The sequence below is a fragment of the Trachypithecus francoisi genome, unplaced genomic scaffold (genome assembly GCF_009764315.1).
Source record: "Trachypithecus francoisi isolate TF-2019V2 unplaced genomic scaffold, Tfra_2.0 Lachesis_group16, whole genome shotgun sequence".
Classification (NCBI taxonomy): domain Eukaryota; kingdom Metazoa; phylum Chordata; class Mammalia; order Primates; family Cercopithecidae; genus Trachypithecus; species Trachypithecus francoisi.
Window position 1 is genome coordinate 38,972,867 of NW_022681461.1, and position 72,089 is coordinate 39,044,955.

Genomic DNA, 72,089 nt, shown 5'->3' on the forward strand with positions numbered 1-72,089 from the left:
GTATAACTCCCCAGTGCAATCCCTCCCTCCTCCCCCCTCCCCATGATAGGCCCCAGTGTGTGATGTTCCCCTTCCCCAGTCCAAGTGATCTCATTGTTCAGTTCCCACCTATGAGTGAGAACATGCGGTGTTTGGTTTTCTCTTCTTGTGATAGTTTGCTAAGAATGATGGTTTCCAGCTGCATCCATGTCCCTACAAAGGATGCAAACTCATCCTTTTTGATGGCTGCATAGTATTCCATGGTGTATATATGCCACATTTTCTTAATCCAGTCTGTCACAGATGGATATTTGGGTTGATTCCAAGTCTTTGCTATTGTGAATAGTGCCGCAATAAACATACGTGTGCATGTGTCTTTGTAGTAGAGTAATTTATAATCCTTTGGGTATATACCCAGTAATGGGATGGCTGGGTCATATGGTACATCTAGTTCTAGATCCTTGAGGAATCTCCATACTGTTTTCCATAATGGTTGAACTAGTTTACAATCCCACCAACAGTGTAAAAGTGTTCCTATTTCTCCACATCCTCTCCAACACCTGTTGTTTCCTGACTTCTTAATGATTGTCATTCTAACTGGTGTGAGATGGTATCTCATTGTGGTTTTGATTTGCATTTCTCTGATGGCGAGTGATGATGAGCATTTTTTCATGTGTCTGTTGGCTGTATGGATGTCTTCTTTTGAGAAATGTCTGTTCATATCCTTTGCCCACTTTTTGATGGGGTTGTTTTTTTCTTGTATATTTGTTTGAGTTCTTTGTAGATTCTGGATATTAGCCCTTTGTCAGATGAGTAGATTGCAAAAATTTTCTCCCATTCTGTAGGTTGCCTGTTCACTCTGATGGTAGTTTCTTTTGCTGTGCATACCATGCTCATGGATGGGAAGAATCAATATCGTGAAAATGGCCATACTGCCCAAAGTTATTTATAGATTCAATGCCATCCCCATCAAGCTACCAATGACTTTCTTCACAGAATTGGAAAAAACTGCTTTAAAGTTCATATGGAACCAAAAAAGAGCCCGCATTGCCAAGACAATCCTAAGTCAAAAGGACAAAGCTGGAGGCGTCACGCTACCTGACTTCAAACTATACTACAAGGCTACAGTAACCAAAACAGCATGGTACTGGTACCACAACAGAGATATAGACCAATGGAACAGAACAGAGTCCTCAGAAATAATACCACACATCTACAGCCATCTGATCTTTGACAAACCTGAGAGAAACAAGAAATGGGGAAAGGATTCCCTATTTAATAAATGGTGCTGGGAAAATTGGCTAGCCATAAGTAGAAAGCTGAAACTGGATCCTTTCCTTACCCCTTATACGAAGATTAATTCAAGATGGATTAGAGACTTAAATGTTAGAGCTAATACCATAAAAACCCTAGAAGAAAATCTAGGTAGTACCATTCAGGACATAGGCATGGGCAAGGACTTCATGTCTAAAACACCAAAAGCAACGGCAGCAAAAGCAAAAATTGACAAATGTTCCTACTTCTTTATACTCTCCAGCTGGGCTCAAGGGAGGAACCCCTTCCAACTCTTTTAGCTATTGCTATTAATTTTTACCTTTGTGTTTTAAAACTGAAGCAATTAATCCATTCCAAATGGTTATTAATATCTCCCATTTTCCAGGCACTGTTCTAGGCCCATGATTGAGCTTATAATCTAAAGAGAAGGTCCCTGAACAATAGATTTGATAAATTAGATCATAATTGGTGACATATAAGAGAGGATGATCGTCATGGGAAAAAGAAAAGAAGACTAGGATGAGATGAACGGTGAGTCATGGGTGAAAAAGAAGTTTGTAATTTTGAGTAAAGTGATCATGATAATCTTTCAAAGAACACGACATCTGAGCAAAGACTTAAAGGAGACGAGGACATTCCCATTTGGATGTTTCCTTAGAGTTCTTTTTTAATCTTTGTGCATTTGCTACTTTTATTCTCTGCTTTTCCTATTTTAGACTTTCCTTAAGTATCTGTTGATTCTTGACAACTCATTTGGACTTAAGAATGTGGAATCTGGAGCATTTTAGATGCTCTGTGTACATGGGCAGGTCTTATTGGTGGGTGGGATTCATTTTATGATAATAAAGGAGGAAATGAATTTCTGTTGGAAAGCCCCAAATATTAGTATCTTTTTTTCTCTAGATAATTCACTTTCCCTAGATGATACATATATTTCCCTAGAAATATATAATATATATAATACTCTATAATCCCTAGATTATATATATGTATATACATACACACACACATACACACACACACACACACACACACACACATATATCCTTGCCTTGAGAATAAGCCTGGCTGTTGGCCTAATGGAAAGGAAAAAGAGCTGAGAGTCTTATTGTTCACTTATAGGTTTCTGTTTAATCTCCCCCCTCCAATGCTCTGGATGTCCTTGCATCCAAGGCCCTTCTCAATAATCTCTCCAAGAAAGGGTAGGGGAGAATCTACTATTGCTTTAGAATCTGTGGTGAGATAGTCACTTGACCACACAGGATAGGACTGTGTAATCTAGTTGCTGAACTGTGCCTTAAACAGATTTGTCCACAAGTTCCCTTAGTTTTGGGTCAATACTTCACTCCCATATTTTAGAGGCCCTAATCCCTTCAATTCCTGAGCCTTTCTGGAAATTGGTGGAAAATCAACTTGCTTCTCATCTTTACCTCCTCTTTCTGCACATTTCCACTTCTTTTGTTTCACTAATACAGTATACATATCTCGGACATTCCATTTTCCAAAATTGTCTTCATAACTCTTACTGAGCTGCAGTTTCATTTTCTATTCTGTCATTGTCGATATTTACTTTTTTTGTTCTTTAAGAGTAATCTTGGTAGGTTTTCCAGAGAAAGCAGCAACAATATGTGTTAAGTGTGTCATGTTTAAACAGAAGACAGTACAGTTCAATCAAACAAACATTTATTTGGGCTCTATTTAGTGTGAGGCGCTGCACAAGGTCTTAATTGGAATACAGATGTTATTAAGGGAACTTATCTATGCTGCAGAGATTCAGCTAGTATGGATGAAAAACCACACCCTTGCTTAACTCTATCTCAAATCAGATTGATACATGCCATGCCACATACTGGATTCAATAGTGCCTCTCCCTTCTGTCTCACCAATCACCTTTAAAAAAATATGTCCACCTAGAACTTCAGAACACAGTGTCTTTGGAAATGGAGTCCTTGGAGATGTAATAAAGTTAAAATGAGGTCATATTGAATTAGGATGCACTCTAAATCCAATAATTAGTGTTTTTATAAGATAAATGAGAGAGAGAGAGAGATGGATGTAGGCACACCAAAAAGACATGGGGAAAAGGCCAGGTGATTGTCATGTGATAATCAGAAAAGGCCACGTGACAGTCAGAGATTAAAGTGAGGCAGCAGCAAGACAAGAAACTCCTGAGGCCACCAAGAGAGGCAGGAGGAATTTTTTCCTAGCTCTTTCATAGGAAACACAGACCTGCTGAAACCTTGATTTTGATCTTTTAGCCTTCAGAATGTGAAAGAACAAATTTCTGTTGTTTTAAGTCATCCAGTTTGTGGTAGTTTTTTACAGCAATCATAAGACACTAAATGCCAGTCATAACACCAGTACAGAGTACAATAAGATAACATAAATAGAACACAGCCCAGGAAATATGAAGACAAGAACCCTGCCAAAACCTTGGCAGTTACCTTTGGCCAAGTGGAAATTCTATGAGTAAAAACATGTTTGACATTATTAAACTATCTAGCAGACACTCTTGATTATTTAAGGGCTGATTTTCCAGGGAAGATTTAACCACATCTACATATTTACACTTTAAAATCACATGTTTTCTCAGCCAGGCACAGTGGCTCACACCTGTAATCTCAGCACTTTGGGAGGCCTAGATGGGTGGATCACCTGAGGTCAGGAGTTTGGGACCAGTTGACTAGCATAGTAAAATCCCATCTCCACTAAAAATAAAAAAACTAGCTGGGTGTGGTGGTATGCACCTGTAGTCCCAGCTACTTGGGAGGCTGAGGCAGGAGAAGCCGTTGAACCCAGGAGGCAGATTGCAGTGAACTGAGATCATACCACTGTACTCCAGGCTGGGCAACAGAGTGAGACTCTGTCTCAAAACAACAACAACAACAACAACAACAACAACAACAAATCACATATTTTCTTTAGAATCATCAATAATATCCTCTGAATATACTTGAGAAAATGAAGGCACACATTTTTAGCATCATGTAGCCATTATTTATGAAAGAAAATGGAATGCTATTGAATGCATTCTTGGTCATGAATTTTCTTCATATAAATAGACACACTCTCATTTTTGGGTAGCCAATTTTCTAACTTTGTTAGCATTGAGAGTAACTTTTAAAGAAGTACTCCATTTTACTATTATAATCCAAATTGTTAGCAAGATTTTCTCAGCTCAAGCAAGAGTAATGGTATTTGGCATGTACATTTGAATGTCTCAAAAGCAGAGATTAATGTTAAAGAAACTGAAGTCTAGGAAGAGACAAATCTTACTTGACAAATTCTAAAGACATTCTCAGAGAAACAAAAAGTGCTGGTGAGGTAAAATTCAAATTGTTAACATTTGCTCAGCAATTACGTGTGAATTAACCGGCCTGTCAATATAGAATTTATACTCCTGAGACATTTCAAGTAAGCTTTGTAATCTAATTTTTAAAAGTTAACCAAAAGCTTTACGGAAGCTAAACTGGGGAAACCAGCTATGATTGCAAACACATGGCAGTTAGCTGAAAATCGTTTGGATAGAGAGAAAAACGGCTTCATTTGTCACTTTTAAGATCAAACATTTCCACTTGAGTAGCTCACACTATATAAATTTGGTTCAGTTTCTCTCTTGGAGGCTAGACACGTACCAGCAATGCTTTCTTTCAAGCTTACAAAGTGAAGAATCCTTCCTTTATACTGTTCTAAAATCCCACAGCCTCATCCAAGCCTAAATTTTAGCTTACCTTCAATCTTATGTCTTTTCCTGCACCATCTTTATTCATAAGCTTAAGGGTGCAATTGCTAAGATAGAAACCTGAAAGTCTTTAGCTATCACTCATCCCTAACATTCAATCAGTGGCTGTGCTGTTACATCACTAATCTAATGTCTTTGCCTTTTTTTCCATTCTAACTATTGTTGCTTTAGGTAGAATCCCATTATTTCTTGTCTACCCCAGTGGTCTCCCTAGTGGTCTCTCCTAGACAATTCTCTATACTAGTGCCAAAGTGATCATTCTGAATTACAAATCTGGTCAAGTTAAGCCTTGCTTAAAATCCTTCAGTGGCTCTGCATAACTTTCAGATTAAAATTCAAAATCCTTAGCTTAACACACAAAAAAATTATGATCTATCATTTGTTAATTGACCAGTATCATTTTCCCAAAACTTCATTGCACTTTGTGTCTGCTCTAGTTCTACTGAACCATGAGAACAAAACCTGGGGGCACATTCTGTTTGCCTCCACAGTGACTTTGCCTACATTCTCCCCTTATGCTTGGTATAACCCTCCCCACTCTGTGTAATATCTGGCAAGCTATCCTGCAAAATTCTATTCAAATGTCATCTAAATGGATTTATGAACTGTCTAGGTTTACTTTAGCCAGTTAGTCAGCTTAATATTTGAGCTTATAGCCTGTGAACAAATTGATCAAAAAGAGAATGTATAACTGTGGCATTTTGAAGTAAATTTCACTCTTACCATATGTGATTTAATTTGTATTAGGCTCTTTTTAATGCAATCCCTAATGCACAGTAGCTAAGCGTTTAAGAGCATGGCCTCTGAAACTGGACATCCTGTGTTCCAACCTCAGCACTACCATTTGCTACCTGTGTGAGTTTGGGCAAATACCTACCTACCTAATCCTCAGATTGTGATCAAGTAATACAACCAACTAATGACATATAACTCATATTCATTTTCAGATCATTCATGATTTCATGACACAAATCCTAGAAATACATTTTAAAGGGAACAGGTTTATGTATACTTATAGGCAGTCCAGATTACAGATATGAGAATTGCAAGAACATTGCTGTAACATGTTAAATATATACTATAATTATCTTTGGACGGCCAAGATACTAATAGTCTCAGCATCATTTAATGTCACGTTGCTTATTGAAGCATCATTTCTTGAGAATAAATCATTGGAAAGAGAAGCATAAGAGGAACTTTGTACTGAGATTCACTTTTTGTGATTCTTCATCTGCTCTCATCAGGAGTAGAGCCAACCTATTAAAGACTGGTATTTGCAATCTAGGGTTGCTATTTACTGTCTTAGCTTTATCAATGGAAAGAATCCAAAAATGGATCGAAAGTAGCTTTATCCTCTATTTACCGGCACCTGATCAAAATACATATATAATTGGGCACTTATTTTTGGAAAGAGTTATTAAAATGAATATTTTGATACAATTTAAAACATAATGTATTCTACAGATGAAATATTTTAGTGTTGAACTTTTATCACATGATTTTATTTAAACTATAAAATTCTCAAACACTGTGAAGCATGCTGGTTAATTAGAATTAGAAACTCAAAATATCATTACATGTTATTTAAAGCAGAGTCTTCAAACTATTTTGTTGAGATTTATATACTAGTATATTTTCCAGAAATATCAGGTAATATTTAAATGTCATTAATAGCAATTATATGAATGATATGTTAAAACAAATCATTTAGTTGATTCATTTTAGGCATTTATTTTTCTTAGCCTTTCTGCAATGTACAAATCAAAAGAAAAAAAACAGGAATTTATTTGAAAGTCTTTGCTCCTTTAAAAAAGATATTATTTTATCATGAAGCTCATGTTTTCTAAGATGTAGCCCTAGAAGGATTTGGTGTCCTGTTCCTGCCTGAACTGTATGTTTTTTGTTTTTTGTTTTTTAATTTTTCTTTGCCCTCCCCAATCTCAAACTCAACACAAATACTCCAATTTCCTAAAAGGTATAGATGAACAGTCAATAAACGAATGGAAGCATTGCAAACAAACAACAACAACAACTAAAAACAAATAATGTAATATTTCAGGAGAATGTCACAAGCCAACATTAGGTGCTAGCAATGAAGCAAAAACTATTTCAGCTGCTAGAATTGTCTACTCTACCTTATCTCATATGCTCATGTGCCTGCATCAAAATACATATTCTAATGTTTATAACTTTGGTGTCCTCCGAGCAAATATTTCCACTTTATTGGTCTCATACAGCCAGGATGCATTTCTTTGAGGCTACAGATTTAAAGAAAACTCTCTCTCAGCACATCAAAGAGGGACTCTGAAAGAATACTAACCCACCATACACAGTAGAATCTGTGGCTCTCCATCTTCTCTATGCTATCTTGTAAAACTTTTGCAGAGAATATTTGAAAAAAAGGGTACAATGTTATTCTTTTAATGTACTCTCTCATCCATACTGCCACATCATCTTAGGTAGTAAGAATTTCAGTATCATATTTGTTAAAATTAGAATTTCCAAACTCATTCTTTCTTCTCCAATTTCGGAATAGTGGCTTCTATTCTTAAGTCAGCTCAGTTTTAATATGGAGTAATTTAAATAGGACTCTGTCTGCTTGAGATGGATCATGGATTTTCTCCTTATAATGGTGTGAAGATTTTTTTTTTTTGCTTACATAGGATTACGTTTAAAATCATGTTATAGGGTTGTGAAGCTTATCTGAAAACTTTCTCAACTACCCCAGCATTCTGCAAATTGAATGGGAAAATAAAATATTATTCTGAAAAGAAACTTTCACAGAGGAGTCCCTGCAGATCTCATTTTTTTCCAGACTGTGTATACTAAGGCAGCAAGGTCACACAGGTTGTTACTGTTTTGGATCTGCTGATGCTTGTAAAGCACGACTTGGAGAGCAAAGTAGGAGGACAGAGAAAGCATGTGGGGATTTAATGAAGAAGCATAATAGGATGTGCCATAGTGGGGCAGGTTTCAAGGCAGCATGATGGCAGACACACACCTTGCAGTGCTGAGACTTTTATCTCATTTCCATACTTGCCCTGTCACCAATCCTCAGAAGAGAAGCCTGAGGCCTTGCTTGTGGCTTCTCTCTTGCTCCTTCCCCATCCTCTCTTTGCCGGCCTGTACTATCTCTAAGTGAAAGATACTGAAGGTAACCGATTCTCTGTTGTATTTCTTTAAAAGGAATCAACAAACCTGATTTGACAATCATGTCTTCAGCTGAAAAGGCAGAAAGAAATACTTTAATTTGAAATCTATTTAATGAGCCATTATTGAATGCCTACTATGTGTAAAGCATTTTCACACATAATATCACATTCTGGGCTATGTGCGATGGATCACGCCTGTAATCACAGCACTTTGGGAAGCCGAAGCAGGATGATCACCTGAGGTTGGAAGTTCGAGACAAGCCTGACCAACATGGAGAAACCCCATCTCTACTAAAAATAAAAAAATTAGCCAGGTGTGGTGGTGCACACCTGTAATCCTAGCTACTCAGGAGTCTGAGGCAGGAGAATCGCTAGAACCCAGGAGGCAGACGTTGTGGTGAACCAAGATCATGCCATTGCCCTCTAGCCTGGGCAACAAGAGCAAAACTGTGTCTCAAAAAATAAAAAAATCATAATAATAAAATAAAATAAATAAAATAAATAAATCACATTCTCGGTGGCAGGCCCATATTTAATATGAAAGTGAGTGCTCTTAAGAGAGTGAATAATTCAGCAATCTTAACAAATTAATATGAGTACTGGAATTCAAACCCTTGTCTGAGTCCAAGTTTGTATAGGACAAAATAGGAAAATGCAAAGGCCAGAAATTACTAGAATTTATTGTTTGTATTAGTTGCTGTCATGAAATTATCTCAAAACAATACAGTGAATTAGCTGTTTTCATTCTTAGATCCAAAGAAAAACTAAAAGTTCAGCAAGATTACATAACAGGTTACAAAACCAGGAAGTGGTTGAGCAGGCACCCATATCAAACACAAAATCATTATATTATGTTGTCATATAATAAAAGATGTATTGACTCTCAGGAGAGGTCTGAATATTATGTACAGCTACCAGCATATTAACAACCAAACAAAAGAAAACAGTGATAAATGTCAAACAAATAGGACAAAATCATCCCCCCAAAACTTTGGAAACAAGGCTATCACTCCAATGTCTTTTTATTTTCTAAGTTTTGAAAGTCTAATAATCCTGAATTACATTAACAGAATTCTCCCTGAAACCCCTGTTGCAGAGAAAATAAGTAAAGGTTATTATCATTTTGCTTAAGGAGAATTTAGAAGGATGCTTTCTTGCATGTGATTTTCTAAACCTACCCCATAATTAGCTGTAAAAATGAGATTAAAAACTCCTCTCTGACAACCAAATCGTTCCTTATACTACAATGTAATCATTATAGAAATTTAAGGCTTGTAACTCTACCATTGTTTTAAATAGAATACAGAATCAAACTCTCTTTCTCTTTTTGAAAAATCACTGAAAACAATTGACCTGTACTTTGCAAGCAATTATGTTCATTGACTATATCCTAGGTAGATAAAAATAGAATGTTTGAAGCAATTAATTAAATTATAAGCAGTAAACAATATTCCTAATCTTGTACATTAACTTTTTATACCAGTGTCAATAGACTTTAAGACCCATTATAAATTATGCTAAAGGTAGTAACATACTTTGCAATTTTAATTTGCTAGTCCTGTTTATTCTCAACAAAGGAAGTGTATATGTAGTATCTTGAATGTGTTTTCAAATTAAAAATTTTAAAATCCCTCACATTTAGTTAGTGCCTCACAGATCACAAAAATTAAGCTTGATTTCACCAAATCAAAATATTTCATTTGATCCTTAGAATAGCTAAATGAGATGTGAAGTATCAGCTTTACCCATTTAAAACCTGCAGGAACTGAAGTTCAGAAAGATTAAACAATCGAGGTAGAATATTGAAGCATCTGGGATTGCAACTTGAGTCTCTCTAATTCCAAAACCATGTGAATTAAATGCGTGAGATTAAGAAAATTCCAGATTACAGGGGATTTTAAAAGTTGTTTATTCAACATAGAGACTGACTTCTACATTGTACAGCATGTCTTTGAATAACATCATTTTGTTCAACATCATCTTCTTTTAATGTAGATGAGAAAAAAATGTATCTCTGGCGTGGGGCTACTGTCTGTGCGGAGTTTTCAGTTTTCCCCATGTCTGCGTGGGTTTTCTCTGGATACTCTGGTTTCCTCCCACATCCCAAAAATGTACATGTTAGGTGAATTGGCGTGTCTAAATGGTCACAGTGAGTGAATGTGGGTGTGAGTACACCCTGTGATGGCATGTCATTCTGTCCCAGGTGGGTTCCTGTGTTGTGCCCTGAGCTGCCAAGATAGGCTTTGGCCAACCTCTACCTAAACCGGAATAAGTATGTTGGAAAATAAATGAATGTATGAATGAATACAAATTATTGTCAAATAAATAATTCATAAAGTATCTGACAATCATACAAATACATCACAATAAACAGTGCAGCACAAAAGCACTCAGCAAGCCTGCCATACTTGTGATTGTTTATTTTTGAACTATGTGGTAGTAGCAGAACATCCTTACAAGTTTTGCTTTGCAAACATGTATTCCTTGATTTAATCTACCACCACTATGGTTACCATTACTCATGGATTCACACAAAATTAGGTAAATAATTATCTTGTTTTTATTAATCTTTCTTAAATGTATATATAGCTCACATATATTTTAATGTTTAACATTTGAAGCATTTTGGGTCTTTATTTTGAAGTTCGGTGATGTTTTTGTGACCAAAAATATAGCGTAGGAACCTAACTCTATCTCAGTCTCAGTGAGCCTATGATAAACCCGGTTTTGTTATGTGTCATAATTTGCAGTTTCCAGTAAGTTACTGATGATGTTAAATGAGGACTTAACTGTGTTTGAGAGGAGGGCAACAAGATTATTTAATAGAAATGTGTTGAAATGTGTATAGATGATCTCTCTGTTGGAGCAGTTAAGAGTTAGAGGAGAACAAATTCAGAAGAAAACTTTCTTAGTCTGTGGTACAACTGTACCTGAAAAACAGACAATTCTCTATTGTCTCGAGTTCACCTGGAAATGAAGAATTAGTGTAAATAAGTAGCAGATACAGAACAAGGAACTTGACCTCAGAGTTCACCCAGCAAAGAGTTGAGAGATCCTGGTAGGAATCATCTAATGATGCAATCTAGCCTCTGTTTGCTTCTGCTTATACCAGTGTTAGAGCAAAATCCAAATCTAGCTACTCAATGCACAATGCAGTCCATCTCTCTTAAGGGGAAGAGGGGTGGATGCCTATTAGGTGTAGTAATCAGGAAGAGTGTTTTCCTGTTGGCAGGTGAGGCAGAGAAGGTGTTTAGATTATATCTCCAAAAGGGCTTCTGATAAAAATTTATTCAAATCAATGCCTTAGTCCACAGGCGAAGAATAACAATGATTCTTCAGCTAATCAATTGGAATGGTGCTTATGACACTTTAGGAAGATTTCTACATCTCTTTAATCCTCATACAATATTCATTCAGATTTGTTTTCATGTGTTGATTTCTTTACATATGCAGGCACACAAGCATGCACATGTGGAAACAAGATTCCTTTGTCTGTGGATTCTTTCCATATGCTCAGTATATTTTAATGTTCAAAATCTAGCTGTCATTTAGCTAAATGAGCAAAGAAGCTGTTTTACTCTAACAAATAAGAGGAAAATAGTTTATTTCCCAATAACATTTCCTGCCTATTGTCAGTACTAGCATAATTTTCACCATTATTTGTTTGTTTGAAGGTGGTGGAGATATTGGCATGTGCATTATTAAGATAGTCTGAATATGGTAATTTTCATAATGAGATTTATTGTATAAGCCTCCTGGAATAAAAAGAGGACTGCTCTATTCTAAAGCATTTAAATGGCTGTAGGATAGTGAGATTCCATTATTTTTAATGGAACAAAATTTGTATTCTGAGTTCATTAGAATACTGAATGAGTTGAAGAAACAAGCTCTGTTCTTACATCACTCATGTAATAAGGTAGGATATAAAAAATTCAGTTTTGTGGTGTCAAACACATGGGTGGAATTTAAATGAATATAAATTAATAGTAAATGCCCCATCAAAGAATGTAGATGATTTTTTGTTGTTGTTGCAGTTTTTGGTAGTTTATGATTTCATGGCACATGGCCCAGCTTGACAAAATGTTATCAAATGAATATAGAGCAGCAGCTTAAAATTTGAGAGATGTAAAAGGCTTACTATTTTTCCTTCATGTCTCCAGTGCCTAGTATAGTGTTTTGCTTATGGTAGGAATGTGATAAATGTCTGTTCAATTAAAGTGAAAGAATATAAATGCAATGGGATTAAATTACAATGTGTGAACAATTTGTCCATAAACTTTGAGCCAGTGTCGAAATGAATGGTTTTTATTTTCATTCTCTAATTTAACAAAATGAATCTAAAATATCTCTAGAGCCATTTACTTTGTTTTATTTATTTTTATATATGTTTGAAATAAGCTGATGAAATACAATACGCACAAAGGACCTTTTTTCTTCTTCCATTTTCTTCTTTGCTTCTCCAAATATCCATCACATTTATTACAGTAATTTACTTTGTCAATCTCAGCTTCCTGATCTTTCCTTTCTGCTCATTCCAGCTCCTTAGACAATCTTATCACTACATATTTATAACACAACTCACCTAGATTTTATTTATTTTCACATCAACATTTTAACTAAGGCCAACTAAAGTTGACATTTAGAGTTTCATTGATCTTATACCACATTATTTTACAGTGAACATATTTCCCCTTTCTTCTTCTTTGTAGCTCTTTTTCAGCAGCAAAAGATAAAGAAGCTGAATTTCACCAAGCTGACTGTGTTGTAAGATATCACTCCCAAAACTTTTTATATCCTTATCTGATGTATTTTCTCATATTTGATATACAGCTAAATTAAAAGGGGAGCTACAACTTGTTGAATGCTACCATATCACTGTGATTTTGTGTATGTATATACAACTTATTATTCACAATATTGCTACAAAGTAGATGTTACTATATCCCAGAAAGTTAAACACTTATCTAGGATAACCAGATCTTTAAAAACTGTAGACATGGAATTGTAAGAGCTTGCCCATCCAATTCCAAAGTCTGCGTTTTTCTGTGTACCACACAGTAATTCCAAATATAGTTTTGAAATAGGGCTGAGTGAAAACCTAGTCTGATGAAATTCACTTTTTTGGGGGCTACTGAATTTTTCATTCCCTAAATACAGATTTCTTGACTTATGGATCATACTTTATATATTAACTTCTTTATATATATACTTTATAATAATATACTTTATATATTAACTTTATATATATATAACTTTATGATTAACTTTTTGTAATCATAAACACATTTACTACTGTAGAATATTCCTTACCAGTACACAACTGTCTAAAAATCAAAGGAAGAAAAAAAAAAAAAAACTAGACTAGAACAGAGCTTCAACTGTGACTAGAAACAAGTTGAATCTGGGGTTAAATCATATGTTTTTCCTGCTCCTTCATATAATTTTCTGCATTATAGTAGCAGACAACTTTTTTTTTTTTTGGTACATGTGAGCTGCTAAAAAGTTACACAAAGAACCTTAGCTACAGAAATATTTTCTTGTGAATTTCCTCAATAATTTTTAAATTAATTGACATATATCTGTGTCCATATGAATCTTTTGGATGTCCACGAAAACAGAATAAGGTACACCAGTATGCAATTTATATCATAAAGCTTTATGTTTGGTGCACACTCCTGTCCATAGAATCCTAAAGAAAACTTTACACATTGACAGTCAATTAGGATGTACTTGCTTGAAAATATCCTTCATCTGTCATCTTATGCCACTATAAAGTACATTAATCTATGAGATTTTCAGTCCATGAGGTTGCTACACAAATAAAGCATGATTCTCCACCCCATCTGACCCTCTCCTTCTCTTTCCCTCCCCCATCTCTTATACTCACTATTTCTACCCCAGAGAAATATAACATCTGACAAGCAGTTTCCTGAATATGAACTGATTGAATTGCTGACACATTTTTCAGGTTAGAAAACTTTAAAACTCTGCTATTAGAAAAATCACTTATAATATATGTAAAGCTTGTAAAACAAACTTATCCTGAAATTAAAAACAAGACTTTTATTAGGGTAACCTATAGATAAGTCAAACAAGACATTGCTTGACCCAAATAAAGAATGTTGGACATGATTAACCAAATAACTCTTTGTGACATGTACACACGAGACCAGTTTTTACCCTGTCATGAATCTTCCACTGGGCTTTTGTAGGGAAGAGTAGGTTAAGAGCAAAAGAGCCAAATCAACTATGTCACTTTTCTTCCAAGAACTGTAGCATGAAATTAAGTGAGCAAAGTTGGATGCATGGAATGATGCCCAACATTCCTGGTATCCACATAAAATAGCAATACATGAAATATTAAAATAACACAATCAGGTGCATTTACCAAATTATTGTCATTGTATGGTAAATAATTTCCCCAGGGACCACACAATAACTCTTTTATGAGTCCTCAGTGAATGATCTGTGATTTGGCAAAAACTCTTGTCTCTTACTTTACTGAGAATATTGAGGTTATCTATCAGGAACAAACTCTGTCTCTGAAGTTACAGAGTCACTTATATAGGAATCTGCCCTCATTTCTTTCTCTACAATGTTGACAAAACATGGCCCTTCTCTCCATCAAGTAAAATGTCTCAAGTGTTCTCTGGTCTTTTATTATTCACATATACTAATCTAGAAGCTTGTTTCAATGTTTATTTTTTATCACAATGATAATTTCAATGTTTTACTTTCTACTGGTTCATTTCTCTGTAAACACATAAGATTTCTCATTCACTCACTCCTTCAAAATTGGTTATGTTTCAGGTTCTGTCCTCTGCTCACACTATAGGCTTTCCAAGAATGGCGTTACTCTGCTCATGCTTCAACCTATTATTATTTACTAACAGCTTCTAGTCCACTAACTTAAGCTAAAATTCCATTCATTCAACCACCTGCTAAATATCTCTTTTCTCTTGGAAGGTTCACAATATTTCTAAAACACAACTTACTATTTTTCCTTAAAACTTTGCTTTTCCTTCTCAATTTTCTATGTTGGTGAATGCAAGTGCCCTAAGCTTTCAACAAGAAGGTAATATATATTTATTTAACTCCTTTCCACAATCAGGGATGAAGTTCTGTCTACCCCACCTCCTAGACGTCACATCTGCTTGTGCCTCATAAGTCATTGCTATTGTGTCTGTGGCCTGCACTAATTAGTATTCTATCTGATCTTCCTACTTCCAGTTCTGACTCTCTACAGCTTATACTCCACATTGATGCCAATGTTACATTTGGAAAAAAATTGCAATTTTGATTATGTTATTCCACATTCCTAAATCCTTTGATACTTTTTCTATGTAATAAAGTAAAAATTTATTTACCTGAAGCACAAAACCATGGATCATCACAGGTATAAAACAGACCTGATCAAAATTCATGACATTAATAATTTTTTTCATCCTGAAAATGTGCATTTTCATAATAATAATCTATCAGGAAGAAAAAAGTTATTAAAAAAGGTATTTTCCAACTGGGCGTGGTGGCTCACGCCTGTAATCCCAGCACTTTGGGAGGCCAAGACAGGTGGATCACCTGAGGTATGGAGTTCAAGACTAGCCTGACCAACATAGAGAAACCCTGTCTCTACTAAAAATACAAAATTAGCCGGGTGCGGTGGTGCATGCCTGTAACCCCGGTTACTCGGGAGGTTGAGGCAGGAGAATCGCTTGAACCCAGGAGGCGGAGGTTGCAGTGAGCCGAGATCGCAACATTGCACTGCAGCCTGGGTAACAAGAGCGAAAACTCCGTCAAAAAAAAAAAAATAAATAAATAATTTCCCTCAATACTTGTTAAAAACAAGTTTGCCACAATTAAAATACATAAATATGAAACCACTTTCCTATGTGCTAGTTAAGAGTCAGGAAAGTAGTGAACTTCTTTGTAATATGCGAATTGACTGATATTTTTTAAAGTCAAATAAAGCAGACTATAATGTGAGATTCTAAAATTCCAAGAAATGATCACAGTTTGAAGTAATGATATTTTTGTCTCTTCTTAACTCCAAGCTCCAGTTCGTGCAAAGAGACCAAAATATCACAAAATGTAATATTAATAGCATCCAAATACTTTAGATCTATCTTAGAAAATGCTAGATTTTATTTACTTATTTTTTTGGTAAACAATTTTAAAGAATTTAAGGTATAATCACTTTTTCCCTTTATAAACACAGACTCAAATTTCAGGATTTGATAAAAGTATCTCGATTTCTAATTATAGCCTATGTTTTTTAATACAACACTGACAGTATCCAGACAGTTGTATACTTTTAATCTATTTACTTTTATCATAATATTGTGGACAGCAGTTATATGTGTACTGAAGTTCACAGTGGAGGTGAGCTCCTTGTTGACTTTCAAATGCAATGATAATCAAAGTGGATAAACTCTCTGCTCTTCATCCCACCTGCAGGCTTCTGGATTTATGCATTGATTTATGCCAGCTCAATCTTCTGACTTTTCATCAAGATGTGCAATATACAGTGCCTTCATTACGAACTATAGTTTCCTCTATCATTATAAGAAACACAAGTTAAGTAAGCTTTCCTCAAACAGCAGTGATTGCTTTCAAGTTCCTGAACAGGCTGCAATAGGCTTGACGAAAAGGATTGATTTATCACTTTTTAAATAGATTCTTAATCTGCAAATCAATAAAAATGTTTCACTTCAGCAGTGGCACAGGGTGAATGACTCACCCTTGAAAACAGAATGAATGAATGCTGCCTTTCTTCCTTTCTTTAATATACTCAGATTGCAATTGTGCTTTTGCTTTGCTTGTATTACTTGCTAAATTCCAGTGTTTGGGAGTGCCTGAGATTTCAGCCTGGTTTCTCCATAAATCAAGTGAGGGGTTGAATGTTAATCTGCTAGGACTGCTATTTTAACACTGCCATTCTCCTTGTTATGTAATAAGAAAATTAAACTCAAACAATCTTTAGTTGGCCAAAGATAAAAATAAAAGATGAAAACACACAGATGTGGAGATCATTTTGTGCCAAAGTGACACAGCATTTGTTAGTTTCAGACTAGCAGAAATTCTGGTAATTTAAATGTTATACAATCAGCTTAGTAAATTCTACCAAAGAGTTAAATTAAAATACATAGGCTCATTTCCCCATATGTCTTCTACTCTTCATACTTTACTAAGTGTATAGTAGAATCTAAACACCTCTTCTTGGAGGTAGCTCTTAGGCAGTTCGGAAGTCTAAGTACTCAAAAATTCCAAAAAGAAGGCACTTTAGCCTATAGTCATCAAAAGTTTCTTTAAAATTTCTAGGAGTAGTGATAATTAAAACAAGAAAAATAAAAAATTGGAGCCCTCCCATTACTCCTCCTAAATATGAAGAGGTAACATAAAAGTAGAAAGCTTATTAGTAGAATCTATTAACAACCAGCTGGTCAGATTTTTTTTTTTTTTTTTTTTGAGACGGAGTCTCCCTCTGTCGCCCAGGCTGGAGTGCAGTGGCATGATCTCAGCTCACTGAAAGCTCTGCCTCCCGGGCTCACACTATCCTCCTGCCTCAGCCTCCCGAGTAGCTGGGACTAAAGGCGCCCGCCACCACACCTGGCTGATTTTTTTTGTATTTTTAGTAGAGACGGGGTTTCACCGTGTTAGCCAGGATGGTCTCGTTCTCCTGACCTCGTGATCCGCTCGCCTCGGCCTCCCAAAGTGTTGGGATTACAGGCTTGAGCCACCATGCCCAGCCTCAGCGGGTCTGATTTAAGCATTTTTGAATAGTTTACATTTAATTTAACCAGTCTCTATAATAAATTTTATTCCCATACAATTTGAATTAAGTATCTGTATGGTTACAAGAATTCCTTTTTTAACAAAAGTAAAGTGAAATAGTGGCATTTTCACTTCAATTGTATCACTGATTCCAAAAAGGAAACTTTCTAAAAATATATTAGCTAAGAAGTTCATCACTAATGTTTGAAAACTTCTGAAAAAGTACCTCGTTTTTGTTTTAAATGAATAATATTTTATTTGAAATAGAAAAAAAATCAACTCAAATTTAGGTATATAAGAGTTCCTTTTTATAATGTTAAAAATGCTTTATTTATTCTAGATTTAGAGGCACCATATTTTATTTCTTCCTTTTGTTCTCATTTTTTTCAAGTTTTAATAAAATGACACTTTGGAAGATGTACTTTTTTTCCTTCACATATCATCACCCATAGACAATACAGAGAAGAAGATGGTGAGACTGGGTATTTGGTTCTTATTTGAAATCTATGTTTGGTGAGAACCCCATATACTGGAGATGAAACTTATACACAAAAAGTTAAACCTATTCCTGAAAATCCTCATTTTAGAAATATATTATCTATCTAATTATCAAAATAAAGTAAGGAGGAGAGCAGGAGAGAAAATTAATATTGTTATAACTGATTGGCAAGTCGTCCTAGTCTCTGTTCACACTTACTTACATCTGTAGTACACACCAGTCCTTTACACTGACTCTCTGAGGAAAACCACCCTTCTTATCCTTCATGTACTATCCTCCTGATCTTCTCACACTGCATGGTTTGAGTAGACCTTTCTAGTGACCAATGAGTCATAAGACATTAAAACTATACAAGCCCAAACTCCTCTTAGTTTACTGTTCATCCTTGTAGTTCAATCAAGTAGACATTTCCATGGGATAACACATTGTTTGGCTTCTAAGCTTTCTACTTTTATGTTACCTCTTCATATTTGGGAGGAGTAATGGGAGGGCTCCAATTTCTCTTCAACTACTCATATTTTAATTTGATTGAGAATTTGTATTTTGTCCAAAAGCCAGAAATGTGCCAGATAAGAATTTGTCCTCTAAATTACCTAAATAGGCTCCTTCAAGAACCAAGAAAGTGAACAGACCTTGACTGCTTGCCTTCAATATCTGTTAATAAACAATATGGGTCAGTGAATGTTCAAGAAATGGAAGCCAATGATTACAGCATCAGTGAAAATAATTTAATGATAATTCCTGAGTCCAATACTGAGACACAAATTACCATCACTGCATTAAATATCTTCTTGTAAAATCTATGTATGAAATAAAGTACAAAATTTAAGCTGTATTTTAATTTTTCTCATGACTCTGATATATGTGGTGCACATACTACTTGGGCCCTAAAGACATTTAAAAGTTATCCCCAAAGCTCAGAATTCATTAAAGGAGGAGTCTGGGCCAGGCGCAGTGGCTCATGCCTGTAATCTCAGCACTTTGGGAGGCCAAGACAGGCGGAGCACCTGAGGTATGGAGTTCAAGACTAGTCTGACCAACAAAGAGAAACCCTGTCTCTAATGAAAATACAAAATTAGCCGGGTGTGGTGGTGCGTGCCTGTAATCTCAGCTACTCAGGAGGCTGAAGCAGGAGAATTGCCTGAACCCAGGAGGCGGATGTTGCAGTGAGCCGAGATCACACCATTGCACTCCAGCCTGGGCAACAAGAGTGAAACTCTGTCTCAAAAAAAAAAAAAAAAAGAAGAAGACTCTATTTTTGTTAAAATGCCAGGTATGTGCATCTGATTTTTCCATAAAAATATTCTAACAAAATATAGTAATTAAAATATTTAGCTTCAGAGATTGACCATTTTCACTTACATCTACTTTTCCAGTATTTAGTACCTATGTGATACTAGCAAAGTTATTTATTTTCTCTTTCTTGATTTCTACATTTGTAGAATGGGACTAACAGTAGGGTCTATGTCATGTCATTGTTGAGAGGATTAAATGAGATAATTCATGTAAGGTGGTTAGCACACAGAAAGAGCTAAATATATGCCATCTATTTTACTAACTTTATGGTAATAGATCTAATTAAGTTGATTTTGATTGAGGCACTTTATTGCCTTCATTAAAATATACATTAATGTGTCATCTAATATTTATTGGCAAGGCATTCTGGTAAGTATTACAGTCTTAAAAGTATTTGCCATAAATAATTTAGCAAATCACTGGAAGTTCTGACTTCGCAAGGCCTGAATAGTTAAGCAGTTATTCTAATTACACAAGGCTCTAAGTGTACAGGCAAACCCATGACCTGGAAAATGGACGTGCTTTTGAGTTCAGTCAACAAAATGGTCTGAAAGTATTGTTGCTTACAGATGTTTTTAAACATTCCAAACAAGTAGAGTGCCATGACTTTCACCAGGAAAATCAATTGTCTGTATATCCTACTAAACTTTGGAATGATAAAAGCTACCGGTTATTGGGCATTTGCTCTAGACAAAGGATTATATACCTGTTTTATGTATAGTGCTGTACTTAATTCACAATTTTCCTGTGAGAAGAGTATATTCTTTATTGTACAAAAAAGAATGCTAAAGTCCAGAGAGTTTTAATAATACATTTCCAAGTCACATAGCTGATGGCAAGATGTGGAATTTCAGTGTACACCTTAAATATGTCACTATACCATGCTACTTCTCAAATACATGGGCTTATTTAACAGACCATTTTGGTATTATATTACACATTCAGCACATTTATACAGCAGCAAGGGTCTAAGAGTAATGTATGCGTGTCAGGATCTCAGCCATATGACTTGGATCATTGCCCTGTTTTATTAAATGAGTAAATCAGTGCAATGCTAAAGGAACACTCTAGATCTTTGGTATGAGGGAATTTAGCATTTGCGGTTTCAACTGTTTTGTGGAGACTTCAAGGGACTATGACATCTAGTAATCTGTAATTTTGTTGAGGTGAAAATTTGAACAGGTACTACCATACTGGCATGTAAGAGTGAGTCATTTAGAAAGTGTGGAGACATAGCTAAAACCAAGATTTGCACCTTGACATATTCCACAGTATTTCTGTATGCACATTTACTTGAGTCAAATGATTCTTTAAAAGTTCTATTCTGTTAGGTTTTTAAAAATAACACATAAACTTTCCAGGAAAATAAATTACTAGTGCTGGTCTGAAAGAATCACTCAACTTTTTTAGTTACTGTTCACATTTTTTTGCAATATTAGGGTATTTTGAATACCTTGGAGCACTTCACTATAGCCAGAATACATCAGAATGATGTATTTGTGAGGTGCTGTTGTATTACGGAGCAAGATTTGAATAAGATTTTCCTAATTATACCATCCAAATCATTACTCTCTATTTTATCAGGATGAGAAAAATCATTTGTATTGTTTTTAAAAAGAGGAAGACAAGACTTCACATAATATGTTAAATCAATAATAATGCTTACAAAGTCCACTGAGTTGGTTTAATCAAATATTTTTTACTTATCTAATTTTATTCTTGAACCAACCATGAGTGTTAGGTAGAAGTACAATTATCCTAACCTTAAGGTTGGGAAAATGGAGGCTTAGAGAAGTTAAGTAATATGCCCAATGCTAATCAATGTAATCTGATTTGGACCAGTTCATCTAACTCCACATTCGGTGCTTCCATTTTTAATAGTCTATTTTCTAAGAATTTTTCTAACATTTTAAACTACTATTGAATGAATATCTGATACCAATTCAAGAACCCATCATACTATCTTATCTCACACAAACTGGCTTCTTTACTACTACTAATAATAGTGATGATGAGATCATCTGATTTCTCTTAGGCAGTTCCATATGCATCCTCTTTTTTTATTATACTTTAAGTTCTAAGGTACATGTGCACAATGTGCAGGTTTCTTACATATGCATACATGTACCGTGTTGGTTTGCTACACCCATTAACTCGTCATTTACACTAGGTATTTCTCCTAATGCTATCCCTCCCCCATCTCCCCACCCCACGACAGGCCCTGGTGTGTGATGTTCTCCACTGTGTCCAAGTGTTCTCATTGTTCAATTCCCACCTGTGAGTGAGAACATGTGGTGTTTGGTTCTCTGTCCTGCAATAGTTTGCTCAGAATGATGGTTTCCAGCTTCATCCATGTCGCTACAAAGGACATGAGCTCATCCTTTTTTATGACTGATAGTATTCCATGGTGTATATGTGACACATTTTCTTATTCCAGTCTATCTTTGATGGACATTTGGGTTGGTTCCAAGTCTTTGCTATTGTGAATAGTGCCGCAATAAACATACGTGTGCATGTGTCTTTATAGTAGCATGATTTATCATCCTTTGGGTATATACCCAGTAATGGGATCAGTGGGTCAAATGGTATTTCTAGTTCTAGATCCTTGAGGAATCGCCACACTATCTTCCACTATCGTTGAACTAGTTTATGCTCCCACCAACAGTGTAAAAGTGCTCCTATATCTCCACATCCTCTCCAGCACCTGTTGTGTCCTGACTTTTTAATGATCACCATTCTAATGGGTGTGAGATGTTATCTCATTGTGGTTTTGATTTGCATGTCTCTGATGGCCAGTGATGATGAGCACTTTTTCATGTGTCTGTTGGCTGCATAAATGTCTTCTTTTGAAAAGTGCCTGTTCACATCCTTTGCCCACTTTCTGATTGGGCTGATTTTTTCTTGTAAGTTTGTTTAAGTTCTTTGTAGATTCTGGATATTAGCCCTTTGTCAGAGGAGTAGATTGCAAAAGTTTTCTCCCATTCTGTAGGTTGCCTGTTCACTCTGCTGGTAGTTTCTTTTGATATGCAGAAGCTCTTTAGTTTAATCAGATCCCATTTGCCTATTTTGGCTTTTTTGCCATTGCTTCTGGTGTTTTAGACATGAAGTCCTTGCCCATGCCTATGTACTGAATGGTATTGCCTAGGTTTTCTCCTAGTGTTTTTATGGTCTTAGGTCAAACATTTAAGTCTTTAATCCATCTTGAATTAATTTTTGCGTAAGGTGTAAAGAAGGGATCCAGTTTCAGCTTTCTACATATGAGTAGCCAGTTTTCTCAGCACCATTTATTAAATAGGGAATCCTTTCCCCATTTCTTGTTTTTGTCAGGTTTGTCAAAGATCAGATGGTTGTAGATGTGTAGTGTTATTTCTGAGGCCTCTTGTCTGTTCCATTGGTCTATATCTCTGTTTTGGTACCAGTACCATGCTGTTTTGGTTACTGTAGCCTTGTACTATAGTTTGAAATCAGGTAGCATGTTGCCTCCAGCTTTGTTCTTTTGGCTTAGGATTGTCTTGGCAATGCGGGGTCTTTTTTAGTTCCATATGAACTTAAAAGTGTTTTTTTCTAATTCTGTTAAGAAAGTCATAGGTGGCTTGATGGGGATGGCATTGAATCTATAAATTACCTTGGGCACTATGGCCATTTTCACAATATTGATTCTTCCTATCCATGAGCATGGAATGTTCTTCCATTTGTCTGTATCCTCTTTTCTTTTATTGAGCAGTGGTTTATAGTTCTCCTTGAAGAGGTCCTTCACATCCCTTATAAGTTGGATTCCTGGGTATTTTATTATCTTTGTAGCAATTGGGAATGGGAGTTCACTCATGATTTGGCTCTCTGTTTGTCTGTTATTGGTGTATGGGAATGCCTGTGATTTTTGCACATTGATTTTGTATCCTGAGACTTTGCTGAAGTTGCTTATCAGCTTAAGGAGATTATGGGCCAAGAAGATGGGGTTTTCTAAATATACAATCATGTCATCTGCAAATAGGGACAATTTGACTTTCTCTTTTCCTAACTGAATACCCTTTATTTCTTTCTCTTGCCTGATAGCCTTGGCCAGAACTTCCAACACTGTTGAATAGGAGTGGTGAGAGAGGTTATGCCTGTCTTGTGCCTGTTATCAAAGAGACTGCTTCTAGTTTTTGCCCATTCAGTATGATACTGGCTGTGGGTTTGTCATAAATAACTCTTATTATTTTGAGATACGTTCTATCAATACCCAGTTTATTGAGAGTTTTTTAGCATGAAGGGCTGTTGAATTTTGTTGAAGGCCTTTTCTGCATCTATTGAGATAATGATGTGTTTTTTGTCTTTGGTTCTGTTTATGTGATGGATTACATTTATTAATTTGCATACATTGAACCAACCTTGCATCCCAGGGATGAAGCCAACTTGATCTTGTTGGATAAGCTTTTTGATGTGCTGTTGGATTCCATATGTATTCTCTTAAGTGAACTCCTCAGTAACTCTGATATAACTATGAGGGCTGAGGAAAATGAGGCACAGAGAAAGTGTGAAAAGAATACAAATTACCATAAAAGCAAAGTTTAAATAAAAATGACAAGCGTGAAAGCATTGAAGATTTTATTTTAAGTGAGAAAGTAAGATAAATACAAATGAATCCTGAAATAAAGTAAATGAGAAAATAAATGTCAGGGATTGAAGGTAGAAGAATCTCAAACAGAAATATGCAGGCATCCCGCAACATAGAGGGAAAAAAACCAAACGTATTTTTTCATGACTTACTTGAAGAAACTATTTCATCTTATAAAAACTTTTAAAGCTATCTAAGCCTTCTGGTGTAGATGAGTTAGTAGCCACAAGCAGCCCACTTCACTTGTCCCAGAAGTTAATTACCTAAGTTTGAAAGCCTGTCACCAAGTAACAGTGTCTTAGTCACTATTAGGTTGTGAGCAGTGTATGGCTTTGAGAATAAGCCACAAAGCTAAAGGGACAAAGTAGAAGGAACTCAGGCTGTGTTTACTGAAGAGGTCAATTGATTTTAAAGTGTGCAGCTGTTCTGTACTTTAGCAAGAACAATCTTATGTAGATTCCCGGGCAGAAAAATGCTCCATCTACTGAAATTCTTGCTAAATTATTAAACAGTAATCACAGACTCATTTATATTGAGTAGAAGCAAAAAGATTAAAAAAGAAGTCCCATATATAAACATCAAGAATGTAAATTAAATCTGCCTCTAGCAGATTCCTTCAATTCTGCACTCCTTTTGGAATATTCCCTGTTCTGGTCGGTTTTTCTTGATAAGCAATCAAAGTATTAAATATGCTTCCCGTAGTGTCTAAAACAACTGAAATGGAAATGGTTATTTGACCTTTGTTCCAGTAATTTTTTCCATTTTTTCTTAAAAAATTTATGTTTGTGGTGCAACCCAAGATACTAAATGATATATCTACAAATGTTTTCAGAGAAATTTGGAAGAAGTACATGAAAATATATATGGCAAAGCACATAGTATAAAAAGAAGTACTTTTAAATAGCCATATCCATGACAGATAGTAATAATATCTTGTATTCACTTAAATTTTGTTTCTATTGCAAGAGGTTTATTGTAGGACAAGGCACAAAATGAGAAATGTGGGAAATAAAAATAATAAGATTTTCCTATATTGTTATAATTCAAGGATAGAGCTCAAGGATACTTCTATTTTTTCACTGGATAATACCTTGTACTATGTTTCAGTTAAGTTCATTTTCAGCATAAAATGTGTGCTAGCATGTACATCATGGGGGTCCAATCTTTTGGCTTCCCTAGGCCACGTTGGAAGAATTGTCTTGAGCCACACAAAAATACACTAACACTAACGATAGTTGAAGAGCTAAAAATAATCACAAAAAAATTCATAATATTTTAAGAAAGTTTACAAATTTGTTTTGGGCTGCATTCAAAGCCATCCTGGCCCATATGGTCCATGGGCCACGGACTGGACAAGCTTGATGTACATAGAGTTTGTGGTATCTGTTGAGTCAAAAGAGTGCTATTGATGATTCCATTTAATCTTACTCTAAAGTCTGTGAATTTAGATTAAGTAGATTTGAATCCAACATGACCAATCAAAATTAAAAAGTTAGCAAAAAAGTTGAGTTTTTAACACTTATACTTAATATTCTATTACTGGAGCTATAGCAAACATGGAGAATGGTAAAGTTTTAAGGAAGAAGAGATGCTGCCAAATGGTAGGATGTAGGACCATGCATACTATATTCATTCTTACATGTAGTATGTGGTATGTCACTTACATGATTCACTTTTAGATATCTTTTGTGATTGCTGTTTCATATCAGGACCTTTAAGGTGGAGCCAGCTTAATCAATTTTAAAGTGAAAAGAAAAGATTTCCCTTCCATCTTATTATATTTCTTTAAACTCAATTTCTGCTTTATGTTCAGATGCTTCAATCTGGCTGGTAACTTTAAAACTGTCAGTTTAGCATATGTGTTTATATTGAAATCTCACAGAAATTATGAGCAAAACTTGGTCAAATTTTCTTTTTGATCACGTTTTGTTGTTGTTGTTGTTGCTCTTGTTTTGTTTTTTTGTTTGTTTTGAGATGGAGTTTTGCTCTGTCACTTAGGCTGGAGTGCATGGCATGATCTTGGCTCACTGCAACCTCTGCCTCCTGGGATCACGAGATTCTCACATCTCAGCCTCCCCACTCACTGAGATTACAGGTGCCCACCACCACACCCAGCTGATTGTTCGTTTGTTTGTTTGTTTAGTGGAGACGGGTTTTCACTATGTTGGCCAGGCTGGTCTTGGACTCCTGACCTTAAGTTACTCACTTGGCTTGGTCTCCCAAAGTGGAGGGATTACAGGCATGAGCCACCGTGCCTGGCCTTTTTTTGGGAAAATTTTCTGGGAAAATTCAGCTATCCTCTTCCCACAACCTCCTTCAATTGTGCAGTAATATATCTCAGCAAAACTTGGTAATGACAGCAAGAGTCATCCCGGTTTGACATCACAGAAGCAGGATAATATGGCTCACTATTTACTTTTTGTGTTTGTAAGTTCATGAAAAACAAAACAAAACAAACAAAAAAAGAAAACCAACCCCCCCAAAACAACAACAACAAAACAACTAAAGTCTTTATTTGCAAGAGAAAAAGATTTATTCAGTGATTACAGTCTATATGACCCCATTTCATCTTTTTGTAACTAAGAGTTGTGTTTTCTTCAACTTTATTAATGCTTAAAGTACACAGATTCCATGCCCTTTACTGTGAGATAACAGTAGACACTAGATAATGTCCTTAAAAATCATTTTGAATGATGAAGTTAGTTTTTAATTAAAATAAGTTTAATACAATTAGAATTATTGCTGTTCTATGTCTGGATATACACAAGCCAAGAATAATTAAACAGCTCCTCTCAGCCTAACCCCATAGCCTGCTTTACAGAAAAACCTTCTATCTTCTGTTAGAGAATCTCCCAAGGAGGGAGCTAGCGATAATATAGAAGAATGACACGGATCACATAATTGTTATAACAAACTAGATGAACATCCAGTTTCCCATTACGATTTAGAGGTTTGGTTCTTCACAGCTGTTAGTTTCATCTTCAGATACTACCTCATAATGAAAGCTAAACTTGCATTAATACAAATGGGTTTTCAGTAAGATTCCATTAGCTGCTGAGATTTAAATACAATTTTTGAACACAATCATTCATGTTCTACATAACCCAATTCCCTCACTGAGAAATTCCTAGGGCCCTTCCTTCTCAGTCATTTCTAGTTGCTAATCCCTGTCATGGGTAAGAGAAGGTGGCTTTTCCTTGATTTCCCCACGAGTTCTCACAAAGCACATTTGTAGACTAAGCAGGCTTGACTAAAAATTTAGGATGGCAGATTGGGTTTACATAGAGAAACACAAACAACTCACAATTGAACATCAGGTATCCACGTTGCTAATGCCCGTTAGCCATGCTGCCATTTGCTATCACTGGCTATCTTTTTCCTCAAACTCCAGACCATGCCATGCCATCTGACCCCCTGCTTCTCTTTTCTCCCTCTCTTCCTTGATTGTCTGACCCCCAAAATACATATTCATTCCTTATGTAGAACAGTTTTCCTACTGCCTTTTCCCATACCACTTGCTTAATGTCTGCCTTCTATTCGCAAATGACTTTCCTTAAGACAAGAGTTAAATTTTAAGAACCTCTGATTGCAGCTGTATAAGAATTATATATACATATTCTCTCCGCCTGCTGCACACTTTTAAAAATAAGGTTATCTTCAATTAAGTCAAGTACAGTAACCTTGGGGATTTATATTCCATACATATAATTGAAAATATGACTTCCCATCAAGCAATTTTAATGTATGGCCATATTAAGAAAAAAACTTGTATTCAATGTGAAAACTAATAGTCAAATAGTAAATACAATATGTAATGTTATTAAAAGCCTGGTCAGTACATCTTTAATCTTTAATTGTATAAATGTATGATGATGCTATTAATAACACATATTGATTCATTTTTATTAAATTTTGACAAAGAATTAATTTTGTCCTAGGATAATCAATACCCTTAAATGGAACAAACTCATATATAATATTGATTTGTAGAGAGAAAAAAGTCATTAAATTTTTGCTTAGGGGAATGAGTAAAATTATCTATAATATAAATATTGAAAAGTACTAATTCACTTTTTTTCTAGGAAGAAAGAGACATGGGATATTTCCAGTAATATTGATTTATTAAAAATGTCATATAGGAGCATTTTTGGGGAAAAGAAGAACTTTTTATTTTTGAAATGATATCTTTGTAGCAATTAACAGAAAGCTTTTCCTATACTAGGTGCTAAATAAATGTTAATGAACAGAGTAAATTTGGACATTTGGTTGCATGGAATAAAAAAGTCCTGGCCAAACTTGCTCAGATAACACTCTAAGCAAACATGAAGACCTGGAGTTGGGCTGAAACACAGTCATGTATGAGACAGTTTCAAGGACCAGCTATTCTATTAATATCTCTGATTGCCATATGATAATGCTTCACATATGTTCTGTTCTCTTCTCTCCAAAGCCAGCTTTCACTTAGTTTCTCCTCTTTTATAACTTTAGCTTGCAAATGGGTTAGGCTTGCTACTATCTCTCAGGCTTTCCTGATATATCTTGCCTTTTTCTATCCCCGTTTCCAATTTACTAAGTTTTTAAAATTTTCTAATTTTAAATTCCTTAAATAGTAGTATGACTGCCTGACTTATAGTTTTTCTGGATAATTCATAGGTGTTAGATCACTGGCAGGACTATGCATAGAGTGACATTGGATTATATGCCTATCTAATCCTATCAGTTGAAACTGGAGGAGCAGAGCATATGTTTTGTCACAAGAAACTTTCCCTTAAAAGGACGTATTTTCAGGAACAGGGAGTATAACACCTCTCAGGAGAGTAGATCGTTATGGATGATCTCTGACCTATAAAAGGGGTATGTTCTACAAACTGAAAACCAGAGAATACTGTTTCGCTAAGATTCTCAAACTGTATCAATAACTATGGCTATCTAATACATGCAGGTAACATTTACAGAATAGAAGTCTCTTCTTGTTTCCTGCCTCCCACCTCTTTCACACTTACTGTCAACCACTGAATCAAATCATCTCAAATAAGTAGGTGCAGTGACATAGCAGAAAAAGGGCATGCACAGCTGGGGCTCTGTTGGAGCTTGGGAGATCATCCATCAGGTTAGACACGCACAATAATTAGTTCATGTTGCTATGCCCAACATCATAGCAAATTCTGGGGAAACTGGAGGGGAAGTTAGGGGAAAATTCACATGACTTAGAGTTGTTGCTTGAAGAACATCCCCCCACCTATTTTTCTCTATCAATGAGGAATAAAAGGTTATGCTAATTACATATTTGTTGCCTCTCTACGAAGTCTGCATGGACAGCTAGTCTGTTCACATGTAGAGGTGAGGAGATTCACTAAAGAATATGACAGAGAGCAATACTCAGACAATGATTTCATGCTAAAAACACCAAATTATAAGAATGTGGATATCTGCAAAATATATTTGAATCAGTCATTTATTGGCTTGCTTTCCTCTGAGATGGTGAAAGCCAATTTAGCAGGTGGAGAGAGAGAGTCAGAAAATAATCATTTCCAGAAAGAGCAGGTGACTCATGCATGTTTTTATATTCACATATATACACTCACAATGCAGATAGCTTGAAAAAATATTTATCCCTCAGACAACCAGACTTATCTATATACCTCATAGTGTGTGCCCTTTTGTCTAGTTGCTATCAATAACTAAAAAATAACCACACAATATATTTAAATTAGGATGCAAAACATATACTTATTATCACACTGTACCAAATATAGAAAATAAATGTGATAGTAGAGGAAAGAAAATCTGTTTCATTTATGCTGGAGATGAAAACAAAATTAAGAAAATAGATGTAAGAAAAAAAACTTCTCTGTACTGAGCTTGGGAGTCTCTCCCCAGGATTACGTTGTTCAACATTTTCTAGTGATGCTAAGGATAGAAACAACCAGCTCTTGAACTTTGAAGTAATTGGTTCACAGCTGTGCTTACACTGAGATGGAAATATGAAAATACATTTGTACAGAGGAGGATTTTTTTTTTTTTGGTAGTTGTAATGAGAGAGTTGTCAAATTAAACGCAAACTGCTGTAAGTAAAATAAATTACATGTGGAAATTCAATTCCTGATACTTTCATCGAATGGGTTCATGTGCTGTATTTCCAGAAAGAATGCTAACATTAATCATAAAAAGAACTCTTATGTTGTGTTACTCTCTCATGTTAGTGTTAAGGAAGCAAGAGTGATCTAAAATGATTGTTAGATATTTTTGTATCCAAGAAGCACGGATAAGACACTGAATCAATGGAACACAGTGCACTTCAAGCATTTATTAAATGTTTGAGTGGTTTGGGAGGGACACAAAGAGCATAAAGACCACATTTCTGGCTGTGGAGATACTTCAAATATACCTGGGAAAGCAAGATTAGCACATTTGAGAGAGATAATATAGAATACATAGATAATCAGAAGAGAAAGATCAGTAGGGCTGAAATAAGAAGAAAAGACTTTGTAGCTGACATAGAATAAGGTCTTGAAATGTGGCTGCAGAGTAACAGAAAAGCATAAGGAAGGCACTTTAGGGGGCATATGTCTGTAAGCCCATGCAGTGAAGAATGTAAACAGGCACATGAAGAAGGGAGAAGATGGAGTAAAGACAGAGTATGGATTGTTTAGGGAAAATGAAAGCTACACAGAGAGCACTGGGATCTCTATATGGGCTACTTGGAAACCAAGATAGATATAGATACAATTTTTTTTAAACCTTATGAAGGCAGAATAATTGGAAATGTGATCTTAAGTTTCAGCTAAAAAATGAATATTATATATATATCATATACATGTACATATGCTTGTGATTGCATTGCAGACTATATATATACAGATATATATAGTCTATATACATAGTCTATATAGTCTATATAGTCTATATCCATAGTCTATATAGTCTATATCTATATATAGTCTCTCTATATATCTGTATATATATAGTCTGCAATGCAATCACAAGTGGCCACACAATGAAAGGGTGGGACTTAATGCAGAATTAATAAAAAAAAAAAAAACACTGGTCTGGAAATGTGAAGATCTGAAACATATTCCAGCTGTATGACTAACATACCATGTAATCTTGAACATGCCACTTGGTTTCTTGACAGTTCATAGATATTTCCAACTCCAATAGTTACCACTAATTTATAATACATTCATATGAGGTCAAAATTTAAAATTAGCTAAAGGAAAACACTAATTTGTAGATGTGGTTGGAAAATAATTCCTGTAAGTAAAATTATTAGGAAATTTGGATATATTTGCCACCTGCATATTTTACAAGAAACAGTATATTACTTAGGCACTAGAACACCTAATGGTAAAGGGAAGGCAGTACTGATGGAATAGAATATTTCATCGTCTCTTCAATCCTCAATGTCATGCATTCCACCAGATTAGAATCTATGTGAGGGGGAGGAACTATGACTAACCTTGTCTATACTTTTAATAATGCCTGGCACAAAGGAAATGCTTAACTTCATCAATGTTGAAAGAAAATGCCGGCCGGGCGCGGTGGCTCAAGCCTGTAATCCCAGCACTTTGGGAGGCCGAGGCGGGCGGATCACGAGGTCAGGAGATCGAGACCATCCTGGCGAACACTGTGAAACCCCGTCTCTACTAAAAAATACAAAAAACTAGCCGGGCGAGGTGGCGGGCGTCTGTAGTCCCAGCTACTCGGGAGGCTGAGGCAGGAGAATGGCGTGAACCCGGGAGGCGGAGCTTGCAGTGAGCTGAGATCCGGCCACTGCACTCCAGCCCCGGCGACAGAGCAAGACTCCGTCTCAAAAAAAAAAAAAAAAAAAAAAAAAAAAGAAAGAAAATGCCTAAGTGTATATGCCCATAATGTATACTTCATATTCAGTTTTATCAGAAATAAATAAAAATATAGACTTCCTCATCAATTTAAAAAATTTACTTGTCTCACTCCAAAATGATAATTCAATCATAGTTGCTTAACAATAAAACAGACATGATCTCAGTTGTTGCTGTACTTTAGGAAGCTACAATTAAAATGGCTCATATAAAATTAGCCAAAAAACAAAAAGAACATTAATGGAACTGATAAGTATTTATGTCTAGGTGCAAGTGATGTTCCAAGGGTATGTATACAAATGTGAAGCAAGCATCAGGTCAGTATTCTAAAAGTTCTAGTTTAATGTGAAGTAGTCTGTTAATCACCTGGTTGATTTATCTAGTGGGGATTTCATAATAGTTTGCCTAAATTTCCCATCTGTCAGGTTCAGAAGTGACAGAATAAAAGATTTGATGGTCAGATGGGCAGATCAGGAAGAAATCAGTTACAAGAAATAAATGGGTCTGCCACTTTCTCTTGTGGGGTGTGGATATGTCTCTTTATCTCTCTGTGCCTATGTTAACTCCATCTATAAAATGAATCTAATCATGTTACCTTTCTCATTGGTAGATATCAGAGATTATTCAAATCACTGAGCACATTGCCTGGTACACAGAAATCATTTAATACATATTACTGTCTATTATTATTATTATCATGATCATGATCACCATCATCTTCATCCCAATCATGCTGCTTTGTTCAGAAGTGCAGAGAAAATAAAGATCCTCCAAAGTACTGTTAAGACAAGTAAATAATGCTAGATGAGAAATCAACATTAGATGCTTACCAATATGAGCTTATAATTCAAAATAAGTTAATAGTAATTTTTTAAAAACCTTATAAAGGCAGAGTAATTGGAAATGTGATCTTATGTTTCAGCTTACAAAATGAATAAAATGCACTTGTTTCAAAAGCAAAGACTCCACCTGTCTCTATACTCTTAATATATGCTCATCTTGTAGTTAACTGCAGCTCAAACTAATATTAATATTCTCCAAATGACAAAATTGCATCAACTGAAAAGTTGGTTTCTGCCTGATATTCTGTGTTAGCTTTGCTATTTTGGACTGAAATAAGCATTTTGAAAAAGCCTTAAAAAGTCATTGTCATTCCTGATTGCAGTTCACATTACATTACCTGTAGAATTTCATCCCCAGTTGAATTACTCATCACCAATCTGATCATCCTTCCATAATTAGACTCTTTTGGTGAAGGATAAACTCTGAATATTAATATGAGAACACTAGATTTAGAATAAAGAACAGGATTGTAGGAAATTTTTGAATTCATCATTAAAATGTTTACCTTTATTGTCATAGAAATTATTTCTCACTATGTATTTTTAATGGGTAGTGTACAGTAGACACAAACCCATCTTTTCACTTGTATATTAAAACATTACCTAAGTCTCTTTGCATTGCTCTTCCTTGGAACAGCCTTTTAAAGCTGGTATTTATTTTAAATTAAATAATCAATATAAAGGACTTACGAATTTAAGTGTTAAAATACAATAATATACTATTTTGACCAAATGTTACACACATCAATCACATATTCGTTGTTTCTTTCTTTACTTTTTTATCCCGTTCTCATTCGCTTTTAGCCCAATAAGCATAGAAATGAATTATACCTTGGAGAAAAATTAATTCAATCCTCGCTTTTACAAATGAGGCCTCAGAAACTAGAAAAACGTAGATGTCTAAACTTCAAAGCAATGTGGACTTTCAACTTTTGCAACAAAAAACACAACTCAGTATCTAATGAAATCTAACGTGTTCACTGACAAGGGAGTATGATAACATAACATTCATTTCCAATAATAGGGAAGACCATAAACTTGGATAAAATAACTTCCAAAAAAACAAAAAACAAAAAAACAGAGACATCTAAGAATTTGGAATTTCAGGAAAAAATGCACAAACTCAAAAACAAGATGTTAAAAAGAATATTACATATATATTTATATCACAGTTTAAAGATATGACACATACATAATCTTTTATTTTCATTATCACAGGAGAAATGCAAAGATATAAGCTTTGTAAGCACCTCATAAGAGAAACAAAGATAGGCTCTTTGATGTACATTTCTAAAGCTACTTCCTCATATATCTTTCTCCAGAGAGAATTACAAATGTTTAGCTCTGATGCTATCGCTCGAAAGAATGTAGAGATGTTGATCATACAGATACAAGAATGACACACATCCTCAGGGGCAGAATCCTTTGCCCGTGTGATTTGGAACTCAGGGAAGAATGTTGTGCTATCAAGTTTTGGGTTCCTAAATAGAAACTGAATCATAAACTTTTCATGGAGCATATGACCTGATGTTGCACAGTGATCCTGATGTCCAACCAGGTGATGAGGGTGGACAGGCTGGCTACATAGTTCTTTACTCCAGGACCACTTTTCATGCCCTTCCCATATCCTTAAATGATAAAGTTCATTATTTCAACCCATATTAAGTAAATTATTCTGTATATGGGTTGGCAGGTAATATCTGTTCTGGGATGAGGAAAATCATGTTTTGTATACAAAAACACATTTGGTCCAGGCAGAAATATGCTAATATTTTAAAAATAATAAATATCTATGAGATATATTATATAATTGCTTTACCTTATATGTGCCTGTCAATTTTTAAAGTAAGCTCACTTTTAAAATAACCTTGACATTCATACTTTAATAATTGTCATAAATTATGATTATGAAATTATTAGACTTTAAGTCTCATCTTTGTGATAGTTTGTATGAGTAAGACATTTTTCAGTGATGGCTCCCTGTTGTGAACTTCTATAGCTATTATTATACTGTTCATTTGACAGTTAGAATATATATATAATAGTGATACATTTTTTACACATATCTTTATATAAACTAATAGTTCTTTAAGGGAAGACCTATGTAGGAATAATTTAAATATTTTTTAAAAGCAAAACACATTGTCAAAAATTTTCTATACATAGTAGAGTGGACGCAGAACTATGGGGTCAATGGGCTGTACTTTCCCTACATTTCTTTCCCAACCTTGGAAACAGGGAAAGAGGAATGTTTTCTGAAAAAGAAACTATGAAGTAAATCAGAGATTTGGACAGAAATGAGGGATACCACCATTAATTGGCAAAATGCAACATTATCTCCAATTGCTATAACTAAAGAAACAATGTATCCAAAAGTGTGGTCAGCAATGAAAGCAGGGAAAAGGGAAAACCTGGGAGGCAGGTGTTGGCAGTGTATCTTCCCCTGCAGGTAGGGGGTTCTCTGTTGTACTTTTATCTTCAAAAAGGAGGCTTTAATAGATCATTAACAAGAGCCATTCAAATCATCTAACTCCTCTTGTTCTGATTGTATGCATGCCAAGAAAACTCCCAGTTACAATTTCTTCCCGTATATCCAGGGGATGATTTTCCTTAGAATTATGTTTCTCATTTTAAATTAATAAATGAAAATATTGGTTTTAAATTCTAGTCTCTGAGAATTTGCTTAATATGAATCTACCTTTAAGTGATGGACAACCTGACAAATCACATACGCGAACCTGCAAATTTGAAGGCCAAGACTTGTCCTGCGGTGACTTTGCCAAGAAGATGCCACTCTCGGGGGGAGCTTTCTGGGCAGGCATTTGGCTTTCCTTAAGGGCAAAAGGCTTGCTGGACAATGACCCTTTTCATTTAAATTGTTCTCTTGGTAACTATATTACAGGTTATCTTGCTAACTATATTATAAGTTTCTCTATTATAGTTACAAATTACCTCACATTTTATGCTTGTACCCCAGCAGGTACTAAATAAATAGAGGCTGTTATGATGTAATAAAATGCAACCATAAAATTATAAAATTGCAGAATTTTACTGTCTTCATACATTTTTTTCCTATCCAAAAAACACTTGCATTAAGAGCAGATAAATTTGATCAAAGCAACATCCTATGTATTTATTCAGAAGACGTTTTTGTTTGATGCACAAATTGCTCCATTCAAATAAAAAATTACATCTGAAAAATATCCCCATACAATGACAAAGAGTTAGAATGGAAAAGCTGCTAATTTCCTGTTTATTTATTTTTCATCAGAGCCTCTAGAGCAATGCTCAGAGCTAGTGCAATGAACTATTCTTATGTTCAACTTCTTGCTGTATCATAATTAGAAGACAAGGTTTAATAGCATAGAGGCTTAATAATGTATTCCATGTTAGGAATTCCTTGCTTAAGAATATGTTGTACCTCTGGCACATGTCTAATTCAGATTGCAGCAAGATGAAAATAGGTATTTGAAAAGCATATTTTAAATAATGAGTTGATTTGCATATTAATGCCTGAATACTGAATACAACTATTTTAGAATTTTACAAAACAAGAAGGGCTTTAGGATTTTTTTAGTTAAAAAAAGTTTTAGTTTTTTAAATCTAATGTTTTTATATTTTATAAGATTTTTTGGGGGGCAGAAACTGGTATAAAGATATAGAAAAGTTATATTACCTAAAGATTCCCAGCTAAATTATTGATATAACATTAACTTTCCAAGCTCTTCAGCATTTATTTAAAATTTTTAAAATCTTAAGCCTTCTCATTATCAATACTTGTTTTCAAACTTCCTTTTTTTTTTTTTTTTCCAATTTCTTTTCTATTATACTTTAAAGTTGTGGGGTACATGTGCAAAAGGTGCAGATTTGTTACACAGGTATGCATTCAGGGAACCAGCCCCCAATATTTCAACATAGGTTCTTTTCTATTTTCCCTAAGTGTCAGCTGGTCTGAGAAATAAAGAGAAAGTGTACAAACAGACAAATTTTACAGCTGGGCTTCTGGGGGTGACATCACATATCAGCAGTTTCTGTGATGCCCACCTGAGCCACAAAACCAGCAAGCTTTTATTAGGGATTTCAAAAGGGGAGGGGTGTACGAATAGGGAGTAGGTCACAGGGATCACATGCTTCAGAGGGCAATAAAAGATCACAAGGCAGAGGGCAAAATTAGAATTACTGATGAGGTTCCATGTCCCAGTGGGCACACATTGTCTTGATAAACATCTTAACGGGAAACAGGGTTTGAGAGCAGACAACCGGTCTGATTAGAATTCACCAGGCTGAAATTTCCCAATCCTGGTAAGCCTGAGAGTACTGCAGGAGACCAGGGTGTATTTCATCCCTTATCTTCAACCACATAAGACAGACACTCCCAGACTGGCCATTCATAGACCTACCCCTGGGAATGCATTCTTTATCCAGGGTTATTAATTATTAATATTCCTTGCTGGAAAAAGAATTCAGTGATATTTCTCCTACTCACACGTCCATCTATAGGCTCTCTGTGAGAAGAAAAATATGGCTCTATTCTGCTTGACCCCACAGGCAGGCAGACCTTATGGTTATCTCTCCTTGTTCCCTGAAAATCGCTGTTATTCTGTTCTTTTTCAGGGTGCCCTGATTTCATATTGTTCAAACACCCATGTTTTACAACAGATTTCATATTGTTCAAACACACATGTTTTACAAACAATTTGTACAGTTAACACAATCATCACGGGGTCCTGAGGAGACATACATCCTCAGCTTCCGAAGAAGATGGGATTAAGAGATTAAAAACAGGCATAGGAAATTATAAGAGTATTGACTGGGGAAGTGGTAAATGTCCATGAAATCTTCACAATTTATGTTCAGAGACTGCAGTAAAGACAGGCGTAAGAAATTATAAAAGTATTAATTTTGGGAACTAATACATGTCCATGAAATCTTCACAGTTTATGTTCTTCTGCCACGGCTTCAGCCGGTCTCCTCATTCGGGGTCCCTGACTTCCCACAACAGGTATACACGTGCCATGGTGGTTTGCTGCACCCATCAACCTGTCATCTACATTAAGTATTTCTCCTAATTCTATCTCTCCCCTAGTCCCCCACCTTCTGATAGGCCCCAGTGTGTGATGCTCCCCTCCCTGTGTCCATGTGGTGTCATTGTTCAACTCCCAAAACTTTCTATCAAAGGGTGTTTGGTCAAAAATATTACAAGAGAAAAATTGCAAATTCTTGCTACTTTAAGGATGACATATTGTGCTGAAGAAGCTAATGACAAATGATCATCTCCTCTGTTGAGCCATAAATGGAAAATACACTTTAATCTTGTCAGTTGCCAGTGCCATTGGGAGGGCTTCTCCATAGGCATGAACAACACAATGACCTATAGCTGAAAATCAACTGAAAAGAATTTTTCATGTTAATAGATGCAGCATGTAAAAAGCCAGATGAGATATCAGTGGTTGAGTACCTAGGAACATACTAAAAGTTTATACACATTAAGGAGTCTTTATTTGATAATTTCTAGTTGAACATTTTCTACAATTATTTTTCAATGTTTTCTATCTCCGTAAAGAAAAGAGAAAAAACTAGTGAGTCTCCCTTGGCTTCAGAGTGCTCACTGTAAACAATTCCAAATGAGAAAAAGGGAGTATTATGATTTCTTGCATCAGTTATAAGCACATTTGAATGTAATTTTCAGCCACATTTAAATGTTTTCCACAGTATATTTGAATTTCATGACTTTACTTTTAGCTTAAAAAAACTAAAGAAATCTAAAAGCATATCATTTTAAACAATTGCATTTCGGTTTTAAAATTAAAACTTAGAGTATATTAGGATTGTGATGTCAACCCACTTACTTGGTTAGAATAACACACTTTATTGTAAGCACATGACCAATAAAAATATAAGTTAACACACAAACACTTGGTCAAATTACACTAAGCAACCTGTTTCTCAATATCTTCTATATTATCCAATAATTTCATCTTTTTTTCATTTTCTTTCCTATTCCTCCTCCCCTTCCTCCTCCTCCTCCTCCTTCTCTTCCTCCTCCTCCTCCTCCTCCTCTTTCTCATTTTCTTCTTTGAACACAGGCTTTTCCATGATTTGATCTGGGGTTTAGTTGAAGAATCAGACCCAGACCACTGGGTGTGATCTATTTCTATAACCTGCAATAAGTGCCCGGTATAGTCCTAACTCACAGTTGTTACTTAATACATATTTACTGGATAAATTAAATATATGCAAAGACAGTTTAGCAATTTTACTCAATTATTTACATCAACTTAATTACGAAGAAACACTTAGAATAGCTAGTGAATATTTGCTTATGTAAGTAATTGTACAGTTGCTTCTCAAAAAACTTAAGAACATGGCTTATTACCCTAAATAGTTGCTTCACAATGAAAAATGCTCACTACTTTGAGGCCATAGCAATGGAACATCATGAAAGCTTTTAGTAGCAAAGTGAAATACAGTGGATATAATAATACCATTGGTTTTAGGTCAATTTATACCAATATACATAATCATAAATACAAAGACTTTTTTTACATGCTAATCTATTTTGGAAGCTTTTATCATTCTGCGGCAAACATACTTTAATTGGGTAGGCTGTATATAAATTTATTTCAAGATAGGAGTGACTGTGAAAAGTCATTAGCAATACAAAGTCTCAGTAAGAGAGATAGATAAATGGCACTCTAGGAAAGAGTGAAAAATAACAGATTTAATTTGAGCTAAGGCACTCTAGAAACCGCTGAAGATAGTAAAGTGATACTGACTGATGGGGATGACTGGCTGAAATGGAAGAAAATTAACAGCCCATAATCAATATGTGGATAAATGCCTCCTATTTAAGACAGAAAAACAGATGTTGCATCAGAAAGTCCATGATATTACGTGCATATAAGAAATGGAATGAAATCCAAGAATATAATATGAAGAAACCAACTTATCTTCTCAGAACTCTGAAGATTTGCTTTAGAAGAGGGTTATGTTATTTTGTGACTGTTTAAATCTCTTTTTAACCTTTTAATTATGCTTATTACACATCATGGATAAAATATTACCAAAAATTACTTCAAATGTAGGAACGACACCGAATGCTACAATTAGTAGTTAACCTGAAATCCATTATCCAAAGTTATTCAGTTAATGGGATCTATCCCCATGCAATATATTAATTACTGCTACAGACTTGGTGGGTGTGTGATCACACTGTGAGTGAATACAGAGTACAGAATTCAATATCTGTTAGAACTAAAGAGCTATGAATTGAATAGAGTTGGCCCCAGCTGGAAAGCTGTTAGACATGCCGTGGAAAAACAATTATATTTCCTTACTTATAGGAATTAATACCACTAGAATAAACATAAGTCTATGGTAGATATGCAAAGTAACAAGAATGGAGTCACTTAAAAATAAATATTAATTTCATTGACAAATAAATGATTTTTCTTGAGCTATTACATTCCTGAAGAAGGCATATAATTCATTTTACCCAGCTAATCATTAGAATAAACTACTAGTGAAGAAAACAGTGATAGTAACAGCAGTTTTTGAACCTAAATACATAAACCTCTTCTAACAATACAAGTTTCATTCTCTTCAATACAGAATGTGGTATGTATACAAAAGCTTTTCTTATTAAAGGTATATGTAAATACGTTTTTAAGGAAATATATTAAATGTTTTGCTAATTGTTTTTCAAATTAATAAAGGGAAAATTAAATTGTAGTAAATACATATATCACAAAATATATAATGCAGTCGTAGATTGTGGCCACTTAATGCAAAATGGTGTTTCTGGTGTTTTTCCTGGCCCCACCAGCCTTTCTTCCTTTCAGCTGCTCTATTTAACCTCCACCTGTGGGCTCAGCCTGACCCAGGGTCCTGAGATGAGTGTTACTTTAGGCAGATGGGCTCTGAAAGAAATCCTTTGTTAGAAACTCTCCATTCAGTTGCTGCTCCAAAGTGAACTCATTATCCCCCCAGGGCGCAGGTGTCTGTTAGTACCCCATCTCCTCCTTTGTGAACCCACTTCCCACTGACTGCTTCCCTATTCAGTGCCCATGCTCAGACACAGACATTAGTAGCCTGGTTTCCTGGCACTTGTCCTGCTGGTAATAGATGGGTATCTGCCAATCCTAGGATTTTGGACTTCCATTTACTGCTTGGCTGACCCACTTAAATTGACATCCTGGTTTTGCATCTTGAGTTTAGATCTTGGATAATAGTGTTTATGCTCTACTTGACCTTGGATTAATCTTCTGATTTGGAACCTGAGGCCTGGAATGATCACTTCTTATACCCCTCTCTGGATTAAAGGATACCTGTTTGTATTTGCATAAGGAAAATAACGATATATGTAGACTGAAGGAATTCTCAAACACTTAAAGATTTTAGTATTATTATTATTTTCCAAGACAGGGTCTCACTCTGTCACCCAGGCTGGAGTTCAGTGGTACAATCTCAACTCACAGCAACCTCCGCCTCCTGGGTTCAAGTCATTCTTCTGCTTCAGCCTCCCCAGTAGCTGGGATTACAGGTGCCTGTCACCATGCCCAGCTATTTTTTGTATTTTTAGTAGAGACAGGATTTTGCCATATTGGTCAGGATGGTCTCAAACTCCTGACCTCAAGTGATCCACCTGCCTTGGTCTCCCAAAGTGCTGGGATTACAGGTGTGAGCCACCACACGCGGCCAAGATTTTAAAAGAAAAGTTTTTCAGTAATATAGAAATGATAGGGATGTTGGACAATATCCTTCTTAATAATGAAAAGATTGACAGATGTTGTGGTCAAGCGATATTCAAGCAATACGGTCGTGCTTTATAGAACTCCCATAGGTAGTTTATTCTAACATATTTTCATGTAGTATTTCCCTAGGTCCCTGACTATTTTATGCCATTTTACTTGAATTTTAAAAAGAGTTGGAGAAGATGGGGAAAATAAATTTGTATACTAGTTTTTAAGATGATGATACAGGGAAAGTAGAGAAAAAATACTAACAGGAGTAATGTTAGTAAATAAAATGTATTATAGGGGAAGAGATTAATACATATTTGGCTATGTGCTTTCTAATTTGGTCAAAGAAATGGAAGAAACATGATTGGTTACATGTGTATGGAAGGAAAAAGTAGAGCTGTTGCTTAAAAGAAAGTACAGCCTTTTTGGGGATACGGAGTCCTATGAAAACCACTTCCTAGTAATCTTGATGTAAAATTGCTGTTGAACAAAATGTGGTTACCTGAGTATCTTCCAAGGCAATCTCACAAATTGTATATCTCTTACTTTTCTTTTCTTTTTTTTTAAATTATACTTTAAGTTCTGGGATATATGTGCAGAACATGCAGGTTTGATACATAGATATAGACGTGTCATGGTGGTTTGCTGCACCCAACAACCTGTCATCTACATTGGGAATTTCTCCCAGTGCTATCCCTCCCCTAGCCCCCCAACCCCCAACAGGCCCCAGGGTGTGATGTTCCCCTCCCTGTGTGTGATGTTCCCCTCCCTGTTTCCATGTGTTCTCACTGTTCAGCTCCCACTTATGAGTGAGAACATACGGTGTTTGGTTTTCTGTTCCTGTGTTAGTTTGCTGAGAATAATGGTTTCCAGCTTCATCCATGTCCCCGCAAAGGACATGAACTCATCCTTTTTATGGCTGCATAGTATTCCATGGTGTATATGTGCCACGTTTGCTTTATCCAGTCTATCTTTGACAGGCATTTGGGTTAGTTCCAAGTCTTTACTATTGTGAACAGTGCCACAATAAACATACATGTTCTTGTGTCTTTATAGTGGCATGATTTATAATTCTTTGGGTATATACCCAGTAATGGAAATTGCTGGCTCAAATGGTATTTCTGGGTCTACATCCTTGAGGAATCGCCACACTGTCTTCCACAATGGTTAACTAATTTACACTCCCACCAACAGTGTAAAAGTGTTCCTATTTCTCCACATCCTCTCCAGCATCTGTTGTTTCCCGACTTTTTAATGATCACCATTCTAACTGGTGTGAGTGGTATCTCATTGTGGTTTTGATTTGCATTTCTCTAATGACCAGTGATGATGAGCATTTTTTCATATGTTTGTTGACTGCATAAATGCCTTATTTTGTACATCTCTGACTTTTCTCCAAATGAGGTTTGAATTACACAACCTAATGACTTAAGTAACTGCAAATATCAAAGGTTGAAGGTTGGCAATGGAGAAACTATTTTTTCCAGTGTCAACAAAATCAGATAAAACATTATATCAAACAAGCAGTGCTATGAAAAAAGTTCCATTAGAAAATCACAAACAGGAGGGCCTTTTATTTTTGAGGACTTCAGATCTATTTCCACAGTGAAATGAAGTGAAACAAATATATTCTCTTTAAAAACAGCAATGAAATGAAAGTGGGGAGGATGTTTCTCTTTTCTTCCCAGTTTCAACTAAATGCTACTTCCTGGGTGAAATTCTTTATGGTCCAATACCAACGAGAAGAAACAGGTTATCTAAATTTTCCTGGGGAAGCACTCCAATTTTCTTTTGGAAATTAAACTTCTTACTTATTTTTCTTCCTGAGCTTGCACACATTAATAATATGTATCTTAGGTGCTATATATATCTTCTAGATAGCCAAGTATACTGAAAATGCACATCTCTCAATTACACAAATACATTAACTCTGAAGATTATTTTGTTACACTGTCATCATACATGACAACTTACACTAAGAAAGTTAACTCATCTTTTTGTTCATGTCCTTTGTGGGGACATGGATGAAGTTGGAAACCATCATCCTCAGCAAACTGACACAGGACCAGAAAACCAAACACCATATGTCCTCACTCATAAGTGGGAGTTGAACAATGAGAACACATGGACACAGGGAGGGGAACATCACACATCAGGGCATATTGGGGGTTTTGGGGGAAAGGGGAGAGAGAGCATTAGGACAAATACCTAATGCATGCGGGGCTTAAAACCTACATGATGGGTTGATAGGTGCAGAAAACCACCATGGCCCATGTACACCCATGTGGCAAAGCTGCATGTTCAGCACATGTATCTCAGAACTTAAAATAAAAGTAAAAATTAAACAGAGAAAGTTAGCTCATCTTTTAAATGAATAAAGTATATATATGCATTTGTGATACTTGTGTTCAGACTGTATTCATGCCTAAAATTCACAAATGCAGATAAAAGATACCTAGAAGGTCTGCACCACAATGTTTTTGTATTCTGAAAATTAACTTCCTTTTAACTTTTAAAAAATTTAAAAGTTATTTTATTTATTTAAATGTATTGTTTTAAATTTAAAAGTTAAAACATTTTGGATGGTAGATGCAATCCAAAAGGAAGTTACCCGAATATATTTAATATTTTTATTTTGAAAAAGTTTTACATTTTATTTTTAAAAATCTAATGAGAAAAATTATATATGAAACATGGTAGTTAAGAAAAAAACATGAGATGTACATGTGGGGCCAATAAATGTGTATCACTATCCTATCAATAAGAAGTCTTTTTAAGAATTAATTAGAAAGCCAGAGGATTTTCTGAAAAAATATTACTTTGTTACTAATTATAGGACATGGAAATTGGTGGGGAAAAATTGATAAGGGACAAAATAATGCCCTAGAAGTCATATATTTGGAGCTGGGAAGTTAAACAACTGCCTACAAGCAATTACTGATTTTCCATACAGGAAATTGTTTCATCAAGAAAGTTCCTTGAGATTTTCTGAATCTGAAAATGAGATTTTACAAATGCTAATTTTAGGACGAAGCACCATATTCACACATTGTTTCATATGAATATTTTTCCTTACTGATAACTACTTGCACTTAGAGATATATTATTTCTTAAAATTTTAAATATTAAACTTGTATATTTCACTAAAAATATATTATCTAATCCATTAGGGCAGTCCTCATCTTCTCTGCAAGTCTCTCTTCAGAGGTTACAGCAGTAGGTTTTTGTTGATCAGTATGAGACATTGGCAGAGAAGGCATGAAGGCAGAGGCTCAATCAAGTACAGGTTATGGCTGGGAAGTTTACACACTAGGAATGGAGCCTGGGCTATGATTTTCACTTCCAAATTCACTGACTCTAAATAAAATAAACTTTTTTACTTGAATATTTTCATTATATAGTATTTTTAAGTGTTTTCTTAGAATCTATGGCTCTATTACAGAATTTGCATTAATGCTTATAACTCCCCCAAGGTCATCCCATATGGCTAGAGTAGCACTGAGGTTGAAATAATTACAAATTCTGAAGGCATGTTATATAGATGCAAATCCTGATCACAATGACTTCCAGTAGTATGGTCTTGGATTACTCAAACTTTCAGTCCCTCCATTTTCTCCTCTATAAAATGGGAACAATAATGATATCAACTTCAGAAGGTTATTACAATGATTACATTAACAAACATAAAGTACCTGGTACATAAAAACATTACAAAAGTATTTCTATTATTTCTCTAAATAGTGGCTCTTTGATATTTCAATGTACTTCTTTATTCATGAATCTATTCATTATTTTGTTAAGAGTGGAACTCTTTTTAGAAGATTTCAGGTGAAAGTATAACATGCAAAAAAAGATCTGCTCTTAAAGAGTCTAGAATAGAGGCCATGTTCTGGAAGCTTCCCCATGTAGTGCTGTGGAAGTCTCTCGCACCCCAGAGCATAAATAGAAGACAAATTCCTTAATAAAATATTAAGTGTAGAATATATCTTCCTAGTCATATTCTTCTGAGATGCCTAAAGGAGCCTAGTGATCTACTAACAAGGTGTTTACAATGACATTTATCACAGAGAAACGATTCTTCCAGATATTTGAAAAAGAAAACTGTACAGCAAACACAAGTTTACAATCAATGAGAAATATGGGAGAGTCAATATTCATGTAACTCACACATAATATAGTTTGATCTTGAGAATAATTTAAGTAACCAAAAATTAACTAATGAGCGAGATGTGTTAAAAATGTAGTTATTACCATAATAATTACAAAACCACTAATGCAATTAAACAAGTCTATGATTATAAGTACTTATTAGTGATGCTTATTGCCAAAAATTTGAAAAGATGGAAGATTTATTCAAAGTCACTTACAAATGTCCAGTCTAAGTATGTAACTCTAGTTGTTCTTAAGCATACGGATATATATAAGGCACTCTGTAACTCTGTTTTTGAATTGTGCTATTGTATGTTTTTATTTCTACTATTCTATTAAATACATAAAATTTCTCAATTTATTTATTTTTATTTTTTAGACAGAATTTTGCTCCTGTTGCCCAGATTGGAGTGCAATGGCTTGATCTCAGCTCACTGCAACCTTCACCTCCTGGATTCAAGATATTCTCCTGCCTCAGCCTCCTAAGTAGTTGGGATTACAGGCTCCTGCCACCATGCCCAGCTAATTCTTGTATTTTCAGTTGAGATGGGGTTTCACCATGTTGGCCAGGCTGGTCTTAAACTCCTGACTTCAGGTGATACGCCCACCTCGGCCTTCCAAAGTGCTGGGATTACAGGTGTGAGCCACTGCACGTGGCCAATTCCTTAATCTTAACACAGCCCCTGGGGCAGGTGTGTTGGCTTCTGCTTGTAACCCTAACACTTTCGGAAGCCAATGCAGGAGGATCATTTGAGCCTGGGAGGTCGAGGCTGCAGTAAGCTGTGGTCTTACTACTATACACTGCAGCCTGGGTAACAGAGTGAGACTCTGTTTGAAACAAACAAGCCTCTTTGAAATGTTCAAAAAGATTATTAGATTTTATTTTATTTTACAAATGAACTCTGTTGCATATATTATTGATGCAGCTATTTATCTAGAAATCTTATACTTTCTCTTCAGAAGACTCTCTCTCTGTGTGTGTGTATGTGTGTGTGTGTGTATATATATATGCATACCTACATATAAGTGTTTATCCTACAGATTATGTTCTCATAACACAATCTTCAAAATGAAGAATAACAATTTCTGTTCCCTTCAATGTTACATCATTATGTTTTTATTTTCCTTTTATTCCTCAGGGTAAAACCACTTGCTGAGTGGCCCTTACTATATACAGGTGATGCGGAGTGGGTGTTTCTGTTTCACCTATAAATTTTCATTATTCTTTAGCTATTACAGAGAGTGGCAAGGGAAAAACAAGGCAATATCCATGCAGTTACATTATATTGCTAGAAGAATATGGCTACAAGTTAAACATATAGCAGCAGATATTGGGGAAAAGGGTGATATTTTGATTCATGGTACATCTACCTTCCACTAATAACTTTTCAGGTTACAATGGTATTCTTATGAATTTCCACACTGAAGCAAAGTGTAAGTAGTGTTTGTTGAAATTCACTCAACAGTGCTTCACTCTGTAAGGGCACTAAGCAATGACTGGAAGAATTAAAATCATCACTATCGTGGAACACAGCTCATTACTATTGCCATTAAAAGCATCCTATGTCATTGCTTATGTGCTTTTCAGACACATCATAATGACATCAGTAATCATTATTGTCTATAAAGTGAGCAGAAGAAAAAATCAGAGAACATGTCACCAAATTTCAGACTTCTGTTTTAGTATCCATATTCATCTACGTTGTTTAAAAAAGCAAAATCCAAGTCTGCACAATCAGACTTGGATCAAAATAGAGAGTTGATTGAATAGGTTGTTAATGCATTCTTTCAATGTTCCCACCAAAAAAAATAGCATATTTGAATTTGATTTGGTATCTTTAGAAAAGAAGCAAGAATGTTACCTTTTTATATAGGTGAGAACAAATTAGGTATTCTGTTGCTCTCTTTGGGTGATCTCAATTTACTTAAAAAATCCTTTGGTTAGATAGCTATAATATCTCTGGCACTGAAAGTTGTGACTAGAAAATAGTTTTCTACTTTAAAAATAAATGTCTTGGCTTTCTTCCAACATTTATTTTCAATAAATGCCTACACATTTATCTTGCAGCAGGAGACCATTATCCAGTCACAATGCTCAATTCCTTTGACATTATCTCTTAAGTAAAACAGTAACGTTAAGAATAAAGGACTTGCTGATTGCAAGAGTGGGTAAGTATGCTGTGGGTGAAAAGACCCAAATACTGTGGGTGAAAATCACCCCTTTAATCACTATTTGAAATGGGAAAAGCACATTTTTTCTTCCCTTCAGGCACACTGTGTAATGGGACTTGGGGGACAGGAGTTGGAGTAATAGTTTGCACCCAAGTAAAAAGTCTAGTAAGTCCAGATTCTAGCATTTTCTTGAATAAATGGTATCTTCACCTACTCTCATATAACTTAATCTCTGACATTATTTGGTGCTTTCTGTGGCTTCTCTTAAACATTTGTCCTATGGAGATTCACATGGATTATAACAGCTCTGAAGGCCTTCACTTGTCCTAATTAAGGTGCTCTCTTAGTAAGGTCCCTCTGTACTACAACAATGTGTCTTCTTCCAATTGTCAGTGGAGATTTTGGTTTTCCTGTATTTTAATCAATCCAGGAGACTAAACCTATTTTAATAGGAAGTGGTGTCTGAGGTTATTGGTATCTATCTATACACATTTGTTATCAGATTTGTTTTCTGTATTTTGTAGACAATTATTTTTACAGTGGGGGCAGCTATCATAGTGCTATTGTGAAGAGGAGATCCATTATGAAAAATCAATAGGTCAGAGGGGATGGAAATACGTTTAAGTAAAAATCATTCAGTGGACATAAATCTGATCATATCACTTCTCTGCTTAAATATTTCACTTAATAAACCTCCTGCTAACTGTTAAATTCTGAACTCCTTAACAAAGAATGGCAAGAAACTTTTTAGCATAGAACACTGACATGTCAAGGGCTAGCTTATCTACCGGTCTACCACTTCTTTGGGAAAGCATTATCAGACTATCAGTCACTTCACCTCCAACCCCCATCTTGCACAGGGACCATAAACTGATATTTTCTCTAACACAGAAACTTTGCAAGCAAGCTTTAAGACAAATCCTTTTGCCTCCCAACAAGATTGCTGCCATAGGTAGAGTAGTATAGAAGTGCTACCTAATGTTTACATTTTAGACTTTGGAACCCCACTCAAAATGTAACAAATTCGACTGTCTGTTGGTTGAGCCAGTGGTTTTCACACTTCTCTCTTTTTTTTTTTCTTTTGTATACTAAAGTTTGAGAATCATTGTTTTATGGCTCTGTTCAATTTCACTTTTCTTAATTTTCTTACACTCATCACCTCCAGTGATAATAATCTTACTTTTTCCTAATTTCTATATCACCTTGTTTATACCACTTAAGTGGAACCCATCACATTTTTTTGTGCTATAAATAATTGTAAATATGTCTCATCACCTATGGGGACATAATCTGCATTTCTCATATATCAGCACTTCTGCAGAACTTATCCAGAACCCTGGTCCATGGTAAAAAGCCATTTCATGATCACACAAAAATTTAAAAGGAAGCACTGTCTATATTTAACATTCAAAGTAGAGGGGTATCCTGAAGTGTAGGCTACCCAGTATCAGTATAGATGTAACCTGGGTCCTTGCAACTCCTTTTTCAGAAAGCTGTTTTCAGTTATACAAATGCTTGAAGAGGTAGGAATGGAAAGGACACCAAGAGCTACACTCCAGAGTGGTCAAAAATCCTTTGCTGATCTAGAACACCCATGTCTTCCTTAGGAGAATCTGTGAGAAACGTCTTTTTTCAGTCTTAGTATCATGAAACATGTTCCTCTCCTGAACAAGCAGTTAATTTTTGTCATATAGAAATAATAACTCTTAGACTGGATTCTAAGCCATTCTGACCTTTATACAATTAGAAAGCTGAGAAGCAAATAAGCAGCCTAACTCTTATAGGTGCAGTGGTATGTCATATGGATTTCTGCCTACAAATTTTATTCCTGGCTTTGTTTTTGGACAAACGGATATTTACTCTGACTTTCACAGTAGTTTGCCACACCCTTTCGTACTATATCGACTCTTTTGTAAGAGTCTCTAAATCCTTTGTATACTTAGCTGGGATTCAAGCAAAGGCAATCATTTCAAATTATTTGCACCTCCTTTTGTGTCAACAATCTATTTTCTTCTGCCAGATAAGGTGTCATGGCTATCACTGTAAAATTTTAATTTTCATATAAATTGGTCATAAATATCTTTGGTGATGTAGTCTCCCCCATTATTTTCTACAGTTTATTCTCCTCAGATGGACCAGAAAGGCATCTGTGTGGCCCTTCACTCTGATTAGTACTCTTTTATTTTAAATACAAAACTGAAAACATCAAATTTGAAAAGGAACTTCAAGTAAAATACTATAGTATAATATAAATTAAACAGAAGTTATTAACTTAAATAACATTCACGTCATGTTAAAGTAGCAAAAGGAAAATATTCCCTCAGATAATGAGCTCAGCCACTCTCAATATTTTAAGATCCTCTTTTTCTGAGAGTGCCCAGTTGTCATCAAAAACGAACTCTGATGATCTTTCAATTACAGTGCTTTGGGCAAGTTTTTGTTCATTTGTCTGTTTCATTTTAGATTGCAAAGTAATTTCTGTGAAAGTACACAGAACCACTGGTACCCTGAAGTCAAGTCTCAGTTACCTTTGGCTTGGGGAATAGGGTTACATGAACACTTGCTGGTGATTTCCAGGCATCTGTTATTCAATTCCCTCAATATTCCCACCACCAAGTTTTCTCAGAAGGGCTGTTAACAAGAAGCCAAATGTACAGATTTGAGTTTTGCCTTATTTCACTTCTGCAAGATTACAGAAGGAAACTGAAATTTCTACAATATATCTTGTAGGAAATGGAACATAAAAAGAGGAAACAAAGGTAATCAGAACACAGAATAACTGGCACCTGAATTCCTGGGTATATCCTGCACTGGGAATGCACTATAGAATCTAAAGGGATTAGTCATGGTTTATTGAACTTGCCCAGAAAGGAGAGGAGGAAAAGCAGAAAGTACCTGGGAATGAGAACAAATAATTCTATGCACTGCATACATTTTAGTTCTTCAAAACGCAAAGGACACACTGTCTGAACTTCCTTTCAGGTGTTCAGGTGAACCTTCCTAGGTGAAGGGCTTTATTAATTAGGGAGGCAAAATAAAGCCTAGATACACTGACACAGAACATGTTACTGAGTCAGTACAGCAAACCAAGAAGACTTGGAAAGATACACGCTAGCTGAGGAATAAAGAAGACTGAAATACTTATTTTCTCTGTTCAGTTAAAAAGGATTTGTCACATATTGTCTTAAAAACATATTCTCTAGTGTATGTCTGTGTCAAAGACTATAAGGGTTAAGAGCGTAGCCTACGGAGTTGGCCAGCTGGGTTTATAATATGGACTAGTCCTTTCGGACTCATTGTTTAAACTCTCTGTGCCTCCATTTCTGTATCCGTCAAGTGGGGATAATATGAATATCCACGTTGATGGACTACGTGAGGATTAAATGATTAGTCTGGAACACAGTAAGAACTTTCTCCATGAGAATCATATTATTCATATTTTAACTCTATCTTCATTCTGATATGCAAATCACATTCAGTAAGCTTACTGGCAAAATAATCTTGGATGATAAAATAAAAACAACACAAATAATGTCAGACAATTAAAAACCTCAACATATTTTCTTGGTATAAAATGTGAACTATACTATTAGATAAACATGAAGCGAAAATCATTTCAACTTTTCCCTTTTTTTCTTTGTCCCTTGTACTCTTATTGACAGTCGATAAAAGTATTTCAGAAAAGTATATGAACAGCATTACAGATTATTTTTAACTGTTTACATGAAAGTGATCATACTCCCTAACATATATAAATATATATATTTGAGACAAGTCTCACTGCTGCATAAGCAAGAGTGTAGCGGTGCAATCACAGCTCACTGCAGCCTCAACCTCTTGTGCTTAAGTGATCCTCCACCTCAGTCTCCTGAGTATCTGGGACAACAGATGCATGCCACCATGCCCTGTTAATTTCTTTCTTATTTTTTGTAGAAGCGGGGGTCTCACTATATTGCTCAGGCTGGTCATGAACTCTCAGCCTCAAGCGATCTTCCTGCCTTGGCTTCCCAAAGTGCTGGGATTACAGGGATGAGCCACTGCACCTTGCCCTTGCATTTTTTTAGCAGCTTGATTTTTGTCCCCACATATCCTTGGAAGCATTCCCTATTTGCACATGCAGGGCACCTTCACTTTTTAACAGTTGTATATTATGTCATAGTAAAGCTATAAAATAATTTATCTAGCCAGCTTGGTATTGCTGGAAATTTAGCTTGTTTAGTAGTTCATAAACACAAACAATACTGCCAAAAAACCCCATGTGTGTATATATATATATCTGCTATATTTTCCTAATAATCAATATTTAGTATCTAAGGCAAATTTATTTTTTTCTCCTGGAAATATGCATTTTGCATTCTTTTGGCTTCTGGAGTCAGTTCAGAGACAAACTCTTCACTCTGTTGCCTTCACACAAAATGGCTGGTTAAGTTTTATTTGTAAATCTCAGCAGATTTCTAACACACTCAGAAAAGAAAAAAGCAGACTCAGAATAATTCACCAAATGTGAATGTAGAAACATATAAGCATCATGAATTAATAACTATGAATTATGTCTACATAGTTCACATTACAGTACTATAGTCTACAGAACTATCTTGACTTTTCAGTGTTTCAATAATTTTAAATGTCTGGAAGAAGACTCTCTTCTCAAATATGTAGGAAAGGAGTTGAGAAAAAGTCATGCATAAAAAAGGACATGATTCCTTTTGCTTATGGTTTGAGTGTTTACTCAGTGTTTTTATAGAAGATGCTAAATTTATAACAATTCTAATGGATACAAAAGAGAAAACACTCCTTCTTGTTTTGCTTGGTAGTGTTGTATCTGTATTGTTCTTATTTTCAATTATAAAATTTGAATTAATTCTTCAAAATTGTAATGCAAGAAGAAATCATGTGGGAGCCCTCTGGTGGCCGTAACAATGCTATTCAATGTTCACTAGAGAAGTTCAGTCTTGGTCAAAAGGCTGTCCTTGAAATCCTAAAACTTTATTTACTATCTATTTCATGTTGATGTATTTATAGTACTTTGATTCAGGTTACCAAAGTTCCAAAATATTTTAATGTCTGTTACCAAACTCTTAAAGTAATATTTTCAGTGCAGAAGTCAATATTAAGATGTATAAAAATTATACATATATAGAGAGAGAGTTTGTTTTTTTGAGACGGAGTCTACCTCTGTCGCCCAGGCTGGAGTGCAGTGGCACGATCTCTGCTCACTGCAAGCTCCACCTCCCGGGTTCACATCATTCTCCTGCCTCAGCCTCCTGAGTAGCTGGGACTACAGGTGCCCGCCACCAGGCCCGGCTAATTTTTTGTATTTTCAGTAGAGACAGGGTTTCACCGTGTTAGCAAGGATGGTCTTGATCGCCTGACCTCGTGATCTACCTGCCTTGGCCTCCCAAAGTGCTAGGATTATAGGCATGAGCCACCATCACCATGCCCGACCAAAAATACTATATTTTTAAATGAACATAGAATCATAGATGACTTTAGAGGCACAGAACTATTGAACTATCGAATTTTATAGCAGGAATAAATCAGTGTTAATCTAGTAAAATTCATCCATTTAATGAACAAAGAGATAAGGCCAGGTTAGGTTAAATACTTTGCGTATGTCTCAGAGTAATTATCAGGAGGGCTGGGGTTAGGAGTCCACTTCTATATATTGCAATCTTGAGTGATCCAGAAAAATGTGGTCATTTAATTTTGCCTTAATTTCTTTTTTCTATTCACTTTACATAGGACTTTGTCTTACGTATATATTGGCCTTGTTTTCGTGACTTTTAAAAACATTTTCCTTCTGAAAGTTTTCTAGGTTGAGTTAAGCATGAACATCAAGCATTTTACAGTTTAAAGGTAGAGCAGAGAAATAAAAGCAAAAAATCCAACAAGGAATATATTAGTTTTCTATTGCTGCCTGATAGATTACCACAAAGTTGTCAGCTTAAAACAACACACTTTTATTAGTTCAGAATTTCAAAAGCTCAGTTCTGGTGGGTTTCTCTTCTCCAGCCATCACAAGGCTGAAATGAAGGTGTTGGCTGGGCTGTGAGTCACCTAGAGGCTCTGAGGAAGCTTCCAAGTTCTTTCAGGTTATTGAAAAAAATTAATTCTTTCTAAAAAGAACTAAAAATTAGTTCTTTGTGGTGGAATGACTGCGGTCACTGTTTCTTTCTGGATTTTGGCTAGGGGTCACTCTTAGCTCCTAGAGGCTGCTGTTAGTTCCTTGTGCCACGTGGCTTCTTTCTTCTATAAAGCCACATGAGGAATCCTCATTTTGGTGAATCCCCCTGCACACTTCAACTCATTTTTAGGAAGTGCAAGAGCTATTTATAGGCCAGCTTTACTCCTGATGGTTTCTCTTTCTTCAAGTCAACTGTCCCATATAATATAACCGAATCATGATAATGACTGTTCCATCATATTTACAAGTCCTGGGATTTGGATGGGCACATGTATGGGTGTATGAATCCTGGGAGCTATTCTAGAATTCTGCCTATCGCAGCAACAAAATAAAGTTTTCTTACTAAAATACATCTCAGTTCAAAGGAAGATTTTATTCACTTTTGCAGCTTTTATACTGATTTCACTATTTTTTTTTTTTTTTTTTTTTTTTTTGAGATGGAGTTCCACTCTGTTACCCAGGCTGGAGTGCAATGGTGCAATCTTGGCTCACTACAACCTCCGCCTCCCGGGTTCAAGTTATTCTACTGCCTCAGTCTCCCAAGTAGCTAGGATTACAGGCATGCACCACCACACTCGGCTAACTTTGTATTTTTAGTAGAAATGGGGTTTCTCCGTGTTGGTCAGTCTGGTCTCGAACTCCTGATCTCAGGTGATTCCCCCCACCTTGACCTCCCAGAGTGCTGGAATTACAGGCATGAGCCACCGCGCCAGGCCCTTCTTTCACTATCTTAAATGTACATTTTACTATACCTACAGAGATCACACAATAAGGTCTTGTAATATGAAAATATTGGCTTTACAATTCACTAACTTTTCAAATGATTTTTTAAAAACCTACATATTTATTGTGGCAGGTTCTCTCCTAGCTGGGAATTCATCAGTGAACGAAACAAAGTTTCCTTCCCCTGTAGAACTTACATTCTATTGGAGAGCGATAGGTAACACATAACTATAGCCAATAAGTAAATTATCTAATGTAATAGGAGGTAAAAAGTGCTATGGAATGATAGTAAAATATATCAGGGTAAGAAGGATTTGAAGTATCAGCGAGGGAGTAGGTAAGTAAGATAGCATGAAGTGGGGTACCATGGGTGCTTCTCATTGAGAAGCTGAGATTGGAGCAAAGACATGCAAGAAGTGATGGAATTGTGCATGAAGGTATCTGGAGGAAAAACAATGGAGGCTGAGGTAACAACTAGTGCAAAGGGGCCTAAGGATAGTCTATGCCTCGCATTTTCAATGAGTAGCAAAGGAGGAAAATGAAACAGCAGTGGAGTGTGGACAAAAAAGAAAATAAAGGGAAAGGTATCAGATAATTAGGTGCCATTGTAAAATGTGGATGAAACTGGTAGAGGATGGTGACATATATGACTTAAGTTTTAGAAAAGCCACTCTTGCCTCTTTATTAAAAATGGGTTGCATACAATATGGTGAGTGTGGTATATACTTGTGTTACTATCACCAGAATCCAGGTAATAAACTTATCTATCATCTCCAAAAGGTTTTTGGGTCCATTTTTTCTGTTTTTTATATACCAATTATACCTCAAAAAAGTTTGAAAAATAAATATATATTGTCAACTGTAAAGAATGAGAATGAATTATAATGGGACAATAAAAGTAGGGAGATCCATCAAGAGGCCATCGCTGAAATTTAGGCTACAGATGACTATGGTTTGGACCAGTTTTAGGAGTGGAGGTGATAACAATGGGTTTAATTCTGAAAAGACTTTCATAGCATTTTGTTATGTTGGAATGTCATAAATAAGATAAAGAGAGGGGTTAAAACCACCTTTAAGGTTTTTGGTATGAGTGACTGAACACAAGGAGTTGCTATCATTTGAGATGGAAAAGGTGAGAAAAGTCAGGGACTCAGTTTTTGGACAAGTTTCATTTTATGTATCTTATAGATATTCAAGTAGATAAGTCAAGCAGGCAGTTGGATATGTAAGTCTGGAGTTCATGAGAAAGACAGGGCTTGGAGATGTAAATTGGAAGTCACAGGTATATGGAAGGCGTTTGAAAGCCATGGGATTGAGTAAAAACACAAGGGAGAGAATCAAGGTATAAAATAGAAGAGTACTAATGACTGAGACCTGGAGCATTTCAACATTAAGAGGTAAGAAGAATAGTGAAAAAATGAGTAAAGGAAACACGAAAAGAGAAACGAGTGAAACAGAAGAAAATACAAAGTGTGTAATATCACAGAAGCCAATAGAAAAATGATTAAAGAGGAAACAGTGATAAATGGTGTCAAATGCTAACAATAAGATTAAATAAAATGGGTCCAGAGACTAGAGCACTGGATTTAGTAATTTTGAGGGGATTGGTGACATTGACAAGTTTGGGTTGGAATGATGGAGTAAAAGCCTGACTATAGCAGTTTTAAGACAAGAGGTAAAAAGAGGAATCACAGAAAATGAGTATAGACAATAATTTCAGGGAAATTTCCTGCAAAAGATAAAGAACCAAGGAAAAGGGAGAGTGAAGCTGGCAGAGAAAATGGGGACAAAACCATTTTTTATATACTTTTTTTAATCTTGGAGAAATAACAGCAAGTTTGTGTGGTTATAGAAACAACTTAGTAGAAAGGAAAAATTGATATAGAAGAGACAGGAGAGCTGCTAGAATGAGATCTTCAGCTTGGCGGCTGAGGGGCATGTAATGCAGATTTTTCTTGTTGTATAACAGCACTGGACTTATTTTCTTCATGACCCATCACAGTCTATTGTATAATAAACCAAGTGAAATGCAAACACACATTTAAAATCATCAGAGCATATTCATTATGAATCATATGGGTGTTTGCCACCATTTGCACATAGATTTTACTAAATGAGGCCAACTTTTAAGATGTCACTTTCTGCATTTCAATCAGATTTAAAGAAAGAGTTGTGTTAGAAAAAGTAGTGATAGAGAGAAGTAGGAATATACAGAAAAGCTAATTATGTTAATCAGAATCTGCATCTTGAAGAAACATAGTTCAAGAGTCAGAAGATCCATGTTTGAGTTTCAAGTACCACTGACTAGATTTTCTACATTTGCAAAGACAATACTCCCTCTAGCTTTGATTTTCATTATGAAAAAGAAATATGTTGTGTTGATGATCTCCAAGGTCCATTCTAATAAATTCAATACAAAAACATTCCCTGAATTTCTACTCTGTATAAGAGGTAAGATATAAAGCTGGCAACTTGCTGCTAGTGAGAGAGCAGAATTAGAGTTAACAGAAAATTAGAGGGAAATATCTGTAAAATAAGGTCAAGCAAGTGGGTATAAAACATCCAAGGGGGATTTGGGTCTCAAATATAAGGTGTACCCTTTTGTCTTCTCTCATTCCTTCTCTTCATTTATGAATCCATCAGTAGACTTTAATTCTCTTATGCCTAATTATGTTCTGAATATACATTAGAGAGCTTTGGAATTAAGAAGCCTCCTATTTTAACGGATTCCCAGCAAAGAGCTGATTTAGACATCAGCACAATCTGGTTTCACAAATACTGTGAGAATTTATGGGTGCCTAGAATAAAGGATGATGTGCACTAAGTGTTCTCTTTAAGTGAAGACTTTGGGGATGTCAAATATTATTAATCTTCTGTTGAAATGTAAATTCCCGCTTCTGCTCATGTACCTTTGAATTTAAAGCCAGATAAAATTTAATTCATTTTACCAATCTTTATTCCTAAAGGTTTGTGGACTTCTCATGACCTTATGTCTCATGGAGGATGATCTTGTATGTAATCATTAGGTCTGAAATGAGGAAAGCTTGGTGAGTGCTTCAAATGGCTTTAGTTACTATGCCTGGGAAATCATATATAAGGCCCCTCTGCAGCTTCCAGATGACCTGAAATGTGGCTAATGATTTTAAAAGACCATATAAGAATCAGAGAGCAGTGTGAGGTAACAAGCGAATGAGGGAAAGAAGCAAAGTGATTAAATATAGTTCTTTTGGCTATAAGGTACCACAATATCATTATTAAATCAGAGGATGTGCTGCTCAATAGTTTTTAAATAAAAAACCATGGCACAGTTAAGAGGGCAATAGTGCAGACTATTTTAGGTTGACCCTGTCTCAAGTAATTGGAATATATTTGACATTATAAAGGTATTATAAATATATTTATTGATTGGACTTGAGTCTTTATGTCTTTCCTTTTTTTTTTTTTTTTTTCCAGGTAACATCTTTACCCACCGCAACCATTTCTCTGTTCTCTACTTCCTTTCAAATTTCTACTCTGTAATGCTTTAGAATTTGCACTTTCCAAAGAGACAAACTACTTCTCCGATGTTTAGTCGAACAGACTTCTTCCTGATAAGACTATACAGTAAAAAAAAAAAATGAGATCTTCTATAAGAATTTTTTTGTTGCTATTTTACAAACAAGGAATTAAATCACATTTCCGACCACAACTACTGGAAAATCTTTTGTTTAAAGACCTTTTTGAAAAAGCATATTCTCCTGTTCTTTGCATTGCTTCAAAGGTACTGGTAACATTTGGAAAAACATATAGGCATTTTTTCTTATTCAGGTTATATTTTCTGTTTTCTATTTAAAAATATAGACCAAAATCACTTACATTATTCCATTTGCTTATTACTTTTCCAGGTACTGAAATTATTTGATTTCAAGCAGCATGTACTCTTTTTGGTGTTTAAAAAATATAATTGCTTACTATAATAAAATCAGAAATGGATACACCAGATATCTTTCTTTGTATATCTATAATACTTTAATAAATATTCCTAGAAACATTTTAGCCTTGTTCATCCAGGAAGAATTTGGAAAAGCTGATTTTAAATACTAAGGAGCTCAGAATTAAAATAAAAGTCATCTTTTTGCCTTTACAGAGAATCATTTTTGTTGCAATCCTGAGTATATACTTGCTAATCATGCCAATAAACACAAAAGAACTGATTGGCTCCTGTGCTCCAGAAAACCAATTTATCTATGAGCTTAGCCATTCTACATCTCAGAAGTCACTGCAAAAACCCAGAGAGAATGGTAGAAATAAAAGTACATATAGAGAAGGACCTGCGCCTGAATCAGATTCAGTCTTTGTGATTAATCCAACACCTTTACATTCTGAGTACCAATCATTAACGTCATTAAGCTGCTTGTTTCTTAATTGCATTCTTGTATAGGAAACTCAAGGCAAAACGAACTAAGTCTGAGAAGCCCACAATCAAAGTTGATTGCATCCAACCTTACTGTTGCACCTCTATTAACCTACAAGCTGTGTGGGCAGGACTTCTAAAAAACATTTCAGGATAAAAACTGTCTCCTTCAGATTTTGCTGCACTTGCATTTATTATGAGTTTTCTGGAAATTATGAAGCAGGACTACTAATGATCCCATCATAGACAGCCATTATCTCAAACTGTGAATACTGGTTGTCATTTTCAGAGTCAACAGATGTTGACCTTAGGGTGGCAACTTTTCCTTCATTGTATGAACCTAATCAACATTATATCCTTCAGTTTTCTATAAAATGCACTATCCAATTAGAAGGTAAGCTTTTTAAAAAGAGAGGTCTAGGGTTAAAATCTCATTTAAGCTGCATTAGTCTAAATGTGGCTTTGGGCTATTTTTATTAGCTGAAGCTATTTATGATTTTTCTAAGGGAGAGGAAAGGACACTTCAGGGACTACAAAGAAATTGATTTAATAGTATGCATGACTTCACATTCAATTTCTATAAAAGTGTCCCTTGATAAGAGGTTGTGAATATTTTCGACAATATCTCTCTTTCCATCTCTGTCCTGATCTTCATAAAAACTATGTTTGCAAATACATAGCTAAATTGGCAAAGACTTAGCTAAAGAACAATTCTGCAGCATGGCTGGGATACAATAATTATTACCCCTCCCAATTAAACTGAACTTGAAACCAGCTAAACCTAGTCATTACTCACGTGGAGATGTGGTATGAAATCCTGAGCCCTGTCAACTTTTTGTGGAACTCATATACCTCATTTCAACTTGGTTCTAAGCTGATTTTCTTCAGATGACTTTCCTAATTAAACTCCATTTGATGCTGATAATGACTTTATTGACATCTGACTTAGTTTGATTTTCATGCATCTATTCAATCATTTTTATTCAGCAGGTGTACGGAGTACCTACTGCATAAAGGCAATACGCTGGGCTTTCTCGAAAAAGTGAAAGAAGATTCAGAGACACTTACTTTCATACTTCCTACATATTAGAGAAAATGTAGAAAGAATTCCATTTCAACACAACATAATCATAACTTAAGAAAACATTTTTACATGTTTTTGCAGATAGTCTCTAGTAAGAATGCTTCAGTGATCTAGTTACAGTTCATTTTATAAACTAAAAATCCCATGTGTTTTCATTGTAGAAGTCAGATTTCATAACAAAAATGATTATGTTTTCAAATTTAATATTTATAAGTACAATGTGTTTAGATTTTTAATTTCCTTTTAATGGAAGTGATTCTAAAAATGTAACAGTTGTTGGATATTTTCCATTTTGAGCATTGGACAGCTGAAAAAGACTATTTCCTGTAGACTGACAGTTGTATAATAGATGGAAAAAAAAGATGATTGGCAAAGCCGTGAGAGAAACAATAAAACTAGGGCAGTCCTTACCTCAATTTAACAGAAACAAATAATAGGAAAAAGAAATCTGAATCTATGGAAGTTTTTACCTTAGACTTAGGTAAAATTAGGCAGGTAAAATCCCATTTTCTAAGGGGATGTTTTTAGCAAATTTATACTAAACTCTTTTTTCCTGAAAATAAGTACTGAGAGATTTGATTAGGCCAAGTCTGTGACTAGCACTGTGGGAGTATGAATGCATATTTATTTGCATCTCTGAAATAGGTAAATTGGGAAATTAACTAGAAGTAAAGCTGATAATGAGAAAAATACAAGATGTGAATTAAGTATAAAGAAATAAAGTTATTGAGTAGCAAAAATAATCTAGTCATGGTATCAAAATTAATATGTAAAGGTAAAATGTTATTTAGCAATTATAAGTTCTTTTCATTATTGCCTTAATTTTCTATAAATAATGGTAAATTCCTGCTTGATTATAGATAGCTTTATAATTTTTAATAATAGATACACTAATTGAAAATGGTTTCCAAGTGTATTATGTAAGTGGATTTGATAAGTCAACAGTACTGTTATTTAGAAATATCTTTCACTTGGTGACAGGGAAATACAGATTAAGGCAAAGCACTAAAGCCAGATGTGTACACAAAAATTACCTTAAATTCTACTAAAATGATGTAAAAAGAAAGAACTACAGTGCCAAATAGAGATGACTTGGTTAACATTTGAATACATGGCCAAATATTTTTAGTCCTGTGGTACTCAATATATTGCATATAAAGGGATAATTTCCAGGAAGAATGCAGCTAATCATGTCATGTTTAAATCCATTTTAGTTTCTGTCATTAGAAATGCAGATAATTTGGGGGGCCCTATAGGTCAAAGGCTTACAACTCAATTGTAATAGGAACTTAAATGCTTATAATCATTCTTTTTGCATATAATCCTTACAGTTGAAAATGCCCAGACTTTTCTCCCTTCAATTCATTTGAGATCAGTACCACCTGGGATATCTTTCAAAAATATCAATTCAGTCATGTCCTATTGCTTCTTATTAATAGTCAATAATTCCTTATCATAATATTTAAAGCTGTTTTTAATTTATTTCTAGATTAGTATTATCTTAATGTCCTATATTTTAGCCTTTCCTGGCATTCCTCAATTTTATACCTGATTACCTTGTTCACAGTGTTTTTTAAAATGCACCCTGGCTCTTTACTGCCAGATTCAATTCTACTCTTGATCTTTTTTCTTTATTGATACATAACAGAGGTACATATTTTTGGTACATGTGATAATTTATAAAGATCAAATCAGTGTAATTGGGATATCCATCACCTTAAATATGTATCTTTTCTTTCTAGAAAGATTTGAATTATTCTCTATTCTCCTCTAGCTATTTTGAAAATACAATGTATTATTATAAACTACAGTCACCCTAGTGTGGTCTTGATCTTTCTGTCTCGAGATGAAGCATACTATCTTTCTCATGTCCACACGGAAGATTAGATTTCTCCCTTGGTAGCTTTTTGATAGTAACTACTATTCAACTAAATGTTATGCAACTATTTATCATTGCCCACCAGTAATGAGACAACTTCTAGAAATGAGCATACAGGAATAAACAAGAATAGAAACCCCCTACCCTCCTGGGTCTTTTCTCATATATGTTGGATACTTACACATTTATCATAATAATTCATAAACTCCTTTTCGAAGAGCCAACATTAGTCATTCTTGAGTCCAATCAGAGAGAGTTTAGTGAAAAACATGGCACTTGTTCAAATGTTGACATAAAAAATGACTGATTGGAATTAAACTCCATAATATTATTAATTCCCACTTGGAAAACCATTCCTCTTTTATATCATAAGTTGGTAACACAGGGAGGGCATTGCAAGGGATGGCAAATATGTAGTTGGGAAGCAAATATATATTAAACATTCATACAGCATTTCTATAGTATTTTCTCAAAAGTTTCCTTATTTATGACTTTTTGAGAAATAGTAGCAGATTTTCCCTTTATTATAAATAAATATATAGGCATATAAAACACAAATAAGTATCGGGATCCTAGAAAACATACGTATGGCTTTGCTTCATACTTTGTAAAGGGAAAAGGGAAAAAAATTTAAAATATCAACCAACTAAAAACTACAACAGTGTTATATCTACAATTCAAGGATGATACAGTTCAAGGATGAAATGTATGAGACCAAGAATGGGGTCCCTTGTGGTACTTCATTGTCAACATTGTCAGAAAAACATCAACTAATGTGTCTTGTGTAACTTCATTTCTAAAAGATGTATCTGTCCCAGATGGATAAAAAAGGGCATACTCTCTGTTCTTGAAATCCGCTTACCCCTAAGAACAATTTTTAGTTGACTCTCAGTGGGCCAATACGTGCTCACAGCCTGCCAATAGAATAATCATCCATTGTTTCTTTAAAATCGATAATACTTTTGAAGTCTATATATTAGGATTTCCTTGATAGAATAACAAATGTGTTGATAATGAGCAAGCTTAACCTATTGCCTTTTGAAGGTGATAGTATAAATCAGCTATACATTTCTACGGAGAATTCACTTTTAAAAGAAAAGAACAGATAGAATAATTAAATGTAAGAAAATCTTTCTTATTGGATGTAAAGAGTGGTCAGTGGTGGAACGTACATTCTTGTAAACTCTTTTATCAAATGTTTAAGGAGTTATCAAATTAACAGGAGGCCGCTCCAGTTTACTAAATACTATTCATCTCCCAGTTTATTACCCTTTTCCTTCAGAGTTCTGTAACTGTGGTAACAAAGGAATATTAATTATCAGTAAATCAGTACTATTTTGTGCTTTAAAAAAAAAAAAAAACCGTACTTGTGGCCACATTAGAACTGGATATGACATATCTTTTTTTGGTTGTTTGTTTTTGTCATTCAAAATAGGGAATTACAAGGCCACAAGAACAATTACTGATCAACACCCCAAAAAGGCATCTAAAATGCCTCTCAGAATCGTAACAAGTCTTGACATTCTACATAGTTGTAATGGACCCAGATTTAGAAATCCTCATATACAAGCTGCCATCATACCCCTTATACTTGAAGAACAAAATCTCATACTAGGATATCTGAAACAAATCGATTCTCAAACATTTCTTCTATCTCTATTTTACTTAGAAATTAACTGTAGTTTGCTACTACTTGTAGCATTTTATTTTTAAAGGCTAGGAAAAATCATTATGTCGATCATAAATTGCTAGAACATTGGTGTAGTTTCAGCTTTTAGGGGAGTGAGATTGGCTCTCTTTGTTCAAACAAAATCTTAGATGTTAGTACAATAGGTAAACTTCACAGCCACAGGGGTTTTCTAGCTAAGTGGAGGTGGTCTTGGCACATAGGCAGTGTATGGGGCCTGAAGCTCAAACATTCAGCAGCCTTTCCTATAGGTGACCACTCTAGATTCTCTAAGAGAGCTTTGTGAGCCTGTAAAATCTCCACAAGCAAAAACTTAGAAACCATCGATTTTTTTTCCATCAAATACATTTGACAACTGATGGAACTAAGTCTAGTGACAGTAGATAACTTTTTTGGTGTTGATACTTAATTATTTACTTTGCATTATAGTTTTAAGCATTTTTTCCACCTTATCCATGAAATTATAAAATGTGATCATCCTTTGTAATTCATTGTATTCCCACACTGTCTAACACATGGCATTTTATGGTATTAATTGAAGGCTAATACCACTTTAGAAAACATTTTACATGACTTCTATAACACTTTACATATTTACATTATCAGTATTGTTTACCAATATTTTCATGGTCCGAACTTCAGATCAAGGTCTATTGCTTCTCTTAAATCAACATGAAATTAGCTTTGGGAATAGAAATATTGATTTTAAATTGATAGACTGATTGTTTTTCTCTCTTGTAGAATTAGCTGCCTAACAGTTTTATATGCACATAAAGTCTGTGTAGAAGTATTCACTCAGAATTCATATACAGGCACTGTTCTATACCCTGGATTATAGTAGTAAACAAAATTGTGACGAGAATTTTTTCCCCAAAGTGCTTACATTCTAATGGAGCAGGAAGACACATAGGGCAAAGAGAAAGTACATCAGATATTGGTGAGTGTTGGAGAAGGGAATGTATTTTGAGACACGGACAGTTGCAATTTTAAAGAAAGTTGTTGGGAAGCCTATATTAGGTGATACATGTATACATATGTAACAAACCTGCACGTTGTGCACATGTACCCTAGAACTTGAAGTATAATAAAAAAGAAAGAAAAAAAGAAGGTAATATTTGAGCAAATTATTGAATGTTATGAGGGAGCCATCCCTGCACATATATGAGGGAAGAGCATTCTATGCAGAAAGAAGAGGAAAAGTCCTAGGTTGAGGCTGGACTGGTCTGGAGTGGCAGAGGCACAGTGAGCATTATAGCTGGAGCAGAAAGAACGAGTAAAGTCATGGAGGCAATGGAGGGAGAAAAGAAAACCAACAGTGAAGAAGGAAGAATGAGCAAGGAAAGGTCCCATTTATATAAGGACTTTTAGGCTGCTATAAGAATTGTGGCTTTATTCTTAGAGATGAAGCAGAGGGTTTTGAGGTGAAGAGTGATGTGAATCTGACTTCATTTTGGAAGGTTCAGTTTGTGCTGTGAGCAGTGTTGAGTGCGCATGGAATAAAAACAGATTAGGTAGGAGGCCCTTTCAATAATCCAGGCAAAATCTAATGGTGGCTTAGACTGGAGCAGCAGCAGAGAAGGGTCTAGGATAAAGTTAAGTTCCAGGTATATTGCGATCATACATCTCACAGGATTCCCTGATGGACTGGATATGAGTGTGAGAGTCAAGGATGACTCCCATCTGACCTGAGAAACTGGAAACGTGTCGTTGTCATACCCTGTGCTGGAGAACACTGACTAATATGTACTGGAGCTCAGAGAGAGGTTAAGTACTACCAGCAGAGAAGACAAATACAAAATACTGAATCACAGCTTTTTAAAATTGTTCTATGGTATAGGGAAGTTGTCACTTACCTTAAGATCATGTGTCTCTTTTATATAACTAGAGATATTGACTAAGCCTCATATTCAGCAGTGAGATTTAAAAGGTAGTGTTTTAAGTGTGTAAATCCAAACACATAATCTTTCACATATAGTTGATATTAGCCTTAACAGAGACTAAAGATTATTTTTATGCAATGGAGAAATAATGTCCCTATTCATTTACCCCTATTTTATGATTTTTAACAGAATATTGAAAATATAAACAGTTGTTTAATTCATGAATTCCCTAATTGTCCTTTTCTGCTGAGAATGTTGGCCTGCTTTCAACTTTTATCTGAGGTAGTTCTGTAAAATTCCATTTATTACAGGGAAATATGGCCAATACAACCAAATGGACAGCTGTTCCTACTGGTTTAAAATACATTATAATCAAAAGCTTCTCATAAATGTCTATGTTTTTTCAAAGCAAAGATTATAGACTATTAAATGGGCTTAAATAGACAGGTCAGGAAAGGATCAGCCAAAGGTTTTGCCTCCTTCCTTGTGTGCTGTCGACCTACAGCTTAACCCAGTCTCTCCATGAGTCTCTCAAACAGACATTTTTCACAAATAAATTCCTCATCCCCAAATCTATAACCCTTAGATTATCTAAACTCTAGAGTTATATTATACAGCATTCTTAAAGTGATGAATATAAAATAAATTCATTCATTCATTCATTATAATTACGATAACTGAATATAGTTACAAGAAAATATTATTTTGATATAAACATAGCATGGATCTTTGCAGGTATTAAACTATAATATTATAAATCTTTACAACGATATTCTGAATAAAATTCTCCCATTGAAGTTATCAAAATTCTGAGGCTATAAAATTCGTAGGAATAAATCTATTGCATGAGAATTCAAATACCCTATCTATCTAATGAACACCAGATCATATATGGAAGGAACTCCTGTGAAATAATTACCAACTGAGCAATTTTATTAACAAATAAAACTAAAAAATAATTTAGATTTGTTTGGTTGCATAACTGACTATATATATGGCTTACATCTGAGTGTTGTGATTTTTTTTTTTTTAAGTAAGGATTCTTTTTGGTGAGGATTTATGAGATGTTTTATTTTTTCCTGTAAAAAGTATTGATTTTGAAAGCCTTATAAATAAACAGCACTGACCTATCTATTCTTGAATCATTGAGAGTAGGTCACTTGTGGACAGCAAATGATTTTCATTTCCTGGAGGTAAATTTTATTGAAGAGAAAGCAAAAGAAAGGGAAAGTTTAATTTATAATGCCAAGTGAGATTACTGAAATTCAGCATTTTAGAAACTTCTGCTGTACAGGGTTTGAGAAAGCACTGGCTCCTAAGCTGAAATGAATAGGCTGGTTCTGTTTAATCAGACAGAAATCTTATAAAATGAGCCATTAATAATGAAAACTACAGGAATTAGAAACATTTCGTCCATCATCATACCAGTTACATTTCTTATTTGACACTGATTTTAGTAAATGAAATATACAATTTAAAATAATGAATCATTAAGAATATGGAAAAAATCTTCTGAGTAAAAAAAGAGGTTACAAAAAAGACAAATAAAATAAGGTCCTCATTATTAGTAAACATACATGTAATAAAAATGAATAGAGCTAAATACATTAAAGTAAAACAAACGTCAACTGATCTTTGGGTAAAGAGATACTGACTTTTTTTTCTACTTTTGTGTATTTACTGAATTTATCTCTTTACTACATATAACTGATTTTGGAAATAAAAATGAAAAAAATTACAAAATTTCTTGTGAAATTTTGTAACATGAAACAAATCTCAGGATATTGTAATGCATTGGAAAATGATAAATTTTAAGAAAAGTTTAAAAAATAAAAACCTTTGTCCCACATAAAATGAGTTTTTGATTTATAAATGAAGAGAGATAATACAATCAGTGTTACTGTGGGGTTATTTATATTTTTACATACTTCTGCTACATTTTATATACTGATGAAATGTTTTTTAAAGTTTCTACAAGGGAGAACTAGGAACAATCTATATAGATTACAGTGTGGCGGGGGGAATTAACTAGAAGTTAACTGGAAGGAAAACAAGAACACAAGTAAAAGTATCATTTCAAGGACATTAGATTTTAGTATTTTACAGCAAATAAAAGGAAAAAATACTATTTTGAAAATTTAAAAGATTTGTAAGGGGCAAGAGAAGAAAGTCACATTTCACCACGTTGACATTTTGGCCTACAATTATATTGTCTCTAGTGAAATAAACTCTCTCTCAATTGGAAGTAAAGTTACCAACAAAATACGTAACTTTGATAACAATTTTGGATTTTTTTTTCCAGGTACAGGCTCTGTATTGTTCAACTGAAGTCTAAATTTTTATATATTAGAATGAGTAACTATCACTGAAAGTTTGGCATTAAAAAGACAGTAGATTGTCAGAAGTTAAATTTTTAGACTATACAAATGGGAGCTGTTTCCATCAAAACTGCCAGAGATGTGTTCAGACAAAAAAATAGCTCCAATTTCCTGGGTGTGGAGAGGCTATCACAGGCTCACATATTATATGCTAACTCGAATTTGCAAAGCAATCTGAGAAGCACCAAATTGCTGTAATAAGAAAAGGTGACATTTGTACCATCTCACAGGCTTTTTATGTATTCTGTTCCTAGAATAGGATAATAGAGGTCTATTTTCTGTCTCTTCCAAACTCTGTCATAAGGGAGAGCTACTAGCACACATGAGTGCCCATTAGGTCATGTGAGGAACAACTGGGTGACATCGTATATGTTGACCTAAGGAGAGCTCAGTCTGGCATGATTAAACTACTGAAAACATATTATTTATCTTTATTTAGGGTCATAAACTACTCAACATGGATCCCATTTCAGTGTGTGCATTTTATTTACATAACTCTCTGCCCAAATTTGATTTTAAATATGTCAAAAACTGATCAAGACCCATGGGGTGAAACGTTAGACCTGCATTTGTATCCTACTTCTCTCACTTATTGACTAAGTGACCCTAGTAAATTTCCTTAACATTATTGGGACTTATCTCCCTCAACTTTACCATAGAGATTATGACTTGATCTCACAGGATTTTATGAGGTTTGTATGAACTCACATGTGAAATATACTAGCATAAATCTGGCATAGGAAAAGACAGGTAAGACAGTAAGTGTTAGCCCATTCATTCCTTGCTAGGAATCTACATTTGCATCCTTTCATCTACTACAACACTCTGAGAGATGTAACATATTCCCTTTAGACTGAGCCACTTACTGTAGCAGTGATTCTTACAATGAGTGTTGGGGACTCATGTCCCTAGCAAAGAATATTAAAGTCTTAGAGAGAGGCTAGGTTGAAGCAATAAAGATGATAATTTGAAAAATTCCCAAAGATTATTCTTAAATGTCCCACTCTTAGAAAGAAGACTTAAAATCATTTTGGTGGACTAATTTAGTTAAAGGTAATGACACTGAACTATAAATAAATATGAACCTAAGGTAGGAAAAACATTCCTATTTTTAGGGTGCTACAAACAAAAGCTGCAATGGATATCTTTGTAAGTGGAATCACTTGGTTAAAGAGTAATGCACACTCTCCATTTTGAGAAAACTTTTAATATTACCCCACAAAAAATACCAGTTTACAATCTTACAAAATATGAACACTTTCTTCTTCTACATCTTTGCAAATACTCAATGTTATGTATCTTTAATTGCCGCTATCTCTGATACCATGCTCAATCTGACAGTTTATGTTCCTTAGCCATCAACTTCTATTTTTGGAACGACGAGTTTTCACAGAGGCTGTATAGTGCAAAGGTTAAATACATGGACTGAAGACCTGGACTTTCTCAAATACTTGCTCCACCACTTATTAGGTGTGTAATCATGGACAAGCTACTTAAATTCCTGGTGCCTCAGAATGCTGCTAAAGTTGGTGTGAGACATAAATGAATTTAAGTGACTTTATATAATGTATATGCATAGAAGAGTACTTAACACCTAGAAACCTTATAGAAATGCTTGTTATTAGTATTTGTATTAGTCTCTTAGTGCTGCTGTAATAAATCGCATACTACATAATTAGTGGCTTAAAGCAATAGAAATTACAATTCTAGAGGCCAGAATTCTGAAATGAGTCTTATGGAGCTAAACTCAAAGGGTATTCAGGACTGGTTCCTTCTGGAGTCTCCTAGGGAGAATTAATTTCTTGTCTCTTCTAACTTCTGGTGACTGTCAGCATTCCTTGGCTTATGGTCACATTACTCCAGTCTCTGATTCTGCCAGCACATTGCCTTCTGCTCTTCTCTAATAAAATCTCTGTTTCCTTCTCTCTTATAAGGAAATTTGTGATTATATTAGAGCCTATCAGGATAATCTCTTCATTTGACATCTTTAATTGTTTTTCCAAAGATTTGACTATCCAGGGTGAAATCCACAGATGCCATGGTTTAGGACTTGGAAATCTCTGGGGACTTTATTCAGCCCAGCACAGTGCTCTTTTACATTTTATATTGGAATACTTGCATTATTTTCATCTATTTGTTAATTTTTTATATATTATGGACATTATATTTTATCAATTATATATAATGTAAATATTTTCTCTTAATGTGTCTTTTAATTTGGCTTATGGTAGCTTTCATAATACAGGCATTTTTATGAGATTATCATTTATTACAATTAACATATCTGCTAGATGGAAAAAAATCAAGAAAAATGGTACATTCACGTTACAGAATAGTATACAACCATAAAAACGTGCATCTAAATATTAACCTAAAAATATTCCAGAAATATTAAGTGATGAAAAAGAGACAGATTTTATGTAAAATATTCCATCATATATATAAAATGATAGACTGCAAATTTCTAGATAGCTGCCCAGGGGGACAGGAATAGGAGGTAAAATAAACTGTTACTTTTAAATCTATATTAGTTCTATTTAAAATTTTTAATAAGGAATATAGTTATATGTAATTTCTAGAATTAAATTTAAAAAACAGGAATATTAAAGTCAAAATAAAATTATATTTAAGGTGCTACAGAATTTCAGAAGAAGAAGATAATTACTTATTTCTGAGAAAATTGAAAGGGGCAACATTTGAGAAAAGAAAAGCAGGTTTAACCATAACATAAATTAAAAGCATATTCCAGAAAGTAGTTTAATAGGATGAAGCTGAATGAGGGTAATAAAGTAAGGTAAAGTAAAGGGAAATAATGATGAACTGCTTCAAATGAATTAAATCTTAGAAGGCCTTAACGTAAGACAATTTACAGGTATTTCTCCCGGGTGAAAACACTCAGTACATTGTAACAAATGGACAAACTCTGACTGTTCAGAGTATTGCCAAGTTTACCTAAGCTCTTGTAAAGCAATTCACATGCAAAGAACAAGGCACCAGCCTGAGAGTGCCTCAGGGTCATCTTTGTCTTATATTGGAAATGGTCTGAAACATCACCATTGTCATCTTTCCAGTCTCCTAAATGCTCTCATGGTCTTAAGACCAATCATGAAAGAAATTATTGTTATGGACATCCTGCCTGCTTATCAATAAAGATAATAAAAGGGACAAAGAAATTTGAATTTGGCTTGATATAAAAGATTTTTTAAAGAAATGGATACCATGAGCAAAAATATCATAGAGATTCAGTCATGCTCTCAATTACTAGAATTTTTTTTTACAAAATAGAACAGATTAAACATAGGTCTAAAACCAAACTCTGTGTGTTTGTGTGTGTGTGTGTGTGTGTGTGTATGCTGGCACATGTGTTTCATACAAAACTTGAAAGAAACATTTTTGTTAATATCATAAACTCTCTGCATCATGCTGAAAGACAATGTCTGTTACACCAATGTTCATAGCAGCATTATTCACAGTAGCCAAATGAAGATATATCTACCAATGAATAAGTGAACAAAATGTTGTGCAGGTATCCAACAAAATATGATTCCGCCTTAAAAAATAATGAAAATGGCTGGGTGCAGTGGCTCATGCCTATAATCATAGAACTTTGGGAGGCCAAGTCGGGCGGATCACGAGGTCAGGAGTTCGAAGTCAGCCTGGCCAACATGGTGAAACCCCATCTCTACTAAAGTATAAAAATTAGCCAGGCATGGTGGCATGTGCCTGTAATCCCAGCTACTCGGGAGGCTGAGGTGGGAGAATCACTTGAATCTAGGAGGCAGAGGCTGTAGTGAGATAAGATTGTGCCACTGCACTCCAGCCTGG